The 59,916-nt window shown below is 47.6% G+C and overlaps 3 protein-coding genes and 1 pseudogene across 3 annotated transcripts; 2 read left to right on the top strand and 2 right to left on the bottom strand.

Moving 5' to 3' along the window:
* Positions 1–15,021: 15,021 nt before the first annotated feature.
* On the bottom strand, positions 15,022–16,269 carry LOC134934358 (histone H1B-like). Its single transcript, XM_063929812.1, has 2 exons — positions 16,194–16,269; positions 15,022–15,641 (listed from the first exon to the last, which is right to left on the bottom strand). The coding sequence occupies exons 1-2, from the start codon at positions 16,267–16,269 to the stop codon at positions 15,022–15,024; spliced, it is 696 nt and encodes a 231-aa protein (XP_063785882.1).
* Positions 16,270–23,324: 7,055 nt separating this feature from the next.
* Positions 23,325–23,636, bottom strand: LOC134934360 (histone H4). The gene has a single exon (XM_063929813.1). It carries the CDS (start codon positions 23,634–23,636, stop codon positions 23,325–23,327), a length of 312 nt encoding a protein of 103 aa, XP_063785883.1.
* Positions 23,637–24,944: 1,308 nt separating this feature from the next.
* On the top strand, positions 24,945–25,734 carry LOC134934859 (histone H1B-like). Its single transcript, XM_063930200.1, has one exon. The coding sequence runs from the start codon at positions 25,058–25,060 to the stop codon at positions 25,670–25,672; it is 615 nt and encodes a 204-aa protein (XP_063786270.1). The 5' UTR covers positions 24,945–25,057; the 3' UTR covers positions 25,673–25,734.
* Positions 25,735–58,936: 33,202 nt separating this feature from the next.
* Positions 58,937–59,480, top strand: LOC134934361 (histone H1C-like; annotated as a pseudogene).
* The last annotated feature ends 436 nt before the right edge of the window (positions 59,481–59,916 follow it).

The following is a 59,916-nucleotide window of genomic DNA, read 5'->3' on the forward strand; positions in this document are numbered from 1 at the left end:
GGATGACGTAACAACTGTGGGACAGCCGGCTTCTCAGCCCGCGCCTGCCCAGGCGTCTCAAAAGGCCATCAGGGGCTCAAAAATGCCCGCTCTCTCAGATGGCAGACACAGATGTCGACACGGAGTCTAACTTCAGTGTCGACAAGGTTGAGACATATACACAATCCACTAGGAACATCCGGGACTTCATCCCGGCAAATAATAAATGTGTTATACATTTCTGACATTAACCCAAGCACCTCTAAAAATGGGTTTTAGGTTGGGGAGAAAAAGCAGGCAGTGTTTTGTTCCCCCATCAGATGAATAAATGAAGTGTGTGAAAAGCGTGGGTTCCCCCGTTAAAAAACTGGTAATTTCTAAAAAGTTACTGATGGCGTACCCTTTCCCGCCAGGAGGATAAGTTACGCTGGGAGATATCCCCTAGGGTGGATAAGGCGCTCACACGGTTGTCAAAAAAGGTGGCACTGCCGTTTTAGGAATGCCCACTTTGAAGGTACCTGTTGATAAAAAGCAGGAGGCTATCCTGAAGTCTGTATTTACACACTCAGGTACTAGACTGAGACCTGCAGATCGTGCTGCTGCAACGTGGTCGGTGACCCTGTCAAACATACTAGTTTGCTAATATGAGAACATATTAAAGACGTCGTCTTATATATGAGGGATGCACAGAGGGATATTTTGCCGGCTGGCATCCAAAATGAATGTAATGTCCATTCTGTCAGGAGGGTATTAGAGACCTGTCACTGGACAGGTGATGCTGACTTAAAAGGCGCATAGAGATTCTGCCTTATAAGGGTGAGGAATGATTTGGGGATGGTCTCTGGGACCTTGTATCCACAGCAACTGCTGGGAAGAAATATTTTTACCTCAGGTTTCCTCACAGACTAAGAAAGCACTGTATTATCAGGTACAGTCCTTTCGGCTTCAGAAAAGCAAGGGGGTCAAATGGCGCTTCCTTTCTGTACAGAGACAAGGGAAGAGGGAAAAAACTGCACCAGTCAGCCTGTTCCCAGAATCAAAATTCTTCCCCCGCTTCCTGTGAGTCCACAGCATGACGCGGGTGCTCCACAGGTGTAGCCAGGTACGGTGGGGGGCCGTCTCAAAAATGTCAGCAATTAGTGGGCTCGCTCACAGGTGGATCCCTGTTTCTTTCAAGTAGTATTTCAGGGGTACAAGCTGGAATTCGAGATGTCTCCCCCCCGCCGTTTCCTCAAATATGCCTTGCCGACAACTCCCTCAGGCAGGGAGGCTGTGCTAGAGGCAATTAATAAGCGGTATTCCCAGCAGGTAATACTCAAGGGCCCCTACTTCAACAAGGACGGGGTTACTATTCCACACGGTTTGGGGTACCAAAACCGCATGGTTTGGTGTGACCCATTTTATATTTAAAATCCTTGAACACATACATAAAAAAATTCAAGTTCAAGATGGAATCGCTTAGGGCGGTTATTGCAAGCCTGGATGAGGGGGATTACATGGTATCCCGGGACATCAAGGATGCTTACCTGCTTGTCCCCATTTACCATCCTCGCCAGGAGTACCTCAGATTTGTGGTACAGGTCTGCTATTACCAAGTCCAGACACGGCCGTTTGGACTGTACATGGCACCGAGGGTGTTTACCAAGGTAATGGCCGAAATGATGATACTCCTTCGAAAAAAGGAAGTTTTAATTATCCCGTACTTGGACGATCTCCTAATAAAGGCACGGTCCAAGGAACAGTTGTTGGTGGGAGTAGCACTATCTCAGGAAGTGCTGCGCCAGCACGGCTGGATTCTGAATATCCCAAAGTCACAGCAGGTTCCGACTACACGTATATTGTTCCTGGGTATGATTCTGGACACAGTCAAAAAAAAAGTGTTTCTCCCGGAGGAGAAAGCCAGGGAGTTGTCTTCTCTAGTCAGAGACCTCCTGAAACCAAAACAGGTATCGGTGCATCACTGCACGCGGGGCCTGGGAAAGATGGTAGCTTCTTACGAGGCAATTCCATTCGGCAGGTTCCATGCCAGAATCTTTCAGTGGGACCTGTTGGACAAGTGGTCCGGATCGCATATTCAGATGCATCGTTTAATAACCCTGTCTCCAAGAACAAGGGTGTCTCTTCTGTGGTGGCTGCACAGTGCTCATCTTCTAGAGGGCCGCAGATTCGGCATACAGGACTGGGTCCTGGTGACCACGGATGCCAGCCTTCGAGGCTGGGGGGCAGTCACAAGGGGAAGAAACTAACAAGGACTATGGTCAAGTCAGGAGACTTCCCTTCACATAAATATTCTGGAACTAAGGGCCATGTACAATGCCCTAAGTCAAGCAAAATCCCTGCTCCTACACCAGCCGGTGCTGATTCAGTCAGACAACATCACGGCAGTCGCCCATGTGAATCGACAGGGCGGCACAAGAAGCAGGATGGCAATGGCAGAAGCCACAAGAATTCTCCGATGGGCGGAAAATCATCTACTAGCACTGTCAGCAGTGTTCATTCCGGGAGTGGACAACTGGGAAGCAGACTTTCTCAGCAGGCACGACCTCCACCCGGGAGAGTGGGGACTTCATCTAGAAGTCTTCCAAATGATTGTAAATCAGTGGTATTGTCCACAGGTGGACATGATGGCGTCCCGCCTAAACAAAAAACTAGAGAGGTGTTGCGTCAGGTCAAGAGACCCTCAGGCAATAGCTGTGGACGCTCTAGTGACACTGTGGGTGTATCAGTCAGTTTATGTGTTCCCTCCTCTGCCTCTCATACCAAAGGTATTGAGAATAATAAGAAGGCGAGGAGTAAACACAATTCTCGGGGTTCCGGATTGGCCAAGACAAGCGTGGTACCCGGAACTTCAAGAGATGATCTCAGAGGACCCGTGGCCTCTGCCGCTCAGACAAGACCTGCTACAGCAAGGGCCCTGTCTGTTCCAAGACTTACCGCGGCTGCGTTTGATGGCATGGCGGTTGAACGCCGGATCCTAAAGGAAAAGGGAATTCCGGAAGAAGTCATTCCTACGCTTATTAAAGCCAGGAAAGAGGTTACAGCAAATCATTATCACCGCATATGGCGGAAATATGTTGCATGGTGTGAGGCCGAAAGGGCCCCAATAGAGGAATTTCAACTAGGTCGATTTCTGCATTTCCTGCAAGCAGGAGTGAATATGGGCCTAAAATTAGGTTCCATTAAGGTACAGATCTCGGCTCTGTCGATTTTCTTTCAAAAAGAACTAGCTTCAGTACCTGAAGTTCAGACATTTGTAAAAGGAGCAAGAAAAGCGGCTTTGGGGCTTAACCACACATTTGCGCAAATATGTGTAACGAAGATCTCTGAATTCTATTATCATGTGGGATTTATATCTGGTTACTGTTATCCATTCAGTGTGCTGGGGAAACAATTGCTTTTTTTCTTGCTCAGAAATACCCCTTCCTTTCGAGCACCTGAATGATATCACTAAGCTAATTGAGCATTTACCAATCTATATATTTGTAAAAGGAGTGCTGCATATTCAGCCCCATTTGTGCCTCTTGTGGCACCTTGGGATCTCAACGTGGTGTTGAGTTTCTTAAAATCACATTGGTTTGAGCCACTAAAGACCGTGGATCTGAAATATCTCACGTGGAAAGTGGTCATGTTATTGGCCTTGGCTTCGGCCAGGCGAGTACCAGAATTGGCGGCTTTATCATGTAAAAGCCCTTATCTGATTTTCCATATGGATAGGGCAGAATTGAGGACTCGTCCCCAGTTTCTCCCTAAGGTCAGCGTTTCACCTGAACCAGCCTATTGTGGTGCCTCCGGCTACTAAGGACTTGGAGGACTCCAAGTTGCTAGACGTTGTCAGGGCCCTGAAAATATATGTTTCCAGGACAGCGGGAGTCAGAAAATCTGACTCGCTGTTTATTTTATATGCACCCAACAAGCTGGGTGCTCCTGCTTCTAAGCAGACTATTGCTCGTTGGATTTGTAGTACAATTCAGCTTGCACATTCTGTGGCAGGCCTGCCACAGCTAAAATCTGTCAATGCCCATTCCACAAGGAAGGTGGGCTCATCTTGGGCGGCTGCCCGAGGGGTCTCGGCTTTACAACTTTGCCGAGCTGTTACTTGGTCAGGGGCAAACACGTTTGCAAAATTCTACAAATTTGATACCCTGGCTAAGGAGGACCTGGAGTTCTCTCATTCGGTGCTGCAGAGTCATCCGCACTCTGCCGCACGTTTGGGAGCTTTGGTATAATCCCCATGGTCCTTTCGGAGTTCCCAGCATCCACTAGGACGTCAGTGAAAATAAGAATTTACTCACCGGTAATTCTATTTCTCGTAGTCCGTAGTGGATGCTGGGCGCCCATCCCAAGTGCGGTTTATCTGCAATACTTGTACATAGTTATTGTTAATTAAATCGGGTTATGGTTGAGCCATCTGTTGAGAGGCTCAGTTGTTTCATACTGTTTACGGGGTTTAATATCACGAGTTATACGGTGTGATTGGTGTGGCTGGTATGAGTCTTACCCGGGATTCAAAATCCTTCCTTATTGTGTACGCTCGTCCGGGCACAGTGTCCTAACTGAGGCTTGGAGGAGGGTCATAGTGGGAGGAGCCAGTGCACACCAGGTAGTCATAAATCTTTCTAGAGTGCCCAGCCTCCTTCGGAGCCCGCTATTCCCCATGGTCCTTTCGGAGTTCCCAGCATCCACTACGGACTACGAGAAATAGAATTACCGGTGAGTAAATTCTTATTTTTTTCAAAGTAAACGCTTCGGGCCCCCGGGACAGACTCGGAGCAGACCGCACCGCACGGGGTACAGGTGCGGGGCCTGCCCGGCTCCGGAAACCGGAGCGCTCGGGCGGACGCCTGGGGACCGGACGCCCTCTCTGGGCGGAGGGGTTCCGGGCGCGCCATGGGCAGAGGGAGGGTCAGGTTCGCCTGGAGCTGGCAGAGACCCCTGGGTTCCGGCCGAGCGATCGTCCCTCCCCGCCGGGGCGCGGGGTGCCACATCGATCGGGTTGCGGAGAAAGGAGACGGGGGCCCTTCTCTCGCGTCAACCGCAGCCCTCCGTTTTCTCTTTTCCGGCTTGACTCTGCTCGCCACCTGTGATGCTCTCTGGCCGGTTCCCTCGGGAGTAGCGGGACGGGCGGCGTGCGCGACGCTCTCGCGGTGCGTACTCTAACGCTTCTCCGGGCTCCCGGAGGCGCCTCACGGCCCGAGGGGCGCCCCTCCGCACTCATCGGCTGAACTTCCGCGAATCGCAATACCCGATTCGGCCCGCCGGGGGGCGCTGCCGCCGGGGGGAGAGGGAGACGGGCCGGGCTCCACCGGACGCCCGGCGCTGCCCCGTCTCGGCCTCGGAAGGGGGAGTCGGGGGAACGGGAGGCTGGAAGTCCTGGAGAGAGAGAGAGACCTCCGCGATTCCGTCTTCGACCACCGGGGGGCGCCGCGCGCCCGTCCAGGTGGCTCCCGGCAGGGCTCTCCCAAACCTTCTCCCAGGGCCCCGGTCCGGGAGCCCGACTGCGTCCGCTCTCCGCTTCTAGAGAGGAGGCTGTCGGACGGGGAGAGCTGGTACTGGGCTCCTGGAGCCCTGCCTGGGCAGCCTATGGACGGGAGAGAGCCCCAGCCCTGCTGCTCTCCGAGCTCCGGCCCTGCTGCTCTCCGAGCTCCGGCCCTGCTGCTCTCCGAGCTCCGGCCCTGCTGCTCTCCGAGCTCCGGCCCTGCTGCTCTCCGAGCTCCGGCCCTGCTGCTTTGTGAGCTCCGTGCCTATTCTGCCACGGGTCCTTTCGCAGGAGCTCCAGGGAAACGGGCTTATCGGCCCCGGACAGAGTCCTGGCTCTCTCGCTCGCCTCGTTGGTACCTACTGATTTGGCGGAGGTGTGCTCCGGCGGGTAGTGACACGGACGGCCGAGGGCGCGCTCGACCCAGGCTTCACCCATCTCCTCCCCGAACCCCTGGAAGTGCCGCTGGGCCGCGGGCGCCCTGGTCCGCACTCATCGGCGACACTTCCGCGCTGGAGTCCGACGCTCGCTGGCCGGGGCCCGGGGGGAGGCCCGACGCGTGCAGGCGGCGGGGGTGCCCCCGCTCCCCCCGACGGCGCCCCCCGGTGGCCAGAGGCGGCTCGGACCGCGCCGATCGGGGGGAAACGGCGGCGCGCGACCCGTCCCGGCCCCCTTGGCCCAGCGGACGGGAAGGCAGCGCTCGGGCGCCGCCCGGATCCCCGCCGCGGCGCCCCCGGTGGCCGCCTGACGCCACTGCGGGGGGTGCAGATTCTGTGTGTCCTTTCGGATAAAAAAAAAGAAACAATTCCCGTCGGGAGAAAGTAAGTGGGACGCAGGACCCCGGGCCCCGCCGGTCCGCGCGCGCAGCGCCCCCCGCTGGCCGGTCGAAGGGAAGAACGGAACGAGACAAAAAGAATTCAAAAAAGCACTCGCCCCACACAGACGAAAGGTACCCGGCCCGCCAGGATGAACCCTCCCCTGTGTCACCGCCGCGGCGCCCCCCGCTGGCCAGACGAGGGAATACACGATTGAGAGGGGGGAAAGTGAAAAACAGGCAAAAGACAAAAACACCCCACCCATTTGAATGCAAAGTCCCCGAGCGGCCAGGGGCGGCCGCCAGTCCGCGCGCGCGGCGCCCCCCGCTGGCCGGTCGAAGGGAAGAACGGAACGAGACAAAAAGAAAAAGAAAACAAAATTCAAAAAAGCACTCGCCCCAAACAGATGAAAGGTCCTATAAATAAATGGGACCCAATTTATACCCCCCATTTATAGCAAAGCGCCGTCATTCCACATTATGTGACATGTATAGTAGGCTAATGATGTAGGCGGACGCATATGGAAAAGGATTAGTGTGTGCGCTTAGGTGATCATAGAAAAATCGGGGGTCTTATATGGGACATATGCAGTGCTTTCATGCTAATTTTGCTTAGGGGCGGTGGTAAAAACAGCTGTCATTCCATAGAAAACCGCCATAATTCCGCATTATGTGACATGTATAGTAGGCTAATGATGTAGGCGGACGCATATGGAAAAGGATTATTGTGTGCGCTTAGGGGATCATAGAAAAATCGGGGGTTTTATATGGGACATATGCAGTGCTTTCACGCTAATTTTGCTTAGGGGCGGTGGATAAAGCAGCTGTCATTCCATAGCAAAGCGCCGTCATTCCACATTATGTGACATGTATAGTAGGCTAATGATGTAGGCGGACGCATATGGAAAAGGATTAGTGTGTGCGCTTAGGGGATCATAGAAAAATTGGGGGTCTTATATGGGACATATGCAGTGCTTTCATGCTAATTTTGCTTAGGGGCGGTGGATAAAACACTTGTCATTCCATAGCAAAGCGCCGTCATTCCACATTATGTGACATGTATAGTAGGCTAATGATGTAGGCGGACGCATATGGAAAAGGATTATTGTGTGCGCTTAGGGGATCATAGAAAAATCGGGGGTTTTATATGGGACATATGCAGTGCTTTCATGCTAATTTTGCTTAGGGGCGGTGGATAAAACACCTGTCATTCCATAGCAAAGCACCGTCATTCCACATTATGTGACATGTATAGTAGGCTAATGATGTAGGCGGACGCATATGGAAAAGGATTATTGTGTGCGCTTAGGGGATCATAGAAAAATTGGGGGTCTTATATGGGACATATGCACTGCTTTCATGCTAATTTTGCTTAGGGGCGGTGGATAAAACACCTGTCATTCCATAGCAAAGCGCCGTCATTCCGCATGATGTGACATGTATAGTAGGCTAATGATGTAGGCAGACACGTTTGGAAAAGGATTAGTGTGTGAGTTTAGGGGATCATAGAAAATGTTGGGGTTTTATATGGGACATATGCACTGCTTTCATGCTAATTTTGCTTAGAGGTGGCGAATAAAACAGCTGTCATTCCATAGCAAGCTGCCATAATTCTGCATTATGTGACACGTATAGTAGGCTACTGATATAGGCGGACGCATATGGAAAAGGATTAGTGTGTGCGCTTAGGGCATCATATAAAAATCAGGGGTTTTATATGGGACATATGCACTGCTTTCATGCTAATTTTGCTTAGGGGCGCTGGATAAAGCAGCTGTCATTCCATAACAAACCGCCGTCATTCCGCATGATGTGACATGTATAGTAGGCTACAGATGTAGGCGGACGCATATGGAAAAGGATTAGTGTGTGCGCTTAGGGGATCATAGAAAAATCGGGGGTTTTATATGGGACATATGCACTGCTTTCATGCTAATTTTGCTTAGGGGCGGTGGATAAAACAGCTGTCATTCCATAGAAAACCGCCATAATTCCGCATTATGTGACATGTATAGTAGGCTAATGATGTAGGCGGATGCATATGGAAAAGGATTATTGTGTGCGCTTAGGGGATCATAGAAAAATCGGGGGTTTTATATGGGACATATGCACTGCTTTCATGCTAATTTTGCTTAGGGGCGGTGGAGAAAACACCTGTCATTCCATAGCAAAGCGCCGTCATTCCACATTATGTGACATGTATAGTAGGCTAATGATGTAGGCGGACACGTTTGGAAAAGGATTAGTGTGTGCGCTTAGGGGATCATAGAAAAATCAGGGGTTTTATATGGGACATATGCACTGCTTTCATACTAATTTTGCTTAGGGGCGGTGGAGAAAACAGTTGTCATTCCATAGCAAACCGCCGTCATTCCGCATGATGTGACATGTATAGTAGGCTACAGATGTAGACGGACGCATATGGAAAAGGATTATTGTGTGCGCTTAGGGGATCATATAAAAATCGGGGGTTTTATATGGGACATATGCACTGCTTTCATGCTAATTTTGCTTAGGGGCGGTGGAGAAAACAGCTGTCATTCCATAGCAAACCGCAGTCATTCCGCGTCATTCTGGATTTATAATATGTGACATCACCTTAGGAAGAAGTGTGCTGAAGATATAGTTCATAAGTTTAAGATTTTTGGAAATATATATAAATGTTCAATCTACTCCCATTATAGTCAATTGGCATTCCATTTATGCAGACCAGAGTGTCATTCCTTTTAGTATGTCCCCCTGTCAGCTGCTCCGGGCCGTTTCATCCTTGAAACGGAGCTCCAATCACCTGTTCCTGGATGCACCATCTTGAAGTCCCTACCTCCTGCTGCCTCCCGCCTCCCTGTTCTGCAGGTAGCATCACTGGAGTCCGAGGGGGTGAACAGGTTGAGCGCCACTACGTGAGGGACTGGGGCTACAAAGGAGACTGCGGGCGGCCCTCCTGATGCTGTTTCCTGTCTGAATGGATAACGGTCCCCTACTCCTGCAGGCTGCAGCATATAATCTTATCTCCTTGTACTGGCCCCTATTATACTGTACATTTTGTTTTGTGACTGAATCTCTCTGCATCAACGGGACTCCCTCCTCTGCAGCAATAAAGGTGCCCTCTCTGTAAGTTCAGGACTCCGGTTCCTTCACTGTAGCTTAACTTATGACAGGTCCAGTCCCTGTATAGTGCAAAGTTTCGATTTAATTTCAGTCGTCGTTAGATAGATAGATAGATATGTAATACCCTGAAGCTATTGCACCATGGAGATCCCCTTGTGATTTTTTTTTTTTTTTTGTTTACATTGTGGAACTACAAGTCCCAGAGTAGATCGTGGGCTGAACTTTATGTGACCCTGTCAGATTGGGACAGGGATTTTGCCGCCAATTCTCTGGTCCTGTCACTTCTTACCCAGCAACATAAAAAGTCTGGGAAACATGTCCCCAGCTGATTGGGTCCCCTGGGTTGTAGGGCAGAGTGACCAGGGGGTAGTCTGTTGCTGGGGCCCCGGGAGCCAGTCATCATAGATGAGAGGGGAGGTGGAGGAGCACCAGGACCCTTAAAAGAAGCCTCACAGCACAGGAGAAAGAGACCTGGAGGAATGGGAATATGTACCTGGGGAAGTGGAGCCATGTAGTGTCCAGAGCCTGAAGACTGGAGTATGCAGCGCTGGGAGGATCGCTGCCAGAGGAGCCCTGGAGGAATGGGAAGATTACCTGGGGAAGGTGTCGCCATGTAGCCCCAGGAGCCGCCTGCCAGTGTGTGAGGACCGTCTGCGCAGAGAAGAAGCCGAGGGGAGAACCAGCGACCGGAGCACCAGTGCCAGAAGAATGCCGGAGACCCTGCCTGAGGAGAAGAGCTGGCCGCGTCAGTGCCAGCGGGGATGGAGTGCGGAGAAGAGCCGCCGCTGCTGAGAGACTGGAGCGCTGGGCCGGAGGAACCGCAGCCCGTCCAGCAGAGCAGTGATGACATCCGTCCCCTGGATTCCAAGGAGCGGCAGATGAGAAGCGCGCAGGCACCGCGAAGGACGACCCCGGGAAGAAGACCCCAGCGAGGACCCCTGGCGGCTGGAGTACGGCGAGGACCCGAGAAGACCCCAGCGTAGAGATGACGGCGCGGACCGGAGCCTGCTGCACGGAGAAAAGCGACCTGCGGCTGGAGACCAGTGAGAGGACGGCGCGGACCTGCGGCTGGAGACCAGTGAGAGGACGGCGGGGACCGGAGCAGACGAGGACATCGCCGGCAGAAGGAATGAAGAAGCGGAGCATAGGAGGTGGCAGAAGCGCCGCAGCAGGTGGTGAGACCCTGATCGCCCTTCCGCTGCCCTACTCTGCCCCTGTTGTGCCCTCCGCTGCAAAAACTCTGCTAATAGGGGACATAGTATTTAAAAAAGGGTGTAGACACCCCTAAGATCCCCTGTGTCCGATATTTAACCCCTTCCGCTGCATAAACTCTGCAATTGGGAACATCTTATGTAATAAAAGGGGTGTGCTCCCCTCATGATAGTACCCCCGCAAAGTTTAGATAATTAGGGGTTGCGCTCCCCTCATTTGTATGTGCACCGCATATTTGTTTTGGGAATGTTGTAAAAGGGGGTAGACTGCCCTTATATATTGGTACCCACATCTGGGATTGTTTGGTAGGGGGTAGGAGTGTAGACACCCCTTGGTAAGTGCTGCGGTGATAGTTCTTTGATGCAAGCTCCGCCCAGCAGTGTGAAAGCTAATGTTAATGCATTTATCTGCTATTAAGGAATGCTGGTACTGATAGTTCTTTTTATGCAAGCTCCGCCCAGCAGTGTGAAAGCTAATGTTAATGCATTTATCTGCTATTAAGGATTGCTGATACTGATAGTTCTTTTTATGCAAGCTCCGCCCAGCAGTGTGAAAGTTAATGTTAAAGCATTTATCCGCTATTAAGGATTGCTGATACTGATAGTTTTTTTATGCAAGCTCCGCCCAGCAGTGTAAAAGCTAATGTTAATGCATTTATCTGCTATTAAGGAATGCTGGTACTGATAGTTCTTTTTATGCAAGCTCCGCCCAGCAGTGTGAAAGCTAATGTTAATGCATTTATCTGCTATTAAGGAATGCTGGTACTGATAGTTCTTTTTATGCAAGCTCCGCCCAGCAGTGTGAAAGCTAATGTTAATGCATTTATCTGCTATTAAGGAATGCTGGTACTGATAGTTCTTTTTATGCAAGCTCCGTCCAGCAGTGTGAAAGCTAATGTTAATGCATTTATCCGCTACTAAGGAACGCTGGTTACCTGAGACTGTTGTTAACAAGCCATAACCAGCCTGCTTTAATTGTGCACAAGTTCCTGCTTACCTACTACCTGTATTGCTGACGCTGGTTACCTGAGACTATTATTTAGAAGCCATAACCAGCCTGCTTCAATTGTGCAACAGTTACCTGCTTACCTGCTACCTGTATTGCTAACGCTGGTTACCTGAGACTGTTATTTAGAAGCCATAACCAGCCTGCTTCAATTGTGCGCCAGTTACCTGTTTACCTGCCACCTGCATTGCCAACGCTGGTTACCTGAGACTATTATTTAGAAGCCATAACCAGCCTGCTTTAATTGTGCACAAGTTCCTGCTTACCTGCTACTTGTATTGCTAACGCTGGTTACCTGAGACTGTTGTTTAGTAGCCATAACCAGCCTGCTTTAATTGTGCACAAGTTACCTGCTTACCTGCTACTTGTATTGCTAACGCTGGTTACCTGAGACTGTCATTTAATAGCCATAACCAGCCTGCTTTAATCGTGCACAAGTTCCTGCTTACCTGCTACCTGTATTGCTGACGCTGGTTACCTGAGACTGTGTTTAGTAGCCATAACCAGCCTGCTTTAATTGTGCACAAGTTACCTGCTTACCTGCTACTTGTATTGATAACGCTGGTTACCTGAGACTGTCGTTTAATAGCCATAACCAGCCTGCTTTAATCGTGCACAAATTCCTGCTTACCTGCTACCTGTATTGCTGACGCTGGTTACCTGAGACTGTTGTTTAGTAGCCATAACCAGCCTGCTTTAATTGTGCACAAGTTCCTGCTTACCTGCTACCTGTATTGCTAACGCTGGTTACCTGAGACTGTCGTTTAATAGCCATAACCAGCCTGCTTTAATCGTGCACAAGTTCCTGCTTACCTGCTACCTGTATTGCTGACGCTGGTTACCTGAGACTGTTGTTTAGTAGCCATAACCAGCCTGCTTTAATTGTGCACAAGTTACCTGCTTACCTGCTACTTGTATTGCTAACACTGGTTACCTGAGACTGTCGTTTAATAGCCATAACCAGCCTGCTTTAATCGTGCACAAGTTCCTGCTTACCTGCTACCTGTATTGCTGACGCTGGTTACCGGAGACTATTATTTAGAAGCCATAACCAGCCTGCTTCAATTGTGCACCAGTTACTTGCTTACCTGCTACCTGTATTGCTAACGCTGGTTACCTGAGACTGTTATTTAGAAGCCATAACCAGCCTGCTTCAATTGTGCGCCAGTTTCCTGTTTACCTGCCACTTGTAAATTTTGTTAGGATAATAAAATGGAGTTGGATACTATATTATGTTTGTGTTGTCATTGTGTCTGAGAGGTAAAGCAGGTCTGCCGCTCTGATCACCCGAACCTGATTCACACTAGCACCCCACAATTTAGTTCAAGTTTTCGGCACCGTAAATGTCATGTGTTTGTTTGTGGGTGGACATTACAGATAGATAGATAGATAGATAGATAGGATCTATGTCTATCTATCTATCTATCTATCTATCTATCTGCCGTAATGTATGAAAAGGGGACGCTGTCTGCCATAATGTGTAAAAAGGGGGACTGTCTGCCGTAATGTGTAAAAAAGCGGACGCTGTCTGCCGTAATGTGTAAAAAGGGGACGCTGTCTGCCGTAATGTGTAAAAAAGGGGACACTGTCTGCCGTAATGTGTAAAAAGGGGACGCTGTCTGCCGTAATGTGTAAAAAAGGGGACGCTGTCTGCCGTAATGTGTAAAAGGGGACACTGTCTGCCGTAATGTGTAAAAAGGGGAATCTGGCCGCCGTAAGGTGTAACAGGGGCTCTACCTGCTGTAGTGGCGCTACTGTGCGGCGTAATTTGAATAATGGAGACTACTGTGCACCGTTATAGTTCCGCCACTGCTGTGTAGAATGCTATTGTTACTGTATCACTGCACGTGTAACACCGGGATACAATCTCCGGTATCACTGCAGGTCTAGTGACCTTAATCCATTATAAGACATCTATGAGAGAGCTGTTCTACAACGTCTCTGGGTACTACTGTACTGTGACCTTTTTGCTCTTTCCCTATAGCTGCAGACTTTGCAGATTACTGAAATTGGCAAAATCCTCTTTGCAGGCAGCAGCTGAATGAGAGGAGATGCCCCTCTAGTTTAGGATCATGTAACATTGTATTAAGCCACATTGTGTTACATCTGACAACCTTACAATATAAACTAAGACACACTGGAAGTGAACAACCACTGCAGGAATGGATATATAGATTATTCGGAGTACTGTTTCAAAATATCAGTAACCAACGAATAATGCAGATTATCAGTCTTCTCTGCCATTTATTAAAATAGGCTCTTGTACTACACAGTTTGGAGTAGAGATTCCCGGTAATAAAAAAAAAAATGCAGGTTGAGCCAGAGCTACAAAGCTCTTTTGGTATCTACAGTGGGATGGTGTCTACTGAGGCTGATCCTAGATTTGACCACCTGCTTCTCAGAGGTAGCTACTGAGCCACCCCCGCTGGAGAGATGTGCTAAAGTTAAGAGAGAACAAACCATTGTCACAATATTCTAATAGGTGATTTGTGCAACAAGTGTGTGTGTGTGTGTGTGTGTGTGTGTGTGTGTGTGTGTGTGTGTGTGTGTGTGTGTGTGTGTGTGTGTGTGTGTGTATAGATCCCCACCAGCTCTGCCATAGATTTAGCATTCCCTTACAGAAGGCGAGTGGCAGAGCTGGCTGGGATGTACATATAGTGCCACAGGTTAATGTCCCTGCCCTGTACAGTGTACAATGATTCCAGTTCCTGAATCTGGCTGAAATTAAGTGAGCGGGAATTTTTATCGGCGGGATTTTTGAAAAATGTAGCCTCTCTTCTCTAAGCCAATCGGTGGAGGGTACATGCTTACTACAACCAATCAGCGCGCAGCTGAGCGTATATGTAAATATGATGAAAGCAGCCAGGTTACATAGCACATATTTTGGGAAGATGCCTGAAAGCAGGGCATCACACAGCCTGCCATCCGCCGCCTAGTTCGTAATGGTGGCATGAAGGCTATAAAAGTTAATTACCCGATTTAAGGGCCTCCTACAATAATCCAGAAACGAGGTGAAGGAACAGGCTGTATTGTTAAGGAAGACGTTTTAGTAGCAAATGATAATACGTGTTCCGAGGTGCAGTCTGTACATCACCGGAAATGGCGTGCAGAAGCCGCGGTGCTGTTCCCAGCACCAGACTAGGTCCGATCCACAAAACAATGCAGCTGCTATGTGCGGCTGAAGGTAGAACCCAGCACATTCGTGTATATTTTCTCCATCTATCTTACACCTGCAGAGCTAAGAAATAACTGCATATGAATCCCCTCCCCCGCATAGCTGGATATTTCTGCCGTATCTAGTGACTATTATTCACTCCGTCCAGGGCGCCCCCAACACGCGCCTACAGCTCTGCCGGGACAGGGTGGGTGGCTCTGAAAAGAGCCTTTGTGGGGATAACAAGGAAGAGAGGCTGCGGCGGCTTTTCCATCACTTCTTGGCCGCAGCTTTCTTGGGCTTAGCTGCCCTCTTGGTCGGGCTTTTTGCCGCTTTGCGCTTCGCTGCCTTCTTGGCCGGACTCTTGGCAGCTTTGGACTTCGCCGCCTTCTTGGCCGCCTTCTTAGGCTTCACAGTTTTAGGCTTCTTTGGGCTTTTGGCAGCAGCCGGTTTTGCGGGTTTCTTCACCTTCTTGGGGCTCTTGGCTGCACTCGGAGCTTTCTTGGGCTTCTTCGGGGATTTGGCCGCTTTCTTTGCCGCTGGTTTCTTGGGCTTCAGGGACTTCTGGGCGGCCTTCTTGCTTTCCACTTGCTTCTTATTGAGCTTGAAGGAGCCGGAAGCGCCGGTGCCTTTCACCTGGGTGAGAGTTCCTTTGGTCACGAATCCTTTCACCCCCACTTTGATGTGGCTGTTGTTCCTCTCCACATCGTAGCCGCCGGCAGCCAGAGCTTTCTTCAGGGCGGCAAGAGAAACCCCGCTGCGCTCTTTAGAGGCGGCCACGGCTTTTACGATCAGCTCGGAGACGCTGGGCCCGGAAGACTTGCCGCTCTTCCTTGCTCCTCCAGCAGCTTTCTTCGGCTGCCTCTTCTTTTTACCAAAAAAATAAGACAGCGCTGACTGAGATGAATTGTAAAAATAGTTAGCAATGTTATTTAATAATAATTATACAATAAAATACATAAAAACATAAAATAAATGGATATCTCACTGCGCTAATGAGCTCATAGTCACCATATGTGGGATATTATTCGTTTGCTGCTTGATGAAATGTCCCTGTAGGATCCGCACATTAGAAAATCCCTTATCCTGGGGTTGTGGCACAGTCCCCGGGCCGAAGAATTTATGGAGACAACGCTGGAGGAATAACTGTCCCAGTAGTTTGGCAATACAATGGGGGTCCTCACCAGTGATGCGTGGTAGTCTTGATATTCGGTCCTTGTTAGTGGATATGGGTGGAAATAGCGCTATTTTTGCAGAGTCCTTAGGGGTCCAAGTGATAGTAGATATGGAGGTGACACAGGCTCACACCTTTTTTTCTATTTTTTTGGTAATTTTGTTTGTATTATTGTATTATGTTATAGGCGTGACTAGCCTATATAGACAGCTGCTAATCACTCAATAAATTGGAGCCACAGCTTGAGCGCCACTTCCAAGTAATGGGTTACCTCTCTTTTGCCTCTTCTTTTTGGCTGCGCCCTCTGATGGAGGAACAGTGGCGGCGATTGGGGCAGTTTCTGCCATGTTAGCGGGACTTAACTGTAATCAATAAAACTACAACGCCGGTTGCTGAGTCGGACTCACGTCTTTTATATACACTGTCGGCTGTGCTGTGATTGGCTGCCGAGAGTGATGCGTTCTGTGCTCCCATTGGCGGAATGAGCAGCTGTGTAAACCTTCCCTGTCTGAGTGTACGGGGGGATCTGCTCTCACCTTGTGTTTCCCTAGCACAGAAAAACAGTCTTTTATAGGGCATGAGGAGAGCGGAGAGCTGTCTCTGCACCACACTCGTACTTCAAGGTCTGCCCTAACTTTTTAGTATCATTGCTATCCTAGGGGTTGAGAAGGAGGCCAGGCATAGCCACTTGGAACTCACCCGCACCATGCTGGATCTGCCCGGCATATAGCACATCTCTCCTTTACTGTGAGGCTAGTATGTCCCACCGGGGCTTTTATATCTCGTCCCTGCCCTGCAGATAATGGAGGTGCTCTGCGGCACACTCTGGGGCAGATGTACAGTATTAATCTGGAGAAGGCATAAGGAAGTGATAAACCAGTGATATGTGCAAGGTGATAAAGGCACCAGCCAATCAGTTCCAATATGTAAATTTACAGTTTGGATCTGATTGGCTGGTGTATTTATCACCTTGCACATATCACTGGTTTATCACTTCCTTATGCCTTCTCCAGGTTAATACATCTGCCCCTCTGTGCAGAGCTGGATACGTAGTGAAACACATAAAGGTGATGTGTGAGCTCATGTTCCCTCAGGAGGAAAGCACAGGCAGGTGGCCTCACAAAGTATTGTCTAGAGCAGGCATTCCCAACCGTGGTCCTCAAGGCACACCAACAGTGCAGGTTTTAGTGATATCCAGGCTTCAGCACAGATGGTTAAATCAAAATAACTGAGGTACTAATTAAGCCACCTGTGTTCAAGCCTGGATATCACTAAAACCTGCACTGTTGGTGTGCCTTGAGGACCGAGGTTCGGAATGCTTGGTCTACAAGCTCTTGTTATTATGACAAGATTAGTATACCTAGCACAGCCAAGTACAGTTTATTCCTGCCTGGTAATGTTCTGCAGTATTATTTATGCTCCTATATATTTATGTAAGATAGATGTGCCAGTAAATGGGTATGGTGACCTGGTTGCATGTATTTGAGACTGCTATGAAGCACACCTCCATCCAATTCGTTTTAGCTTAACCTGGGCTAGAAGCTCAGATCAGGCTGGGATGCCAAAAAGGTGCAAACATAAGCAGGGTTCAGTGAGGGTCATTCCAAGTTGATCGCTCGCTACGGATTTTCGCAGCGCAGCGAACATGGCAGAACGGGGCTAATCTGCGCATGAGTATGCACCGCAATGTGCACGCGTGTCGTACAGATACAAAGAGCATTGTGATTTTGCACAGGTTCTAGCGACGCTTCCATTCGCCCTGGCGAACGCAAGGAGATTGACAGGAAGTGGGAGTCTATGGGTGGCAACTCACTGTTTTCTGGGAGTGTTTGGAAAAACGCAGGCAAGGTCAGGCGTTTGCAGGGTGGGTATCTGACGTCAATTCTGGGACCTTGGTCTCAGCAATCATCGCATAGAATAAGTAACTACAGGGCTGGTCTTGTTCTGCACAAAATGTGTTTGCTGCCACGCGGCTGCACAGGCGTTCGCACTCCTGCAATGCGAAAATACACTCCCCCATGGGCGGCGACTATGCGTTTGCACGGCTGCTAAAAGTAGCTAGCGAGCGATCAACTCGGAATGAGGGCCAATGTTAGGAGGATCCTACCACAGATGCAGGACCAGGGTGCCAGACATGTATTAAATAATGCTGCTATTGTTAGTCTCGGTGGGGTATTCAATTGTTTGAAATGTCAGTTGGGTGTCTGTTTTCTCCTGTCTATTAGATAGGAAAAACACAGACACCCAACTGACTTTTTAAACATTTGAATTCCCCCCTAGAAGTGGTTCACTCTTGGAGCTCCCACTCCACTCTCTGGGCAAGAAACAGTCTTTGAAGTGTAGGATTGGTGACGCAAAATAGGAGGAACAAGGAGAAGAACAGGTTTAGATGGAAACAAAAGGGAGAGGGAGGGATTGGAGAAGATGGGAGGAATGGTTTTGATGGGGGCAGTAGGGTTATAAGTAAATTGATGATACAATGTGTAAGATAAAAAAAAAAAAACCCTGAACATCAGCAAGTGAAATGACCAAAAATATATTTCAGGTCAAGCAGGCTCCTTCTAGAGGAAAACATGAATAGTTATGCCTAACAGCTTGCAGTCAAGATGAGAGACAACTGTCAGCCAGAGAGTGTAGCAAATGTGCAGCAAACTTATTTAGATGCAGGGCTGTGCCACAGCAACTGTAGTTAAAAAGGAGAAAGTTGCTGGAGATGGAGCATCGTATTTTATGGAAGAAAAGCAGGTGAAATTAGCACCTGGACCACAAGGTTAGCGCAGAAAGCAGAGGCATTAGACCAGAGAATCAGACCCACAGGGGGAAGGATTGGGCCAGCAATGATCCATAGAAAATGTAGTGCTGTAAGGAAAAAAGCAATCCTAAGTACCATGCCACAGTTGAAGCCTTGAAAAGTGATGGCCAACCTAGATGTGCCCTCGAGTAATACCTGGAGCCATGTTGGGAGGAGAGGGAGGCTCAGCGTAGAGGAGTGGAGGGCAGGAAGTAGGGTTTGGACAACTCCAGGTAGCTGCCAACATGACAGCCTGTCCAACCGGGAACATCTGGAAGACAAGATCTCAACCGGGGACCCCATCCTTGATGGCAAGACAGAATCGTGGTGCGGTGCGCAGGGAGTAGTCATAGAAACTGTAGATCCGGTAAGGGGACCAGGTATCAGGACCTGGGATATGGCAAAGGAATTTTGAAGCCCAAATAAAGTTGAAGAGCTGACCCGCTCAATGAGCTGGAAAGGTCACATCTGGATCCCTCTTGCTATGCATTTCAAACAATGATTACATGTATTTCAAGATAACATACATTATTTTACCATTTTGACTTGTTGAATGTCAAAATTCTGACCATGTTAACATGCTGCCTGAACATATTGACTAAATACCAGTTGGAAAAGTTTGACTAGGACTTACAACTCCTCTTTCACTGTACTATACTCTATATTGGGACTGTATACTCAAAGAATCCGCTCTTTGCACCAACCAATAGCAGTCTTAAATTATGCTTGAGACATATCTTTCTGGCAAATTAGTTATTGGTAAGTAAAGGAGACCTGGGCAGTGCAAAATTGCCTCACAGTGCCTCCATTTATCACAGAATTATAACACATAACCATAATAATGCCTTCTTGAATGCAGCCAGACAGTGAATGACTGCCAGCATACTGATTGGTGGATTGCTTGAGCTTTTCACCAAGAAGAGGGCTGACAGCCATTTAATGTATGGACGCATGTGGAGAGTAGAAGCAGGAAGGGTAATTATTATTATGTTTCTTCAATTTATTCTCTCCTTGCATGTTATCCTGCATATAAGTTTGAGATGTGGCCCAAGTTTATTTGTTTGGTCACGGCTTGTAATGCTGCCATTACAGTCTGTTAGGATGAAATAATGGTTCAAACAGTATTGTTATTCTGCTTAAGTGTGTCAACCACTATTGCATGAAGTCCCTCATTTTTACTATAATTTTCTTACATATAATCAGGGGTTAAAGTGAGCCGGTACAGGGCGGAACTGCGTTCCATCAGTTCCACTTGGAGATTGAACACAGTTCTGCCTTCTCCGTCTCACCTAACCCGCTGTGTGCCGCCGCCTCGAGATGCCGGGTGTCCGCTGAGATCGTGTTACCAGTGGGCGCCCGGCTCTCTCTCCACAGAAGCAGCCTGAGGCAGGAGCTCACTACTTCCGGCTCTGTCAGTGTGCGCTACGGGAGAGACGTCATAACGGCTCTCTCATAGTGCTCAGGACCGGACGCCGGAAGGACCAGCGGTCGGACGCGGGAGTGGGTCTTTGTGAGTATGGTGTTTTTTTTGGTTTTTTTTTACACATGTGTGTGTATCTACTGGGGGCAAGCTACAGGGGTTCAAGCTACTAGGGGGCAAACTATGGAGGGAAAACTACAAGGGGGCAAGCTACTAGGGGGAAAACTACTGGGAACTAACTACAAGGGGGCAAGCTACTGGGGGGCAAACTACAAGGGGGCAAACTACTGGGGGGCTAAATACAAGGGGGCAAGCTACTGGGGGCAAACTACAAGGGGGCAAACTACTGGGGGCTGACTACTGGGGTAAACTACTGGGGGGCTAAATACAAGGAGGCAAACTACTGTGGGCAAACTTCAAGGGGGAAAGCTAATGGGGCAAACTACAAGGGGGCTTTCTACTGGGGAGCTAAATATAAGGGGGCAAGCTACTTGGGGCAAACTACAAGGGGGCAAACTACTGGGGGGCTAAATACAAGGGGGCAAACTACTGGGGGGCTAAATACAAGGAGTCAAACTACTGTGGGCAAACTTCAAGGGGGAAAGCTAATGGGGCAAACTACAAGGGGTCTTTCTACTGGGGGGCTAAATATAAGGGGGCAAGCTACTTGGGACAAACTACAAAGGGGCAAGTTACTGGGGGCAAGTTATTGGGATTCAAGCTACTGGGTGCAAATTACAAGGAAGCTAACTACAGGGGGCAAAATACAGGGGCAAATTACTACCGGGGGCATTACTACTGGGGCATTACTTCTGGGGACATTACTACAGGGGGGCATAACTACAGGGGTTAAACTACTGGGGACATTACTACTAGAGGCTAAACTACTGGGGGAATAACTACAGGGGCTAAACTACAGGTTGCATTACTACTTGGGGGCAAACTACATGGGTCTAAACTACTGGGGGCATAACTGCAGGGGATAAACTATAGGGGGCATTACCACTGGGGGCTAACCTACATGGGGCAACCTACATGAGGACTAAACTACAGGGGCTAAACTACTGGGGTCATTACACTAGGAGGTTAAACTAAAGGGGTGGGGGGGGGGAACTACTGGAGTCATAACTGCAGAGGCATTACCACTGGGGGCTAAATTACTGGGGCTAAACTACAGGGAGCTAAATAACTGGGGGCATTACTACAGGCGACATTACTACTGGGGGAAATACTACACAGGGGCATTACCATTAAGGTCATTGCTAATGGGGGCACTACTAACGAGGGCAATGAAAAGGGGGCACTCCTGGGGACATAAGGGGCACTACTTTGGGGGGGGCATTTCATAAGCTGCACCACTACTATGGCTCTATATAAGGGGCACTACCACTGTGGGCACTACCAGTACAGTGGACATTGCATAAAGAGCACTACTACTGTGGGCATTGTATAAGGGGCGCTACTGCTGTGGGCATTGTGTATTATGGGGTGCTACTACTGTGGGCATTGTGTGTATTAGGGGTGCAACTACTGTGGGCATTATTACTATTGTGTGACCACGCCCCTTTCTTTTTGAGAACAAGCCCCCATTTTGGGCAGCGCGCCATAGGCACGAGCAATACATTTACTGCATGGGCGCCGGGGAGCAGGGGGGGTGAATTCCACCACCTCTCTAGGACCACTTTAAGCACTGCATATACAGTAATTATTACTCCTCCAGGGTACCCTGGCCAGGGGTGACTAGTTGGGTATTTAATGCCACGGCCGCAGGGCGCTGTATAAAAGTGACCCCCGGCTGTGGCATTATCTGTCCAGCTAGTGGAGCCCGGTCCTGGTTTCAAAAATACGGGGGACCCCTACGCTTTTTGTCCCACGTATTTTTGGAACCAGGACCAGGCGCAGAGCCCGTTGCTGGTTGTTAAAATATAGGGGAACCCCTGTCAATTTTTTTCCCATATTTTTGCAACCAGGGCCGGCTCAAAGAGCCCGAGGCTGGTTTGGTTTAGGAGGGTGAACCCCACGCATTTTTTTTTTTTTTTTAAATAAAACATTTCCCACCCCTTCCCACTGAAAAACATGCACGGATCTCATGGATCCGTGCATGCCTATACAAACACGGGATAAAAAAGCAGGTCTGGTTTTTTTTAGCACTTTTTCACGATTTGTATTTCATCACGGCAGTGTTTGGCTATTGTCGGCAGTGTTTGTGTTTTGCATTTTTTAGTAAATTCCCGATTTCTACCAAATTGCAGGCGTATTTGACCGATGGTGTATTGATTCGTGATTTTTTCCTAGGACTTCCAAAATATTACGAATGCCCTCATCACTGCCGTGATTTTTGCTTAGTAAATTACCGAGATGACACTTTGAAGAAAAAACGGCATCTCGGTCAAAATCGGGACCTTAGTAAATATACCCCAATGTGTATATATTTCTGCTTCTAGCTCCTCTGCTCATGCGGCTGCAACACAACTTTGTATTTACAGCTTACAAGTTGGCAGCTATATAATGTATATTTATTTCGCTTTGACCACGTCTGTCATGTAGTGATGTAACACTCTCCTGACGATGATGATGTAATCTTACTAAATCCATGTTACTGGGGCAACGGGCAAATGTAATCTCACTTCTGAGTCCATGTGAATCATATAATTTACTAATATTTTTTTTTTTTTTTTACTTCCACAAAGTATAGTAGTTCCCCTCCCCGGACAAAGTGGTTTCAGTTTCTTTAAAACGAACAGGGATTTTTCTCTTATTAAACGACGCCTGAACAGTCTCTTTTGATGAAAAAATAAATCACTTGTCTTTAGCTTAATACTAGTTCTAGTCGCCAGGGTTATGCAGGCATCTTAGAAACGAAAGATTACAGATTACATTGTTATACCTTTAGAACAATCTACTGAGTTTGTGCAAAAGTTTATGAAGCAGCAGTGACACCTACAGTAGTTTCCTCATGCATGTATTACATAGAGATCGGATACAATCAGCAACCCGGAATAAAACACATTTATGTATATTCATATGTATGCATTTATCTATAGTCCACTCCCCGGTGTATAACAGGAGACTGCCACGAGAAGCAGTGTAGAGTAATACTGGCGCATGGTTATAGCTCTCTCATAGAAGAGATGGGCGGCCCTGAAAAGGGCCTTTGTGTGCGGATAATGGTATTAGATGCGCCTCGGTGTTTAGCCTCCGAAGCCATACAGAGTGCGGCCCTGGCGCTTGAGAGCATAGACCACATCCATGGCGGTGACAGTCTTCCTCTTAGCGTGCTCGGTGTAAGTGACGGCGTCCCGGATCACGTTCTCCAGAAACACCTTCAGCACCCCGCGGGTCTCCTCGTAGATGAGGCCGGAGATACGCTTCACGCCTCCTCTCCGGGCCAGGCGGCGGATGGCAGGCTTGGTGATGCCCTGGATGTTATCCCGCAGCACCTTCCTGTGGCGCTTGGCACCTCCTTTCCCGAGCCCCTTACCTCCTTTACCTCTGCCTGACATGTTCCTTCCTGATCACTACTGTAACTATAACAGAGAAATCTCTGACTGTATGCCACTACCAGGCTACAACCTGTAGTAGTATAGAAACTACGTATGTTGATGTCACTTATATACATGCAGGCTGTGCTGTGATTGGCTGCAGAGAGTGATGCGTCATGCGCTCCTATTGGCGGAATGGTAAGCCCTATAATCTCTTCCCTGTCTCAGTGTACGGGGGATCTGCTCTCACCTTGTGTTTCCCTAGCGCAGAAAAACAGTCTTTTATAGGGCATGAGGAGAGCGGAGAGCCGGCTCTCTGCACCACACTCGTACTTCAAGGTCTACCCTAACTCTTTAGTATCATTGCTAGCCTATGGTGCATACATTACAGGCACTATGGAGACTGTCCTTGTCTGGAAATTAAATGACCTTGAACTAACGTTGGGGGGGGGATCCTAGAGCTATGAAGGGGTGTGGATGCAGGCTACCCTCATTTCTAGTGAGCAACAGCTAGACCAACAGTCGCAGCTTTATGTACCAGATGTCTGGCACCCTGGTCCTGCCACCGTGGTGGGCACCTCCTTCTGTAACTTTCCCGTGAGTTTCTTGTCCGTATTGGCACTTGGTAGCATGATCAGAGTTTCTGGCACAAGGTAATTATTATTCACTAGGGGTTTATTTCCTGGCAGTCTGAGAGGAATGGGACCAGGGCACCACAGCCATCTTCCTAGCTATAGGATCGTTGGTGGGAAGTGCCAACCGCACTCTTCACAGACAGAAAACCCCCAGGGATGAGTAACCAGCAATTGTATCTACTAAGCATACTTACCTTGTCCTAGTAGCTATAATTCATAGACAAGAGCGCCAGCACCGTGTGAGGCATCATGCCTGTGCTATGTACCTGTGTGTTCAAGAGCCAACACGTCATCTTTATGTGTTTTATTATGCACCCTACTCTGCACAGAGTGTGCTGCAAATCACCTTCATTATCTACAGGGCCAGGAGGAGACAGATAGGTCAGAATGGACGTATTAGCCTCACAGTAAAGGAGAGATGTGTTACAGGCCGGGCACTTCCATCCTGCTGTGGGTGAGCTTCCAGTCGCTATGCCTGTCCTCCTTCTCAGCGACTAGGCCAGCAATGGCCATATAGGGTTCGAAGAGACTTGGAGTACGAGTGCGGTACAGAGAGCCGGCTCGCCGCTCTCGTCATGCCCTAGAAAAGACTCTTTTTCTGGGCTAGGGAAACACAAGGTAAGAGCAGAATGTCCCTTACACTCAGACAGGGAAAAGTTTACACGGCTGCACATTCCGCCAATGGGAGCACAGGAGGCGCCAAGCTCAACAGCCAATCACAGCACAGCAGGCAGTGTATATTAGAGACATCCGGAGCTGAGAGCGTGTTATTTAGTATCTGTATTAAGTATTTTGTTGTACGCTAACATGGCAGAAACTGCACCAGACGCCTCCGCTGTCCCTATATCAGAGGGCGCAGCCAAAAAGAAGAGGCAGCCGAAGAAAGCTGCAGGGGGATCCAAGAAAAGCTCCAAATCTTCCGGACCCAGCGTCTCCGAGCTGATTGTAAAAGCCGTGGCCGCTTCCAAGGAGCGCAGTGGAGTTTCTCTTGCCGCCCTGAAGAAGGCTCTGGCTGCCGGAGGCTACGATGTGGAGAGGAACAACAGCCGCATTAAAGTGGGGGTGAAAGGATTGGTGACCAAAGGAACTCTCACCCAGGTGAAAGGCACCGGCGCTTCCGGCTCCTTCAAGCTTAATAAGCAGGTGGAAAGCAAGAAACCCGCCCTGAAGCCCAAGAAACCAGCGGCAAAGAAAGTGGCTAAATCTCCGAAGAAGCCCAAGAAAGCTCCGCGTGCAGCTAAGAGCCCCAAGAAGGTGAAGAAACCCGCTAAAGCGGCTGCTGCCAAAAGCCCAAAGAAGCCTAAAGCCGTGAAGTCTAAGAAGGCGTCCAAGAGTCCCGCCAAGAAGGCAGCGAAGCCCAAAGCCGCCAAAAGCCCGGCCAAGAAGGCAGCTAAGCCCAAGAAAGCTGCGGCCAAGAAGTGATGGAAGAGCCGCCGCAGCCTCGCTTCCTTGTTATCCCCACAAAGGCTCTTTTCAGAGCCACCCACCCTGTCCAGGCAGAGCTGTAGGCGCACGACGTCACCTGTAGAGTGAATAATAGTCGCCAGATATCAATGATTTATTGTCTCAGAGAGAATAACAATGGTGGCGGTATTATAGGGCAGATACAGTATCTCAGCGCATGAAGGTCGTTATACCCATCATGCAATTTGTTTCATGTAAGTTCCTAAGGTCTCCATTGAATTGTCTCAGACAGGCAGTGGTCTAATCAGTAGACTAAACTAGAATTCGCATAGACATTATTCATGCCAGCAGCAGAGAGCTATTATTCCTACGATCAGACGCTGCTAGTACTGGACGGGTTATTTCTATGCGTGGCAGCTGTATAATGAGTACAGGAGGTAGATGTATTGCAGCGCTGCTCAGTATGACAGTGTTCAGCGCTAATCACACGCTACATAAGCAATGTGTCTGCTGAGCCGTGGTAGAGAGAGCAGGAGAAAGATCGTGTTACCCAAGATACGCCAGTCACCCGCGCTTATCTACACTACACAAGCTCGCCTCACACAGCGGCAGCTGATATCTCGTTTCCTCTGCCACACCGTCACAAAGCAGGTCCTGTTCAGACCATCTAATTAGGCTTTATGTTCCCAGAGTACAAAGGGAAGGAATCTTATTTACCTCACGTCTAAATATACAATTATGGTAAAGGAAGAACGATACATCGAAGCATTTCTTGATAAGTAGTGACATTTCATCTCTCTAAAATGATAAATAGCGTGTTTCTCGGTGGATACATTGTAATGAAACCTACACTGCCGCCTTGGGATAGGAGGGAGATTATTCAAAATGGACAAATGACAGCCGATCAGAAATCGGCGGGAGGGGAAAAAATATATTCGCCGGAGTCAGCAATTCAAATCGCAGCCTGAAAAAACCTCCTCTCTCCCACCGACATTGCCGCTTGTGCCTGGGCCCTATGTGACGGCTAGCAGTATTCCTGGCGCCTGGGTTTGGTTATTCTGGTTAAAGCTCCGCATTGATAAGCGCTCCGGCATTACAGCTGTTGGTCCCTTTTATATCACTGTATAATGCGCCATTTATCTGCATGTGGTATAGAGATGAGCGGGTTCGGTTTCTCTGAATCCGAACCCGCACGAACTTCATGTTTTTTTCACGGGTCCGAGCAGACTCGGATCCTCCCGCCTTGCTCGGTTAACCCGAGCGCGCCCGAACGTCATCATGACGCTGTCGGATTCTCGCGAGACTCGGATTCTATATAAGGAGCCGCGCGTCGCCGCCATTTTCACACGTGCATTGAGATTGATAGGGAGAGGACGTGGCTGGCGTCCTCTCCATTTAGATTAGGGTTGAGAGAGAGAGAGAGAGATTGACCTGAGGCTGTGATACTGTAGAAGAGAGTGCAGAGTTTAGTGACTGACGACCACAGTGACCACCAGACAGTGCAGTTGTTTGTTTTATTTAATATATCCGTTCTCTGCCTGAAAAAAACGATACACACAGTGACTCAGTCACATACCATATCTGTGTGCACTGCTCAGCCCAGTGTGCTGCATCAATGTATATATATATCTGACTGTGCTCAGCTCACACAGCTTATAATTGTGGGGGAGACTGGGGAGCACTGCAGTGCCAGTTATAGGTTATAGCAGGAGCCAGGAGTACATAATATTATATTAAAATTAAACAGTGCACACTTTTGCTGCAGGAGTGCCACTGCCAGTGTGACTAGTGACCAGTGACCTGACCACCAGTATATATAATATTAGTAGTATACTAACTCTTTATCAACCAGTCTATATTAGCAGCAGACACAGTACAGTGCGGTAGTTCACGGCTGTGGCTACCTCTGTGTCGGCACTCGGCAGCCCGTCCATAATTGTATATACCACCTAACCGTGGTTTTTTTTTCTTTCTTTATACATACATACTAGTTACGAGTATACTATCTCTTTATCAACCAGTCTATATTAGCAGCAGACACAGTACAGTGCGGTAGTTCACGGCTGTGGCTACCTCTGTGTCGGCACTCGGCAGCCCGTCCATAATTGTATATACCACCTAACCGTGTTTTTTTTTTCTTTCTTTATACATACATACTAGTTACGAGTATACTATCTCTTTATCAACCAGTCTATATATTAGCAGCAGACACAGTACAGTGCGGTAGTTCACGGCTGTGGCTACCTCTGTGTCGGCACTCGGCAGCCCGTCCATAATTGTATATACCACCTAACCGTGGTTTTTTTTTCTTTCTTTATACATACATACTAGTTACGAATATACTATCTCTTTATCAACCAGTCTATATATTAGCAGCAGACACAGTACAGTGCGGTAGTTCACGGCTGTGGCTACCTCTGTGTCGGCACTCGGCAGCCCGTCCATAATTGTATATACCACCTAACCGTGGTTTTTTTTTCTTTCTTTATAGTCATACTAGTTACGAGTATACTATCTCTTTATCAACCAGTCTATATTAGCAGCAGACACAGTACAGTGCGGTAGTTCACGGCTGTGGCTACCTCTGTGTCGGCACTCGGCAGCCCGTCCATAATTGTATATACCACCTAACCGTGGTTTTTTTTTCTTTCTTTATAGTCATACTAGTTACGAGTATACTATCTCTTTATCAACCAGTCTATATTAGCAGCAGACACAGTACAGTGCGGTAGTTCACGGCTGTGGCTACCTCTGTGTCGGCACTCGGCAGCCCGTCCATAATTGTATATACCACCTAACCGTGGTTTTTTTTTCTTTCTTTATACATACATACTAGTTACGAGTATACTATCTCTTTATCAACCAGTCTATATTAGCAGCAGACACAGTACAGTGCGGTAGTTCACGGCTGTGGCTACCTCTGTGTCGGCACTCGGCAGCCCGTCCATAATTGTATATACCACCTAACCGTGGTTTTTTTTTCTTTCTTTATACATACATACTAGTTACGAGTATACTATCTCTTTATCAACCAGTCTATATTAGCAGCAGACACAGTACAGTGCGGTAGTTCACGGCTGTGGCTACCTCTGTGTCGGCACTCGGCAGCCCGTCCATAATTGTATATACCACCTAACCGAGGTTTTTCTTTCTTTCTTTATACATACATACTAGTTACGAGTATACTATCTCTTTATCAACCAGTCTATATATTAGCAGCAGACACAGTACAGTGCGGTAGTTCACGGCTGTGGCTACCTCTGTGTCGGCACTCGGCAGCCCGTCCATAATTGTATATACCACCTAACCGTGGTTTTTTTTTCTTTCTTTATACATACATACTAGTTACGAATATACTATCTCTTTATCAACCAGTCTATATATTAGCAGCAGACACAGTACAGTGCGGTAGTTCACGGTTGTGGCTACCTCTGTGTCGGCACTCGGCAGCCCGTCCATAATTGTATATACCACCTAACCGTGGTTTTTTTTTCTTTCTTTATAGTCATACTAGTTACGAGTATACTATCTCTTTATCAACCAGTCTATATTAGCAGCAGACACAGTACAGTGCGGTAGTTCACGGCTGTGGCTACCTCTGTGTCGGCACTCGGCAGCCCGTCCATAATTGTATATACCACCTAACCGTGGTTTTTTTTTCTTTCTTTATACATACATACTAGTTACGAGTATACTATCTCTTTATCAACCAGTCTATATTAGCAGCAGACACAGTACAGTGCGGTAGTTCACGGCTGTGGCTACCTCTGTGTCGGCACTCGGCAGCCCGTCCATAATTGTATATACCACCTAACCGTGTTTTTTTTTTCTTTCTTTATACATACATACTAGTTACGAGTATACTATCTCTTTATCAACCAGTCTATATTAGCAGCAGACACAGTACAGTGCGGTAGTTCACGGCTGTGGCTACCTCTGTGTCGGCACTCGGCAGCCCGTCCATAATTGTATATACCACCTAACCGTGGTTTTTTTTTCTTTCTTTATAGTCATACTAGTTACGAGTATACTATCTCTTTATCAACCAGTCTATATTAGCAGCAGACACAGTACAGTGCGGTAGTTCACGGCTGTGGCTACCTCTGTGTCGGCACTCGGCAGCCCGTCCATAATTGTATATACCACCTAACCGTGGTTTTTTTTTTCTTTCTTTATACATACATACTAGTTACGAGTATACTATCTCTTTATCAACCAGTCTATATTAGCAGCAGACACAGTACAGTGCGGTAGTTCACGGCTGTGGCTACCTCTGTGTCGGCACTCGGCAGCCCGTCCATAATTGTATATACCACCTAACCGTGGTTTTTTTTTCTTTCTTTATACATACATACTAGTTACGAGTATACTATCTCTTTATCAACCAGTCTATATTAGCAGCAGACACAGTACAGTGCGGTAGTTCACGGCTGTGGCTACCTCTGTGTCGGCACTCGGCAGCCCGTCCATAATTGTATATACCACCTAACCGTGGTTTTTCTTTCTTTCTTTATACATACATACTAGTTACGAGTATACTATCTCTTTATCAACCAGTCTATATATTAGCAGCAGACACAGTACAGTGCGGTACTTCACGGCTGTGGCTACCTCTGTGTCGGCACTCGGCAGCCCGTCCATAATTGTATATACCACCTAACCGTGGTTTTTTTTTCTTTCTTTATACATACATACTAGTTACGAATATACTATCTCTTTATCAACCAGTCTATATATTAGCAGCAGACACAGTACAGTGCGGTAGTTCACGGCTGTGGCTACCTCTGTGTCGGCACTCGGCAGCCCGTCCATAATTGTATATACCACCTAACCGTGGTTTTTTTTTCTTTCTTTATACATACATACTAGTTACGAGTATACTATCTCTTTATCAACCAGTCTATATTAGCAGCAGACACAGTACAGTGCGGTAGTTCACGGCTGTGGCTACCTCTGTGTCGGCACTCGGCAGCCCGTCCATAATTGTATATACCACCTAACCGTGTTTTTTTTTTCTTTCTTTATACATACATACTAGTTACGAGTATACTATCTCTTTATCAACCAGTCTATATATTAGCAGCAGACACAGTACAGTGCGGTAGTTCACGGCTGTGGCTACCTCTGTGTCGGCACTCGGCAGCCCGTCCATAATTGTATATACCACCTAACCGTGGTTTTTTTTTCTTTCTTTATACATACATACTAGTTACGAGTATACTATCTCTTTATCAACCAGTCTATATTAGCAGCAGACACAGTACAGTGCGGTAGTTCACGGCTGTGGCTACCTCTGCGTCGGCACTCGGCAGCCCGTCCATAATTGTATATACCACCTAACCGTGGTTTTTTTTTCTTTCTTTATACATACATACTAGTTACGAGTATACTATCTCTTTATCAACCAGTCTATATATTAGCAGCAGACACAGTACAGTGCGGTAGTTCACGGCTGTGGCTACCTCTGTGTCGGCACTCGGCAGCCCGTCCATAATTGTATATACCACCTAACCGTGGTTTTTTTTTTCTTTCTTTATAGTCATACTAGTTACGAGTATACTATCTCTTTATCAACCAGTCTATATTAGCAGCAGACACAGTACAGTGCGGTAGTTCACGGCTGTGGCTACCTCTGTGTCGGCACTCGGCAGCCCGTCCATAATTGTATATACCACCTAACCGTGGTTTTTTTTTCTTTCTTTATACATACATACTAGTTACGAGTATACTATCTCTTTATCAACCAGTCTATATTAGCAGCAGACACAGTACAGTGCGGTAGTTCACGGCTGTGGCTACCTCTGTGTCGGCACTCGGCAGCCCGTCCATAATTGTATATACCACCTAACCGTGGTTTTTTTTTCTTTCTTTATACATACATACTAGTTACGAGTATACTATCTCTTTATCAACCAGTCTATATATTAGCAGCAGACACAGTACAGTGCGGTAGTTCACGGCTGTGGCTACCTCTGTGTCGGCACTCGGCAGCCCGTCCATAATTGTATATACCACCTAACCGTGGTTTTTTTTTCTTTCTTTATACATACATACTAGTTACGAGTATACTATCTCTTTATCAACCAGTCTATATATTAGCAGCAGACACAGTACAGTGCAGTAGTTCACGGCTGTGGCTACCTCTGTGTCGGCACTCGGCAGCCCGTCCATAATTGTATATACCACCTAACCGTGGTTTTTTTTTTCTTTCTTTATACATACATACTAGTTACAAGTATACTATCTCTTTATCAACCAGTCTATATTAGCAGCAGACACAGTACAGTGCGGTAGTTCACGGCTGTGGCTACCTCTGTGTCGGCACTCGGCAGCCCGTCCATAATTGTATATACCACCTAACCGTGGTTTTTTTTTCTTTCTTTATACATACATACTAGTTACGAGTATACTATCTCTTTATCAACCAGTCTATATATTAGCAGCAGACACAGTACAGTGCGGTAGTTCACGGCTGTGGCTACCTCTGTGTCGGCACTCGGCAGCCCGTCCATAATTGTATATACCACCTAACCGTGGTTTTTCTTTCTTTCTTTATACATACATACTAGTTACGAGTATACTATCTCTTTATCAACCAGTCTATATTAGCAGCAGACACAGTACAGTACGGTAGTTCACGGCTGTGGCTACCTCTGTGTCTGCACTCGGCAGGCAGTCCATAATTGTATACTAGTATCCATCTCCATTGTTTACCTGAGGTGCCTTTTAGTTGTGCCTATTAAAATATGGAGAACAAAAATGTTGAGGTTCCAAAATTAGGGAAAGATCAAGATCCACTTCCACCTCGTGCTGAAGCTGCTGCCACTAGTCATGGCCGAGACGATGAAATGCCAGCAACGTCGTCTGCCAAGGCCGATGCCCAATGTCATAGTACAGAGCATGTCAAATCCAAAACACCAAATATCAGAAAAAAAAGGACTCCAAAACCTAAAATAAAATTGTCGGAGGAGAAGCGTAAACTTGCCAATATGCCATTTACGACACGGAGTGGCAAGGAACGGCTGAGGCCCTGGCCTATGTTCATGGCTAGTGGTTCAGCTTCACATGAGGATGGAAGCACTCAGCCTCTCGCTAGAAAAATGAAAAGACTCAAGCTGGCAAAAGCAGCACAGCAAAGAACTGTGCATTCTTCGAAATCCCAAATACACAAGGAGAGTCCAATTGTGTCGGTTGCGATGCCTGACCTTCCCAACACTGGACGTGAAGAGCATGCGCCTTCCACCATTTGCACGCCCCCTGCAAGTGCTGGAAAGAGCACCCGCAGTCCAGTTCCTGATAGTCAGATTGAAGATGTCAGTGTTGAAGTACACCAGGATGAGGAGGATATGGGTGTTGCTGGCGCTGGGGAGGAAATTGACCAGGAGGATTCTGATGGTGAGGTGGTTTGTTTAAGTCAGGCACCCGGGGAGACACCTGTTGTCCGTGGGAGGAATATGGCCGTTGACATGCCAGGTGAAAATACCAAAAAAAATCAGCTCTTCGGTGTGGAGGTATTTCACCAGAAATGCGGACAACAGGTGTCAAGCCGTGTGTTCCCTTTGTCAAGCTGTAATAAGTAGGGGTAAGGACGTTAACCACCTCGGAACATCCTCCCTTATACGTCACCTGCAGCGCATTCATAATAAGTCAGTGACAAGTTCAAAAACTTTGGGTGACAGCGGAAGCAGTCCACTGACCAGTAAATCCCTTCCTCTTGTAACCAAGCTCACGCAAACCACCCCACCAACTCCCTCAGTGTCAATTTCCTCCTTCCCCAGGAATGCCAATAGTCCTGCAGGCCATGTCACTGGCAATTCTGACGAGTCCTCTCCTGCCTGGGATTCCTCCGATGCATCCTTGCGTGTAACGCCTACTGCTGCTGGCGCTGCTGTTGTTGCCGTTGGGAGTCGATGGTCATCCCAGAGGGGAAGTCGTAAGCCCACTTGTACTACTTCCAGTAAGCAATTGACTGTTCAACAGTCCTTTGCGAGGAAGATGAAATATCACAGCAGTCATCCTACTGCAAAGCGGATAACTGAGGCCTTGACAACTATGTTGGTGTTAGACGTGCGTCCGGTATCCGCCGTTAGTTCACAGGGAACTAGACAATTTATTGAGGCAGTGTGCCCCCGTTACCAAATACCATCTAGGTTCCACTTCTCTAGGCAGGCGATACCGAGAATGTACACGGACGTCAGAAAAAGACTCACCAGTGTCCTAAAAAATGCAGTTGTACCCAATGTCCACTTAACCACGGACATGTGGACAAGTGGAGCAGGGCAGGGTCAGGACTATATGACTGTGACAGCCCACTGGGTAGATGTATGGACTCCCGCCGCAAGAACAGCAGCGGCGGCACCAGTAGCAGCATCTCGCAAACGCCAACTCTTTCCTAGGCAGGCTACGCTTTGTATCACCGCTTTCCAGAATACGCACACAGCTGAAAACCTCTTACGGCAACTGAGGAAGATCATCGCGGAATGGCTTACCCCAATTGGACTCTCCTGTGGATTTGTGGCATCGGACAACGCCAGCAATATTGTGTGTGCATTAAATATGGGCAAATTCCAGCACGTCCCATGTTTTGCACATACCTTGAATTTGGTGGTGCAGAATTTTTTAAAAAACGACAGGGGCGTGCAAGAGATGCTGTCGGTGGCCAGAAGAATTGCGGGACACTTTCGGCGTACAGGCACCACGTACAGAAGACTGGAGCACCACCAAAAACTACTGAACCTGCCCTGCCATCATCTGAAGCAAGAAGTGGTAACGAGGTGGAATTCAACCCTCTATATGCTTCAGAGGTTGGAGGAGCAGCAAAAGGCCATTCAAGCCTATACAATTGAGCACGATATAGTAGGTGGAATGCACCTGTCTCAAGCGCAGTGGAGAATGATTTCAACGTTGTGCAAGGTTCTGATGCCCTTTGAACTTGCCACACGTGAAGTCAGTTCAGACACTGCCAGCCTGAGTCAGGTCATTCCCCTCATCAGGCTTTTGCAGAAGAAGCTGGAGACATTGAAGGAGGAGCTAACACGGAGCGATTCCGCTAGGCATGTGGGACTTGTGGATGGAGCCCTTAATTCGCTTAACAAGGATTCACGGGTGGTCAATCTGTTGAAATCAGAGCACTACATTTTGGCCACCGTGCTCGATCCTAGATTTAAAGCCTACCTTGGATCTCTCTTTCCGGCAGACACAAGTCTGCTGGGGTTGAAAGACCTGCTGGTGACAAAATTGTCAAGTCAAGCGGAACGCGACCTGTCAACATCTCCTCCTTCACATTCTCCCGCAACTGGGGGTGCGAGGAAAAGGCTCAGAATTCTGAGCCCACCCGCTGGCGGTGATGCAGGGCAGTCTGGAGCGACTGCTGATGCTGACATCTGGTCCGGACTGAAGGACCTGACAACGATTACGGACATGTCGTCTACTGTCACTGCATATGGGCCCTCATTCCGAGTTGTTCGCTCGCAAGGCGAATGTAGCAGAGTTACACACGCTAAGCCGCCGCCTACTGGGAGTGAATCTTAGCTTCTTAAAATTGCGACCGACGTACGCGCAATATTGCGATTACAAACGAGTTAGCAGTTTCTGAGTAGCTTCAGACTTACTCTGCCTGTGCGATCAGTTCAGTGCTTTTCGTTCCTGGCTGACGTCATAAACACACCCAGCGTTCGCCCAGGCACTCCCACCGTTTCTCCGGCCACTCCTGCGTTTTTTCCGGAAACGGTAGCGTTTCCAGCCACACGCCCCTAAAACGCCGTGCATCCGCCCAGTAACACCCATTTCCTGTCAATCACAATGCGAACGTCGGAGCGATGAAAATGCCGTGAGTAAACTTACTTTCATCATAGTAAAGTTACTTGGCGCAGTCGCAGTGCGAACATTGCGCATGCGCACTAAGAGAATTCTCACTGCGATGCGATGAAAATCTCCGAGCGAACAACTCGGAATGAGGGCCATGATTCTCTCAACATTGATAGAATGGTGGAGGATTATATGAGTGACCGCATCCAAGTAGGCACGTCACACAGTCCGTACTTATACTGGCAGGAAAAAGAGGCAATTTGGAGGCCCTTGCACAAACTGGCTTTATTCTACCTAAGTTGCCCTCCCACAAGTGTGTACTGCGAAAGAGTGTTTAGTGCCGCCGCTCACCTTGTCAGCAATCGGCGTACGAGGTTACATCCAGAAAATGTGGAGAAGATGATGTTCATTAAAATGAATTATAATCAATTCCTCCGCGGAGACATTGACCAGCAGCAATTGCCTCCACAAAGTACACAGGGAGCTGAGATGGTGGATTCCAGTGGGGACGAATTGATAATCTGTGAGGAGGGGGATGTACACGGTGATATATCGGAGGGTGATGATGAGGTGGACATCTTGCCTCTGTAGAGCCAGTTTGTGCAAGGAGAGATTAATTGCTTCTTTTTTGGGGGGGTCCAAACCAACCCGTCATATCAGTCACAGTCGTGTGGCAGACCCTGTCACTGAAATGATGGGTTGGTTAAAGTGTGCATGTCCTGTTTTGTTTATACAACATAAGGGTGGGTGGGAGGGCCCAAGGACTAATTCCATCTTGCACCTCTTTTTTCTTTTCTTTTTCTTTGCATCATGTGCTGATTGGGGAGGGTTTTTTGGAAGGGACATCCTGCGTGACACTGCAGTGCCACTCCTAAATGGGCCCGGTGTTTGTGTCGGCCACTAGGGTCGCTAATCTTACTCACACAGTCAGCTACCTCATTGCGCCTCTTTTTTTCTTTGCGTCATGTGCTGTTTGGGGAGGGTTTTTTGGAAGGGACATCCTGCGTGACACTGCAGTGCCACTCCTAGATGGGCCCGGTGTTTGTGTCGGCCACTAGGGTCGCTAATCTTACTCACACAGCTACCTCATTGCGCCTCTTTTTTTCTTTGCGTCATGTGCTGTTTGGGGAGGGTTTTTTGGAAGGGACATCCTGCGTGACACTGCAGTGCCACTCCTAGATGGGCCCGGTGTTTGTGTCGGCCACTAGGGTCGCTAATCTTACTCACACAGCTACCTCATTGCGCCTCTTTTTTTCTTTGCGTCATGTGCTGTTTGGGGAGGGTTTTTTGGAAGGGACATCCTGCGTGACACTGCAGTGCCACTCCTAGATGGGCCCGGTGTTTGTGTCGGCCACTAGGGTCGCTTATCTTACTCACACAGCGACCTCGGTGCAAATTTTAGGACTAAAAATAATATTGTGAGGTGTGAGGTATTCAGAATAGACTGAAAATGAGTGTAAATTATGGTTTTTGAGGTTAATAATACTTTGGGATCAAAATGACCCCCAAATTCTATGATTTAAGGTGTTTTTTAGTGTTTTTTGAAAAAAACACCCGAATCCAAAACACACCCGAATCCGACAAAAAAAATTCGGTGAGGTTTTGCCAAAACGCGTTCGAACCCAAAACACGGCCGCGGAACCGAACCCAAAACCAAAACACAAAACCCGAAAAATTTCAGGCGCTCATCTCTAATGTGGTATTGTATATGGGGCCAGCTCAATATAAGCCTGAGCGCTGCAGATACTATACTCAGCCGAGTCTCTATCCAGGTCACTGCTGCACAAATAACCCTGGAAGCGGTGTTACTGTTATTCCAGTATAAGGAGCACTCAGAGCAGGTGTGCCTACACAGGAATCACGTGGTGTCATCACTAAACACATTGATACATCTAAATGGATCCTGTTCTCATGAAACGGACTGGGAACAATAGAACCGCAGTAACGCCGGAGTTTGCGCCCTGGTGCTATTTCTGCAATTATTGGAATATGCTGACACAGGTCGTCTTGCAGTAATTATCTCCAACTGTGTGTATCCGAGATGCAGAGTGATCATAATACTGGCACAAATTGTTAGTGTAAAAAGAGACTTTGTAACATTTTAATCAGAGCAAATAATTTTCCAGTTCTACAACTACACGGGCAGAGTATGGCTGTTTTCTGTCAGCACCTACAAGGAACTTTTCTAATGTAAGGAATATAGAGAAACCGGTTCTGTAGGAACAACAATTATAAACTGCAAGACTCAGTCTATATAGCCTGGGGTACTGTGATCCAGCCAAGTAGACACCGCACAAACCATCATAGTCATAGCCCGATTAGAGAGGAGGTGGGTGGCTCTTAAAAGAGCCTTTGTGTTGATGGATCGGAGAAGGAAGGGAAACTACTTGGCGCTGGTGTACTTGGTGACGGCCTTGGTGCCCTCGGACACGGCGTGCTTGGCCAGCTCTCCCGGCAGCAGCAGACGTACTGCGGTCTGGATCTCCCGGGAGGTGATGGTGGAGCGCTTGTTGTAATGAGCCAGGCGAGAAGCTTCCCCAGCAATGCGCTCAAAGATGTCATTGACAAAGGAGTTCATGATGCCCATAGCCTTGGAGGAGATGCTGGTGTCAGGGTGCACCTGCTTCAGCACCTTGTAGACGTAAATGGCGTAACTCTCCTTCCTGCTCTTCCTACGCTTCTTCCCATCCTTCTTCTGGGTCTTGATTAGGGATGGACATCGATGGTTGATGTTTCTGAACCATCGATGTTTTCGTTTCGATTGTAGTGTTTTTAGCATTTAATGGTGCCCTCCCGATGTTTTCCACCATCGAATGATAGTCATTCGATGGTCTTCCGATGGTGGCTTGTTTTTTTCTAATTCCAAATAGCTATGCCTCCCCTTGCTGCTGTGTCTATCAGGGAAACTTCCTAAGTCCGTTGGAGGCTGTCTGTTTCAGACATGAGCCTGCTCAGGCAGTCCCCTCACCCCCTCCCCTCTCTAGGTTGCTGCTAGGCAACAGGGCCCACTGCAAGCTCTGATTGGCTCTCACTGACTCAGAGAGCCAATCAGATCCCAGACCTTACCCTGCAGCAGCAGAAGCCACAGACACTCGGAGCTCGGGAGGATTCAGAGGAGACAGAGTGACTTCACTGATATTTATATCACTCCAGCTATACACCACCATTGATCAGGGGGAGTAATTTAGGAGGGCTATGGACAAAGTCCTTGCTTGAGTATGTTTTGGACTGCGGGAAAAACCAAGAGAAAACACAAAAACCATGGAAAGAACATACAAACTCCACACCACAATCATCGGAATTGGTCCCATGTGAGACAGCAAAGCAAACCGTGCACTGAGCAAGTTGCCATCCACATTATTGTAAGAAATTCCCAGCCGGTACGCCGTACCGGCGGGTCGTCCACAATACTGCATTCCGCTGGCTTCGTTCTGTGTGAGGGGAGGAGAGCGCAGCGCAGTACCTCTCCTGCCCCTCAATTCTCTTGGATGCCCAGTCTCACTCTCCATCGGCGGCGGCGCGGCCAATATGAATAAGGCACCGGTTTACTAGCCAATCAGAGCTCATGGACCGGCAGCCGCGGCTCCTGATTGGCTGGCGGTCCGCGAGCTCTGATTGGCTAACGAACCGGCGCATCATTTCAGATTGACCCCGCCACCGTTGGAGAGTGAAACCGGGCATCAAAGAGAATTGAGGGGCAAGAGAGACGGGGTGGGGGGCAATGAGCGCACAGTGGGACAATGTATATCTGACACGGGGGCATTGTATATCTGACACAGTGGGGGCATTGTATATCTGACACAGTGGGGGCATTGTATATCTGGCTCTGTGGGGGAATTGTATATCTGGCACAGTGGGAGCATTGTATATCTGGCACTGTGGGGGAATTGTATATCTGGCACTGTGGGGGCATTGTATATCTGGCACAGTGGGGGCAATGTATATCTGGCACTGTGGTGGCAATATATATCTGGCACTGTGGGGGCATTGCATATCTGGCACTGTGAGGGCATTGTATATCTGGCACAGTGGGGGCAATGTATATCTGGCACAGTGGGGGCATTGTATATCTGGCACTGTGGGGGCATTGTATATCTGGCACAGTGGGGGCAAAGTATATCTGGCACAGTGGGGGCAATGTATATCTGGCACTGTGGGGGCATTGCATATCTGGCACTGTGGGGGCATTTCATATCTGGCACTGTGGGGGCATTGTATATCTGGCACTGTGGGGGCATTGCATATCTGGCACTGTGGGGGCATTGTATATCTGGCACTGTGGGGGCATTGTATATCTGGCACTGTGGGGGCATTGTATATCTGGCGCTGTGGGGGCAATGTATCTCTGGCACTGTGGGGGCATTGTATATCTGGCACAGTGGGGGCATTGTATATTTGGCACTGAGGGGGCATTGTATATCTGGCACTGTGGGGGCAATGTATCTCTGGCACTGTGGGGGCATTGTATATCTGGCACAGTGGGGGCATTGTATATTTGGCACTGAGGGGGCAATGTTACTTCATCATTGGGCATTGTGTGTGTATATTATATATGTATATTATACACACAATGTCCAGTGATAAAGTAATATGTTGCACAGAGTCTGGCCCTGCCCCCGATCCCAATTCCCACATTGCAAATGAAAATGCAGGCTTTTGCGCATGAAGTAGTCATATAAATAGTTTTCACCATCGAATACTTTTGATGTGATGGTTAGTAACCATTGCATCGAAAGTTTCAATGGTGGAACATTGCCATCATATGATGGTTTGCTTTCGATGTCCATCCCTACACTGGCTGCCCAGAGATGATCCTCTTCTTATAATGTGTGGGCGGACTTAGAAGAATACCTCTGGGCTATGAGGGCGGGGTCATTTCCATGCGTCACTTCCTGCTCTTTGTGAAACCTTTTCAATACCAACAGGGACAAAATATCGAGTCCGACTCCTCCTGATACATATATCGGCGCTTTCCTACAGATCTCACCCCCCATACATACACTGATTGAATAGCAGCGTCCATGTGTCCAATGATACGCGTGTCCCTATTACATGATAAATATGACACCACTGTCTCTATGGAGCTGCTGGTTCCCTCCCATCCCCCCGAACGTTCTCTCCCGCCCTTTCTCATTTTAATATAGCACTTTTCTAGGTGTGAATGTGAACTTGCCTGTGATGGTCAGCAGTCTCTGCGGAGACCTGAGGCTTCTGCTGCGTGTCCATCTCTAGACTGCCGGGTGACCATCATTTCCTGTATACCTGGGATTAGCCCAGTGGTTCCCAAACTGTGTGCCGTGGCACCCTGGAGTGCCGGGGGACACTTGCAGGGCAGCCTCAGGTTGGTGGTCAAGTACCAATTCAAACTATTTATTGTCAATTTAATAGGCAAAACCAGTGCAGATGGCTTCCAGTTTATAAAATATGTGGACAAACAGAAGCAAATCTTGTCCCTCACCACATAACTGACCCTAAGGATGACATATAAACATAATTTACTTAATCTAATATTTTTTTCTAAATTTCTCAATAAGAAACTTGTGGCCTAGGGGTGCCGTGAAAAAAAAATCTGACACTCCAGGGTGCCGTGACTCACAAAGGTTTGGGAACCACTGGATTAGCCTGTAGTACAGATTTCATCATACGATCAGATAGTCTGTGTGAGTGAAAACCTGTACTGGAGGTGTACTGTAGGGAAGGTGTTGGGAACATGCCCTGCTCCCTCAGCAGGAAGAGGATCCACACGATGGGAGGGGGCACAGGATTTACAGTACACAAAGGTGGGGACCAGCAGCACAATCACGGGTCATTGTGTACTCAGTTCTTCCAGCCATACAATGCGAATCTCACTAAAATAAAGCAATTAGATAACCCTGCACATTAGATATCAACACAAGCACATACCCCATATGAAAGAGACAGGGAGAGGTGATGTGTAAGTCGCACAGGATTACATAGTCACTAGACACAAATGTGCCCCTACAGGGCATGTCGTGTGCCTACAGCTCTGCTGAGAAAGGGTGTGTAGCAGATATTATTACTCTCAGCCCTCTGTCTCTCCAGTACCCATCTAGGTGCTGTCAGCTCTCTTCTGTCTCTCCAGCCATCACCTCCCCCCTTTCTCTCCTCTGACAGCCCCTCTCCATCTCTCTCACCATCAAGCAACCCCCCCCCCCCCCCTCTGTATCATCAGACAGGCCACATCTTTCTGTCTCAAAAGCCCCCCCAACACACACACTTTTCACTCCAGCTTCCCCCGGTCTAACCAGTCATTACTCTACTGTCTTTCCAGCCATAACTCTTCTTTCTCTATGGCCCTGCATTGTTTCCCTAGCCCCATCCAGTCCCTTTCTGTATCTCTATATCTCTCAGTCAACACCCCTTCTGTCTGCTTTATCTCTCATCTCAAGCCCTAGTGAGCTCCTCGTCATGACTTAGGGGTAACTTTACTAAAGCATCTAAAACAGAGAATTGGTGAAGTTGCCCATAGCAACCAATCAGATGTTGTCTATCATTTTCTAATAGGCAATAGAGAAATGATAGCCATCATCATATTGGTTGCTGTGGGCAACATCACCAATACTCTGTTTTAGATGTTAGTGTAAATTTACCCCTTAACATTCACCTTCTATTCTTTCTGCTACTCACCCATCTGTCTTATCAGGCACTCCTTCTGTCTCATCAGCAGGCACCCCTTCTGTCTCATCAGCCGGAACCCCTTCTGTCTCATCAGCAGGCACCCCATCTGTCTCATCAGCAGGCACTCCTTCTGTCTCATCAGCAGGCACCCCTTCTGTCTCATCAGCCGGAACCCCTTCTGTCTTATCAGCAGGCACCCCATCTGTCTCATCAGCAGGCACTCCTTCTGTCTCATCAGCAGGCACCCCTTCTGTCTCATCAGCAGGCACCCCTTCTGTCTCATCAGCAGGCACCCCATCTGTCTCATCAGCAGGCACCCTTTCTGTCTCATTAGCCGGCACCCCTTCTGTCTCATCAGCCGGCATCCCTTCTGTCTCATCAGGCGGCACCCCATCTGTCTCATCAGCAGGCACCCATTCTGTCTCATCAGCCGGCACCCATTCTGTCTCATCAGCCGGCACCCATTCTGATTTAGATTAGATGAGCCAATAGTTTCTTATGTGCCATCAAATTCTATGTTTCTATGTGTAAGCCCGCCATTCCCCTTGTGTACAAGTGTGCGACTACAGGTGCAAGGCCTGAGACACCAACATTGTGCAATACTCCTAAATAATTATAGTAACAAACAACATAGATCAATAGATCTGCATATAATGTAAGATTCAGAATGACAGGTTTATCATTTGATTATTAATGCATTAAGAATACATTTAGATGGCAGGCATCAGTTGTCACATTGTGAGTAGCTTTAGCATTGAGAATGAAACCTGCATGAATTGGGGACAATATGATACAAATGGGAAACAATAAATAGTGTTATACAATTGTTACTATTCTGTTGAAACATTAGTGGATACAATCTGTAATAAAGTATCACCTTAGGCCACAAGCTAAACATAGAATGTTCATGTAGAAAATACAGGGCTACATCTGTTTAGTAATTTTGATTACACTACAGATTCTCTCGGTGGAAAAAACACTCAGCTTTAGTACAATATTAATGCACAGTATATAAAATAATTTTTTGCTATATTTTAAATGCTCATTTTTTATTTATTTATGCACATTAGATTATTTCATTTGCTGTTCCCTTTCTCTAGAAAACAAAAATAACAAAATTAATAAATTGTGTATGGTGATTCATAATGTTTAAAACTCTAATATGGGACTACAGTATATGGATTAAAGACTAATGTATTTTGGGAGTCATTCCGAGTTGTTTGCTCGTTGCTGATTTTCGCAACGGAGCGATTAAAGAAAAAATGCACATGCGCATGCGGTAAGTATTTTAGCACAAAACTTAGTAGATTTACTCACGTCCGAACGAAGATTTTTCATCGTTGAAGTGATCTGAGTGTGATTGACAGGAAGTTGGTGTTTCTGGGCGGAAACTGGCCGTTTTCTTGGAGTGTGCGTAAAAACGCAGGCGTACCAGGATAAAACGCGGGAGTGTCTGGAGAAACGGGGGAGTGGCTGGCCGAACGCAGGGCGTGTTTGTGACGTCAAACCAGGAACTAAAACGGCCTGAGCTGATCGCAATCTGTGAGTAAGTCTGGAGCTACTCAGAAACTGCTAAGAATTATTTATTCGCAATTCTGCTAATCTTTCGTTCGCTATTCTGCTATGCTAAGATACACTCCCAGAGGGCGAAGGCCTAGCGTGTGCAATGCTGCTAAAAGCAGCTAGCGAGCGAACAACTCGGAATGACCCCCATTGAGAGACCGGAATTATTCTGAATTAAGACTTAAAATCTCTTACGTCATGTTAATAACTTACCTATTTCCATGGTGCATAATATCAATAGCGAGTGCACATTTTTTCCCCTTATATTTGCACCCAGACTATGCACTTTATTTAAGAAAGATCAAAAGTCTTGATTGCATTTCTGGCTCAGGTCTGTAAGGGATTGGTACCAGGAAGGACCCCGGTCGTGGTGCAGTGTAAATGGGTAAGCCAAGTCAATGCGACCCGGTACCCATTTACTGCAGGATGATGCTACATACAAGTAGCTAAAGGACCCTTGATGTCAGGAGGAGAAGTAAGGCCCAGGGATAGTACTTTCACTACCCACGTCAACAACTACTCCCTTTAGTAACCTGGTGTCAAGCAAAGTCAGGCATCGAGCCTGAAGTGTGGGGAGTGAAGTGATCCCTCGGGGGTACATTTCAGGCACCATGTTCTGACCCTGCTCCTGCCCCATGTGATGTCATAGGTCCTTTAGCCATCTTGGATTTAGTCACAACCATTCACTGCAACTAGAAATCATGTGATCTCCAAGCAACGCCTCTGCATGCACCGGTAGTGACGTTAACAACCTTGCAAATTTGCGGGTTGGGGCACCTATCTGGACGAGGTCTCACAGAGTCACACCCGGGAAGGAGCCGTGCACAAATCACAGGTGTGACTAGGAATTTACGTATAAAAGCAGTTGTGATGGGGATATCCAATTAACCCCAGTAATTTACTGGGGCTAATTGTCCCACCGGTGGCTATCTAATTAGCCCTGATAAGACGGCACGTGCCGCAGCTTATCAGGGATTTTGTTTCACCTGCCTCTGGCAGGTGAAGCAGAATCCCTGGAAACACACAGGTTTTCCTGAATCTGTGTGTTTTTCAGGAGAAAGGGTTTTTTTCTTACCGGCGATCAATCTGGATAGCCTGTAAAAAAAATAATCAGTAAAAGATTGGAAAAAAGTCTGGAAAACGGACGTTTTTCGGACCCGATGTTTTACCAGGGATAATTGGATATCCTCAGTCTGCCAAGTCTTTTTGATATCTGATCAGCCACCATCCTGTCCAAGTCAACTGCCATGTCAGGAACAGGGCCGGTTCAAGGGCGCTCTGCGCCCCGGGCAGGAAACAGGGCGTGTCCTAATACAGGGGGCGTGGTCAGTTACGCCCCCTGTACATTGCTAGCGCCGCTTGAATGCTGAGCGGTGCGTGATGACGTCATCGCGCACCTCACAGCAAAAGGTCCTCTCCACGAAGGGAAACTAGACGCTATGCGTCTAGTTCCCTTCGTGAAGAGTACCTTTGCTGTGCGGTGCGCGATGACGTCATCGCGCACTGCTCAGCAAAGTTACTCTCCATGAAGGGAAACTAGACGCATAGCGTCTAGTTCCCTTCACAGGAGGCGGACGGGGACGGCAGCGGGCAGCGGAGGCGGACGGGGGACACAGCGGGCAGCAGTGGCGGATCTTGCCACGGTGCGGCGCCCTCCGGATGGCACCAGCGCCCTCCGGAAGGCGGCGCCCCGGGCAAAAGTCCTGCTTGCCCGTGGCAAGATCCGCTACTGGTCAGGAAGGCCAGCAGTTGGCATATTCAAAAGTGACAGCTCATTAGTTTTGACAAGAGATCCATCAGAGATTTTGAGGAGTCAACACTGGCAGAACGTCAATTCCCCACTCATGATTAGCTACAATTCACTGTATTGACAATGTAGTCATTACAGGTTTTTAGCAGAAATCACAAAGTGCATTTACAGTAAAAAAGTACAGTATTTATTGGTATGATAAATGTTGCACAAATCGGGAATGCTCATTTTCAGAATAGATAAACAGGACTTTAGATGTAGATATGCGTGAAAAGAATATACAAGCAGAAAATCTAAAGCAGACCGTCACTTGCAGACCACAAGGTAGATATATAAATGCCCCAACACAATGCAGGAATTAATTCCTTAATTAGTCAGCCATGTGAAAGCAGAGTAACATCAACACATACAGAGTACAGGTAAACTCATCTACTGACCTTGGCCCAGAGCATCTGGCAAGAGACCCCAAAGTACTTCTAGCACAGTTCTTACGCAATGGCTGCTGGCAGCTGAGTTGAGTGCAGACGGTCATTACAATGGGGAGGGTGGGAAGGAGGGTAATTCAGGCCTGAATGCAGCTGCGCTTCTATCTCCCTCTGGGGGTAATTCCAAGTTGATCGCAGCAGGATTTTTGATAGCAATTGGGCAAAACCATGTGCACTGCAGGGGAGGCAGATATAACATGTGCAGAGAGAGTTTGATTTGGGTGGGTTATTTTGTTTCTGTGCAGGGTAAATACTGGCTGCTTTATTTTTACACTGCAAATTAGATTGCAGATTGAACACACCCCACCCAAATCTAACTCTCTCTGCACATTTTATATCTGTCCCCCCTGCAGTGCACATGGTTTTGCCCAATTGCTAACAAAAATCCTGCTGCGATCAACTTGGAATTACCCCCTCTATTTGTTCTTCTCTGGGCAGTGGTGGTTGCCAGCCGCATGCCGGGAGATTTCCCTCCTGTAGATTTGTGAGCGGTCTGCTTGGTCCTGGCCATCTCTACAGAATGAAGAAAAGAAATAAGAAAAAAAAGACTTTATGCAGCATACGCTTTACAACTTTCTTTCTACACAGTGCTGCGCTGTGATTTGTGAACATAGAAACGCCCTTCATCCTGATTGGTTGAGAGAAAGTACTTGCACTTTTCAAAGAGTACACCTAGAATTTGTTTCTTCCGTTAATGTACAATACTAAAGTTCCTGTACATAAAAGCAACCACTTATTGTTTTTTTTTTTATCACTGACATTTTATTTTTGCAGATATATTTATACAGGTTGAGTATCCCTTATCCAAAATGCTTGGGACCAGAGGTATTTTGGATATGGGATTTTTCCGTATTTTGGAATAATTGCATACCATAATGAGATATCATGGTGATGGGACCTAAATCTAAGCACAGAATGCATTTATGTTTCATATACACCTTATACACACAGCCTGAAGGTCATTTAATACAATATTATTAATAACTTTGTGTATTAAACAAAGTTTGTGTACATTGAGCCATCAAAAAACAAAGGTTTCACTATCTCACTCTCACTCAAAAAAGTCCGTATTTCGGAATATTCCGTATTTCGGAATATTTGGATATGGGATACTCAACCTGTATTTACATCCATTTTACATGTTCTTGAAAAATAAACGTTAAAAGTATTCAAGAAAATGTATCTTTATGGTAAATTAATACAGTCTAGACTCTTAAAGGGGACCATGTGGATTTTAATCCAATCTACATCTACCATAGTTCATGTGAAATAGCAATAAAAAACAAAACTAATGCAATATTATACACTCACCCCTTCTGATGGAGCCCCACACCAACAGTGACTGCTACCCTCCATGACTACTACTTATGTAATTACTTAATTAGCGCTGAGAAATATGGCATATGTAGGCATTGCCTCCAAATTCATCGACAACTTTGCTTACTAGCTTCCTCACTTCCTCTCTTCTGACATTCCCTCCATTATCCTAGGCGATTTCAACATCCCTATCGATATCCCCACACAATCCCCTGCCTTCAAACTCCTTAGCCTCACCTCTTCACTTGGTCTTTCCCAGTAAACCTCCTCACCCTCCCATGTGAATGGGAGCTCACTTGATCTGGTCTTCACTCACTGTTGTGATATTTCTGATTTTTTTTTTAACTCCCCATTTCCCTCTCTGACCACCACCTGCTCTCCTTTAACCTACCTCTCTCTGCTTCCCCACCTCTACCTCCAAAGGCTACAATCACTAAGTGTAACATTGAGGCTATTGACACCACATTCCTTTCCTCCCTGTTTGACTCACTTCTCTTTCCTATTCTCTCTCTCTCATGCCCTGAACAAGCCACTTGCATATACAATGCATCCCTTACTTCTGCTCTTGACTCTGTTGCTCCACCAACCACTATTCACCCTCGCAAATTAACACCTCAATCTTGGAACAACAAAAGCACCAGATATCTGCAAAAATGCTCACGTACTGCTGAGTGACACAGGAGGAAATCACGCTCTAAGGCAGACTTCCTCCATTTCAAACTTATGCTCTCATCCTTCAGTGCTGCCCTTTCTCTTGCTAAACAGTCATACTTCAAGAACCTCATCTCCTCCCAGTCTTCCAACCCCCGGTGCCTCTTTGCCACTTTCAACTCACTGCCCATCTCCACCTCATCTACCTTCTTCACTCTCTGCTCTTGAATTTGACACTTACTTCACATCTAAAATTGACTCCATATGCCAGGACATCACATCCCACCAGGCCATCTGGTGAGGAAGTCATGGCCCTCATTCATTCCAGTCCCCTCGCCACCTCCCCACTTGACCCTATCCCAGAGGCATATCTAGCACAGGGCGAGCAGGGCACGTGCCCTGGGCGCCATGGCAGCCCCAGCAGAGGGGGGCGCCACCGGCACCTGAACGGCTTGCTCGCCCCATGCGACAGGGATTCCGCCGGCGCTACCCGCTACGCTCTCCCTGTCTCCCCGGCTGCTGTGCCTGTCACACAGTACAGGCAGCAGCAGACAGGAGCCTCATCCCGCCCTCTCCGCAAAATCTACATTGTGCGTGCGCGATCACTGCGCACATACAAAGGAAAGAAAGGTCCACCGCACCAATCACCACATGAAATACATGTGGGAGCAGAATAGGGAGCCGTGAGTGCTTTCAGAGAGTGAGGGCGGGCTCTAGCAATGTACACTGCTGCCTGTCCCCTCTCTTTCTCCTCAATGCTGCAGGTAAACATAAAAAAGAACTGGCACTGTGGTGCAATGTATCTGGCACTGTGGGGCATTGTAACTGGCACTGTGGGGCAATGTAACTGACACTGTGGGGCAATGTAACTGGCACTGTGGGGCAATGTAACTGGCACTGTGGGGCATGTATCTGGCACTGTGGGGCAATGTAACTGGCACTGTGGTGCATGTATCTGGCACTGTGGGGCATTGTAACTGGCATGTGGGGCATTGTAACTGGCACTGTGGAGCATGTATATGGCACTGTGGGGCATTGTAACTGGCACTGTGGGTCAATGTAACTTGCACTGTGGGGCATATAACTGGCACTGTGGGGCATCTTCTGGTACATGGCCACAACCCTTCTGGTGTGTGGCCATGCCCATTTTTTCAGCACACTTGCCTTCGGCGCGCACACATACTCCTTTTGGTGTTTTTATTTTTTTATTATTATTATATTTTTTTCTTTTTTCTTTTTTTTTTTGGGGGGGGGGGGGGGGGCGCCACTCTTCATCTTGCCCTGGGCTCCAAAAACCCTAGTAACACCTCTGCCCTATCCCCTCCCGTCTCCTCCGCTACCTCTCTCCTTCTGCCTGTTTTCCATCTTTCCCACATTCTCAATCTCTCCCTCTCATCAGGCACTGTCCCCTCTGCCTTCAAGCATGCACTCATCTCTCCTAATCTTAAAAAACTTACCCTTGATCCAAACACTCTCTCCAACTACCGACCCATCTCTTTCCACCCTTTTGCCTCCAAACTCCTAGAGCGTGTTGTCAACAACCGCCTTACATCCTTTCTTTCCTCACACTCACTGCTTGACCCATTGCAGTCTGGCTTCCGTCCTCTCCACTCCACTGAAACTGCCTTTACAAAAGTATGCAATGACCGCCGTGCTGCTAAATCTAAGGGACACTACTCTCTACTTATTCTTCTTCATCTCTCTGCTGCTTTTGACACTGCGGACCACCCTCTCCTACTGTATCTATGTACCCCGTCTGTGTCACCCCTATCTGTTTACCCCTCCCCTTTAGAATGTAAGCTCTCACGAGCAGGGCCCTCTTCCCTCATGTGCTTATCCTTTCTTACTTTAATAATCTTCAACTGCACCACATCCAGCAGTCTTCGGCCACCTGATACTTATTCCAGTGTCATCTGCTGATGTAACTATGTTTATTTACCCTGTACTTGTCCTATATTGTCATCAACTGTAAGTTTGTTGTTTTCCTGTTTGATTATTTGTTTATGTACTCTGTAATTGGGCGCTGTGGAACCCTTGTGGCGCCATATAAATAAAGGATAATAATAATAATAATAATAATAATAATAATAATAGTAATACGGGAACATGTAAGACACAAAACCTATACATACATTACATAGTAAGAGGGAGCAGGGTGGAGCCTTTCAGCCACTTCATCTGGGCCAGTTGAAGTGGCTAAAAGGTCCCCATAGCCCACCTACTGACACACCTATGGTGCATCAATGTCTATATGGATCATTATATGAACATCTGGGTTAAACACCACCAGCCTTTCTCAGGACATGGAGAATCTCAGGCCGGCAGGGTTATTCTGAAGATGATTATGCTTGCCAGATATCTTTCTTTTATTTATTTAGTCAAAGTAACTAGAGTTCCCAGACAGGAGTGCCAATACCTTGTGGGGCAACCTGCCTGTGATATCCATCCGGGTGTACAGCATCCCACACATCACCTTTATGTCTTTCAAAATGCGGCATCCTCGGCACAGATTATGCCCCAGCCACCTTTGTTCGGTGTAGTGCCTGGAGGAGAGAAAAGTGCCCGATGAGACATTTGTAGCTTCGCAGAAAAGAACAGATGTATTACATGCCAGACAGATCATGCCTAGTCTAGGTGAGCTGACAGGGGCTATTCCTGGCTCTCTTCACAGCGCATAGGCTAGCAATGACAGTAAAGGGTTAGGGGAGGCCTTGGAGCAGGGCCGCCATCAAGGGTGGACTATGGGTACAGCAGTCCCGAGCCCAGACAGAGTGGGGGGCTTGAGACCCGTCCAACCATAACCGCGGCTACGCTCTGCATACCTGCCGCACCAGTAGGTATTCACCTCTCAGCGGTTCAGCACTGGCTGGAGGGGTCAGCTTGCAGGCACTAATCAGGGTAACAGGTGGAGCGGGAGAAGCTGGGTCCTGTTGGCATAACTGGTCTTCCAGCTTCTGCACGTCTGTCCCGGCTCTCCCTCCACAGTCAGCCCCGGCGGCATCTTCCTGCTCCCGCTCATCTCACAGTATCCCATGTATACAGTAAAATCCTGCCATGGAGGGACAGGGCTGAGGGGGTCGGAGGGGGGAGTTGTGGTGAAAATTGACAACTGTTATTAGAACTTATAAAAAAGGCTAATAAAAATTACCTGTCCTGCAGCTAGGTCAGGCTTAGGTGAGGGGGGAGGGGGATATTAGGATTCAACTGTAAAGAACAATAATTAGTTGTTATTTGAATTAATATTGAATTCTAATGTGTGCCCCCCCCCCCCCCCCCCCCCACACACACACACACACCAAAGCATGACCTAGCTGCTGGACTACTGATTTTTATTATCAATAAGGTGCAACGTGTATAAGGGGTACTACCATAGGCGGATCCAGGGAAGGGGGGGCACTTGGGCCCGTAACGCCCCCTGTCATTTCTGACTTCTTTTTTTTCTTCAAAAGGAGAACAGCAGCAGCACTACTGCTATTTCCGTCAGTCAGATTTGATAAGAGAGCAAGCAGGCACTAGGACCCGCCACGACTCTAACAGCAAGTCCACGTGGTAACTAATGGGGAGTCTGGAGCTGCAGCTCCAGCCTCCCCCTGCTTACACCGCAACCTACCTCCCCCACTGCCAACCAGTCAGAGTCCAGCCCAGGCGCGGGGTTCAACTGCCAGCATCGAGTAAGACTGTCACTGATGACGGCACAGAAGGCTTCATCAGCCCTCACTGCACCGCACAATAATCCCAGCGCTACCTCCTCCACTCTCTTTACCACCATGCTAGGTGCAGTCAAACTCAGCCTCAGCTTTGAGAAGGCGGCCCGTGTGATTGTGACAGGGCTGTCCTGCAGATGTCTTATGCAGCTTAAAGGAGATCCAGCTGGCTGATTCTGCTGATCAAAGATGGGCAGTTCGTGTCCTGCAGTCTGAGTCTCACTGCAGTGCCCAAAACAAGGTATGCTGCACCTGCCACCACCAACTAAAAACTATGGCCCTCATTCCGAGTTGATCGGTCGCAAGGCGAATTTTGCAGAGTTACACACGCTTAGTCTACGCCTACTGGGAGTGTATCTTAGCATCTTAAAAGTGCGAACGAAGTTTACGCAATATTGCGAACAAAAAAAACTTAGCAGTTTTTGAGTAGCTCCAGACTTACTCTGCCTGTGCGATCAGTTCAGTGCTTGTCGTTCCTGGTTTGACATCACAAACACTCCCAGCGTTCGCCCAGATACTCCCCCGTTTCTCCGGCCACTCCTGCGTTTTTTCCGGAAACGGTAGCGTTTTCAGCCGCACGCCCATAAAACGCTGTGTTTCCGCCCAGTAACACCCATTTCCTGTCAATCACACTACGTTCGCCGGTGCGAACAAATAGCCGTGAGTAAAAATCCTTTCTTCATAGCAGAATTACTTAGCGCAGTCGCAGTGCGAACATTGCGCATGCGCTCTAAGCTGATTTTCACTGCGATGCGAAAAAAAAGAACGAGCGAACGACTCGGAATGAGGGCCTATAATAATTATGTTGTGCTCAGTTGCCTTCCAGGCACCCATAACTAATGCAACAGGTGACCAACATTTCAAGGCCCAATCAGCCTTTTCATCAGGGTGAAACATTGACAATGAACCAGGATGCGCTCCTACATCCAATCATTACCTGATGGCGTATTCTGTGAGGCCACACCTCCTGTGATAACACACCCCTTATCTGTGAGCACGTGTGCCTTAGGTGCATGTAAATATAACTATTACCGTTCCCCTATCATGGTGCCCCCCTTTCTGTTTTCTTCTGGAACCGCCCCTGGGTACTACTGACTGGCATATTGTGTATAATGGGTACTACTGTGTGGCATATTGCGTGTAAGGGTACTACTGTGTGGCATACAGTGTATCGGGGTACTACTGTGTAGCGTAGTGTGTATAAGGGGTACAAATGTGTGGCATAACGTGTGTAAGGGGAGCTGCTGTGTGGCATAACATGTCTAAAGGGTAATGCTGTAGCATAATATGAATTAAGGGTACTATCGTGTAACCATGCCCCTTTCTGGGACACATGCTGTCCCTACTGAAGATATGGGGGGCACTTGTGTTTATTCTGGCACGGGGCACCAAAATGTCTAGTTACGGCTCTGCCAGAGGCCTCACCAGGCACACAGTGGGTTTGAGAAGGGGGGCCCTGCCAATTTTGTCAGTCCCGGGCCCTACAATTTCTGATGGCAGCCCTGCCTTGGAGTATGAGTGTGGTACAGAGAGCCAGCTCACCGCTCTCCTCATGTAAAGTAGAAAAATATACCCCTTATATAGCATATTCTGAAGCTTTAGATTTGAGTATAATCAGATATTCTGAATGCATTGGAAACTATTATACTAATAGAAAATAGTAAATACTATTATATGTACTTACAAGCTATATTTACTAATTCCTGGGAGATCGTAATACATGACTGCAGGAAAAAGAAGAAAAACAACAGAAAAAAACCCCTGCATACTATATGATCTAAAATAACAATCGTTTCATTATTAAACCATTAATATATATTATGTAGTAACTAGCATATATTGAGTATGGTAGCTTTAGAATTGTACTCTGTAATGCTAAGGTTTTCATGTCTACAGTGCTGCAGAATACTTGCAGTATTAGTAATAATAATAGTAATAATAATAATAATAATAATAATAATATTTTTCAGTTAATGTGATAAAATACTGGATGATCGGGGATTCTAGGCAGGAAAAACCTTTATAACAGTACAACACTTTTTTTTTTTTTTTAACACATCATTGGCTGGCTAGCTTGCTGGCTGTTGTGCATAGCCTTCTCTTTCCTTCTTCCTTCTCCCTTATTTCAGTGGTTCCCAATCGCTGATCGCAAGGACACTTTACAGTTGATGTTACCCATGTCTTATCACAGAATCGCAAGTGGAATAATTAGCTCCAACTGAAGATATTAAAAAATGTGTCAGTGAGTAATGATTACACCTGTGCACCTGCTAGGTTTCCTGTTGCCATTTTAACCCCTTCACCTTTATTCTTCACCTATTTATCCTCGATTCATCCATTTCTCTCACCTTGCACTATTCCAAGAGGTCTCTCTAGTTCACAGGTTCTCAAACTCGGTCCTCAGGACCCCACACAGTGCATGTTTTGCAGGTCTCCTCACAGAATCACAAGTGAAATAATTAGCTCCACCTGTGGACCTTTTAAAATGGGTCAGTGAGTAATTAATACACCTGTGCACCTGCTGGGTGACCTGCAAAACATGCACTGTGTGGGGTCCTGAGGACCGAGTTTGAGAACCCCTGCTCTAGTTATCCTTCCTCTCTATTATTCCTGTATCCCCTAATGTTCCTAAATATTCCTACTGTTTCCCTCTATTTTTAGGAATATTCATACTTGTTTCACCTGAGAGGATTAGAAGTATTCCTCTTATAGAGCTCTGATGTCCTCTTTTAAAAATGCTAAAGTCTCATACAGTAGTAATGGGAACAGATGACCGTTGCCCCCACTCTGACACACCTATCTTGCATTACATCATACCTCCCAACTTTACAGTTCCTTAAAGAGGAACACACGCGCGGCGAAGCCGAACGCGCTCCCAAAAGGGACGTGGCCTAATGAAAGGGGGCGTGGCTTCGTGGGAGGACCCGCGATCACGAGCCACGCCCCATTTTCGTCACTGAGGGGGCATGCCCAGCGCTCTGTGAGCCGCTGGCATGCTCCCTCTCCCGCTGAATCCAGTGAATAGACACTGTGCGCGTGCGCACAGCGTCTATTCACCGCTGCTCTGCTAAGCAGGGCAGCGAGACACAGAGACTCCCAACTGCCCCCCCCCCACCGCGGGACACTGCGGCCCGCGGGTGGGACAGCGGGACTGTCCCGCGAAAATCGGGACAGTTGGGAGGTATGATTACATTACTGTATGTATGGATCATTTTATAAACATTTTGGGAAAATGCCACCAACACTCTACATGATGGGGAGAATCTCACACAGGCAGGGTTAACCTGTGGCTGACTATGCAGGGTATCTCTCTTTTGTCACAGTAATACCCCTTTCAGACATGCTCTAAATTCCCTGGATTTTGCACATGAAAGCGCATCAACCCGGGAATTTGGTATGTCTGAAAGGCACCGACCCGGGAATGTGATTTGGGTTACCAACCCTGCAATTGACCGGGGATTTTACAGGGTCTTTCTTCCCGGGTTGGCTTCCTGGGTTAAGTCTGAAAGGCGTGGACCCGGGAATTTGCTCTCTGGCTGCATGAAAAATGTTTTCATTGGTCAGAAAGGTCCACCTGATGCCTGCTGATGACCTCATCAGCGGCAGACAGAGGGGAACAGACGCCACAGCAGCATGGGAGGAAGCAGAGAGCTTTGCAGTCAATTGTGGAGTGCAGAGGGTACACAGAGCTGTGCATGTATGTGTGCCAGTGCCAGAGGGTGCCAGGGTAACACAGAGCTGTGCAGAGAAGTCTGCAGAAGTGTGCAGAGAAGTGTGCCAGAGTGTGCCAGTGAAGAGACTGCATTTTGTTCATAATGGCTCACTGGAAGGAGGAGGAGGTCCAGGAGCTGCTACATGTGAGGGGTGAGGAGGTAATTAAATTACAAATAACAGGCACTGTTAAGGATGCCATGATCTATGACAACATTGCAAAGATCCTGTCCAGCAGAGGTATTGTGAAGACACAACAGCAAGTTCTTAACAAACTAAAGTGCCCTAAGAAACAATATACCAAGGTCCATGACCACAATGGAAATCGCAGTGGTATGGGAAGGATGGAGTGGCCCTTATATGAACTGTGCAGCAACGTGTTTGGCCATACAGCACTTAGCAATCCCGTTGCCCTATCCTCATCTATTGATGCTGGCACGCTGTCTGCTATACCATCAGCCACGGCTACATCGTCTCCAGAGTGCAGCCAGCAGAGCCCGGCATCATCGCAGAGCCTATTTGATGATGATCCAGATGTTGATTCAGATGTCACCATCATCATCGATCCAAACAAGGCCACAGATGTGACAGCATCGTCGCAGAGCAAGGGGGACGATCCCTACCACAGACCCAGGGAGACAAGCTTACCCTATGCTCAAACAGTAAGTTTCCTATATTATTATTGTCAGAGACATATTTAACATATAGTATATGACAATAGTTTTATGTAGTATACTAACAGTAATGACTAGGATATTATGTGACGTAATAGGGTGTTATTAATAAACTGTACCTGTTGCTGCGTTCAAATTGTGCTGGCGCATGGTAACCGCAAGCACAGATGTATTCATATATTTTATAAATCTATTTGTCCAACTTACACTTCTGTGCCATATCCCATTGTTACCTTTGAGATGGTCCCAAAAATTTCTGTTTTGTTTTTCAGTTTACAAGGTCCCGCCTTGTAGGAAAAAGAAGACCAAAATAGAGGTAGCTATAAAAGCCACGACAAATATCCTGTGCGACCAACTATGCGAGATGGATTCAGATTGGCAGAGTCAAGAGGATGCAGGTATGCAAAAATTCATGGACAATGAACCTGAACTGCAGAGGAATTTGCTAACGCAAATGGTAGCTATGCAGGATAAGATCAGTAGCGAGAACCGTGAATTCTGAGGTCAGCTTGTTGCCAAAATGACCTCTACACAACAATTTACAAACACTCATTCTGACCTACAATCGCATTCTCACACCGAATTTGGTCCAAAAACATGGTATGCCCAGCAAGCCCAGTCTCCCCCATCTTTTGGGCCTATATCCCAGTATATGCAACAAGCCCAGTCTCCCAACTATTTTGGGGTTACATCCCAGTATACGCAGCAAGCCCAGCCTCCCACCACTTTTGGGGCTACATCCCAGTATACGCAGCAAGCCAAGTCTCCCACCTCTTTTGGGGATCTCACCAGTATACACAGCAATCCCAGTCTCCCACCACTTTTGGGGATACTCACCAGTATATGCAGCAATCCCAGTCTCCCACCACTTTTGGGGATACTCACCAGTTTGCACAGCAATCCCAGTCTCCCACCACTTTTGGGGATACTCACCAGTTTGCGCAGCAATCCCAGTCTCCCACCACTTTTGGGGATACTCACCAGTTTGCACAGCAATCCCAGTCTCCCACCACTTTTGGGGATACTCACCAGTTTGTGCAGCAATCCCAGTCTCCCACCACTTTTGGGGATACTCACCAGTTTGCGCAGCAATCCCAGTCTCCCACCACTTTTGGGGATACTCACCAGTTTGCACAGCAATCCCAGTCTCCCACCACTTTTGTGGATACTCACCAGTTTGCGCAGCAATCCCAGTCTCCAACATCCTTTAATTCGACCTCGAATACACTGAAGAATAAACTGAGAGGTCCAGAATTTGGAGATTCATTATCTAGTACAACTCTAGAGGAATCTACTCAGCAATAAACCACAGTACCAAATTCTCTAATGTATACTGTGCACATACAGTAAATGTTTTTTCTATGTTTATTGGTTGGGTATTGTGCCCATAACTTTATTTTTGGTTAACGTTTTGTTTGTGAAATGCATATGTTTAAAATGCGTATGTTTGTCTTCAAAAATTCAGGTATGGCGCATACGCTCATAATTATGAGTACATCATACACCTAGGTCTTATGATTATTTTGTTTGTACTTTACACTGCAATACCGCAGCACTTTTTAATTTATGTAGAACAAGGGTCTTCAAACTTTGCCCTGCAGCTGTTATGGAACTACACTTCCCAACATTTTCTGCCACCATTTAGCATGGGCTAAAATCTAAAATGTGGATGGTCCTGTTGGGAACTGAAGTTCCATAACAGCTGCAGGGCAAAGGTTGAAGACCCTTGTGATACACCATGCCCTTTGGCAAAACTACTTTTTTGCACTGCAATACCGCAGCACTTTTATGTTATGGCTAAAGTGGGTGTAATGCGCCTGTCATTCCTAAAAAGTTTTTGTACTGTACCATATATGTCCTCATAATTGGGAGGATCTCATTAAAGAATTAAAAGATGTGCACACACGTTTTACAACTTGAAAAAAATTTTTTATTCTTTCTAAAATAAACAGTTTTGGAAAAGAAAAACTGGTGTTCTATTTATTGGTATATAAATATAGGATTACTGTATTCCTAACATGGAATTTAAATGAACTCCACCACAGCAATCAAACTCTCCATGCTACACAAATGCTTGTCAGCCATGTATCCAGCAATCCAGCAATGCATTATGGGTATCACACCCAGCCCATTCATAGCCCGCCCTCTCCTTTGCATGACCTGATTATTGTGTGCCTGCAAACCGTCCCCTTAAAATGATGATACTGCCTTCAAAACTGGAAAATCCAGCTTATGTCTGAAAGGGGCCAACCCGGGAGTTTCCCGGGTCTGTGGTGTAGTGTGAAAGGGGGTCTGAAGAAAAACCTGTGTTTTTGCTGGAGAGAAAATCCCGGGACTTGAGCAGGGTAATTTCTGGGTCATATGTCTGAAAGGGGTGTAACTAGAGTTCCTAAGCAAGAGTGCCAGTATTTTGTGGGGCAACGTGTCTGTGCTAGCCACCCGGGTGTACAGGAGCCCACACATCACCTTTATGTCTGTGAAAATGCTGCAACCCCTGCACAGACTGAGCCCCAGATCACCTTTGTTACATGTAGTGCCAGGGGGAGAGACAAATGCCCTGTTCAGACGTTTTAGCCTCGCAGAATAGTACAGATGTGTTACATGCTGAGCAGATCCAGCCTGGTGTAAGGGAGCTGATAGCGGCTATTCCTGGGTCTCTTTGCAGCGCCTAGGCTAGCAATGGCCATATAGGCTTAGGGGAGACCTTGGAGTACTGGTGTGGTGCAGAGAGGCGGCTCGCTGCTTCTCTCATGCCCTATAAAAGACTCTTTTTCTGCGCTAGGGAAACACAAGGTGAGGGCAGATTCCCCCTTACACTCAGACAGGGAAGGGTTTACACGGCTACTCATTCTGCCAATGGGAGCACAGAACGCACCAGGCTCAGCAGCCAATTACAGCACAGCCGGGACCGTATATAAAAGATGTCAGACATCGGCTTGTGTAGTATTATTATTTGTTGGTTAAAGTTACGTGGAGGTAACATGGCAGAAACTGCACCAGCCGTCGCCGCTGTCCCGCCGTCAGAGGGTGCAGCCAAAAAGAATAGGCAGCCGAAGAAATCTGCTGGAGGAGCAAAGAAGAGCGGCAAGTCTTCCGGGCCCAGCGTCTCCAGCTGATCTTAAAGGCCGTGGCCGCTTCCAAGGAGCGCAGTGGGGTTTCCCTTCCCTGAAGGCGGCACTGGCTGCCAGAGGCTACAATGTGGAGAGGAACAACAGTCGTATCAAACTGGGGTGAAAGGATTGGTGACCAAAGGAACTCTCACCCAGGTGAAAGGCACCGGCGCTTCCGGCTCCTTCAAGCTCAATAAGAAGCAGCTGGAGAGCAAGAAGCCGATCAGAAGTCTCTGAAGCCCCAGAAACCAGCGGCAAAGAAAGTGGCCAAATTCCCGAAAAAGCCCAAGAAGGCTCAGAGTGCAGCCAAGAGCCCGAAAAAGGTGAAGAGACCCAGAAAAGCGGCTGCTGCCAAAAGCCCAAAGAAGCCTAAAGCCGTGAAGCTAAGCCCAAGAAAGCTGCGGCCAAGAAGTGATGGATGAGCTGCAGCCTCTCTTCCTTGTTACCCCCCACCCCCATCCCCAAAGGCTCTTTTCAGAGCCACCCATCCTGTCTCAGCAGAGCTGTAGGCTTCCAAATCAGGCAGTAGTAGAATGGTTCTGTCCTGTGTACTCGGACCTAGACTAGAGCTGGGAAAAGCCTGGTGCCTTCTGCACACAGTCGTAAAGAAAATGCTCTTCGGGCTTCAAGCGGGAACAGACAGAAAGGACATCAATTATTCTTTATAGGGGGCACTCCCATATGGCAGTGATATAGTGATTTTTTTATTTCATAGATAAGCCGAGTCATCTGTGTGTTATGGTAAAGTATGCATGTCAACCACCGATAGAATGCCTTGTTTATTTGTTTTCGTGACTCCAAATCCAGTCCTCCATGGGTTAATAAATTTGATTTCCATTGAAAATGTATGT

This window comes from Pseudophryne corroboree, chromosome 6 (genome assembly GCF_028390025.1).
Source record: "Pseudophryne corroboree isolate aPseCor3 chromosome 6, aPseCor3.hap2, whole genome shotgun sequence".
In the NCBI taxonomy this organism is placed as follows: domain Eukaryota; kingdom Metazoa; phylum Chordata; class Amphibia; order Anura; family Myobatrachidae; genus Pseudophryne; species Pseudophryne corroboree.

Coding starts and splice junctions, on each gene's coding strand:
- LOC134934859 (XM_063930200.1), top strand. CDS start 25,058: ATGGCAGAAACTGCACCAGACGCCTCCGCTGTCCCTATATCAGAGGGC.
- LOC134934358 (XM_063929812.1), bottom strand. CDS start 16,269: ATGGCAGAAACTGCCCCAATCGCCGCCACTGTTCCTCCATCAGAGGGC. Junction 15,642..16,193: donor AAAGAAGAGGCAAAAGAGAG/GTAACCCATTAC, acceptor CATCTCAGTCAG/CGCTGTCTTATTTTTTTGGT.
- LOC134934360 (XM_063929813.1), bottom strand. CDS start 23,636: ATGTCAGGCAGAGGTAAAGGAGGTAAGGGGCTCGGGAAAGGAGGTGCC.